General features: G+C 34.6%; 1 protein-coding gene across 1 annotated transcript; it reads left to right on the forward strand.

Annotated features, from left to right (window-relative positions):
• Window positions 1-11,184: 11,184 nt before the first annotated feature.
• On the forward strand, window positions 11,185-43,572 carry LOC145662953 (uncharacterized). The gene is made up of 4 exons (XM_081729012.1): window positions 11,185-11,457; window positions 28,383-28,541; window positions 31,872-32,062; window positions 40,228-43,572. The coding sequence occupies exons 1-4, from the start codon at window positions 11,329-11,331 to the stop codon at window positions 41,450-41,452; spliced, it is 1,704 nt and encodes a 567-aa protein (XP_081585138.1). The 5' UTR covers window positions 11,185-11,328; the 3' UTR covers window positions 41,453-43,572.
• The last annotated feature ends 28,517 nt before the right edge of the window (window positions 43,573-72,089 follow it).

Below are 72,089 nucleotides of genomic sequence, written 5' to 3' on the forward strand. Positions count from 1 at the left end.
TTTGGCACATCCTGCAGGAATACAAATACAAACACACAGTATACAAATATAACAAATATGAGTCATACACTAACTACGTATTTTACCTTTAAATAGTTCTGTACAATATCTTTATGAAATGAACGTCTATACTAATTCATACTACATTACTTCATGAAGTTATCGTTTACAAGCAATGAAAGTAAGTTATGACACAGTTCTTCGAGGATAATATTTCTTAATAAATGAAACATGCCGTTTAATCTTTACATTATTATCCTTCATTGACATTAACCATACGGTATTTGGTGTCGGATAAGAAAGGATCTGGTAAGGACCATCAAATATCTCTGACATACGAGGCATAACCTTTTTTTCAATAGATGCCTTCAAGACCTTCTTAACTAATACCTGTTCACCTACAGGTAAAGTAATAGGAACATGTTTCTTATTATAAATCACTTCCTTTCTCTTCCACGCCTTTTCTATATTATTCACTATTGTGGAAGTTACTTGTTCCTTATGTTGAGAACTGTCTAATATACCTAGGTCTACAATCCAACGAATATCTAATGGATTTAATAAATGACGACCAAGGAAAATCTCTGCTGGCGTTTTCCTAGTCTCAGCATTCTCGCTGGCATTTAAGGTATATTGGACCTTGTAAATATGATCGGCCCACTTCGTCTGATTTTTGCTAATATATGCTTTCAAAACCAGCTTTATATTACGATTTTGACGTTCCGTACGGTTGCTAGACGGTGAGTAAGGTGCCGTACAAATGTTCTGAATACCGAGACTGAATAAATAATGCTTGAAGTAATCTGAGGCGAAATAAGACGCATTGTCATGCAAAAGCTTATGACAATAGCCGTACATATAAAAGATCTTATCAAGCTTCTTACATATTATTTTAGAAGTTACAGTTTTCAACGGTTCAATAATTACGAACCGACTATAGGCATCTGTTACTACAAGTATGTATTTGAATCCATTACTAGGTAACCATGGACCAGCTATGTCTACGTGATAGCAGCTATTCGCGAAAGAATCCTTCTCAGAATAATATTTACCGTATAAAGGGCGATTTCTGTCCTTTATACGTTGACAGGTCTCACAGCTGCGAATATATTCGGACACCTGGCGGTACATATCGTTCCACGTAAATCGGGAAGCTAGCTTACTATAAGTGCGGGCTCGCCCAGCGTGTCCCCCTCCCACTATCTCATCGTGGAAGAATTTAATCACGGAATATTGTAAGGATTCTGGTATTACAGCTCTCAGTCCACCATATACTTTCCCATACGTACGTTTTAACAATACATTATCTTTCAATAAATATGGTTCAACTTTCTTATTTTGTTCTAACTCGGCAATAATTTGTCTTAATTTAGGATCTTGCCTCTGCAAATCACCTAAAGGAGAATTAAACAAAGGTAATTTCCAAAAATTAACAAATGACAAATGAACTCTTTGCTTATTCACCTTATCAATTTCCTTAATCTCACTATCTGGTGGTTCAAAATCAACATAACTATACATTCGGCTGACAAAGTCTGCTAAAAAATTACTCCTAGACCGTACAAAAATTATATTAAAGTTATATTTACTTATTTTCTCTATTAAAGTTCCATATTTTTTCTGTCTCTTGTGATTCTTCAATATCCAGATTAAACTAGAGTTATCACAATAAACCGTGAACTTATTGTGTAAATACATATCAAATTTCTCTAACGCTAAGACTAAGCTTGTCATTTCCAAGGCGAAGATATTCTTGGACCAGTCAGATTCAGGAATAACTTTACTGAAGAAATATACTGGTCTCAAAAACCCAGAAGCATCATATTGTGATAAGATAGCGCTATAGCATCTGGAACTGGAATCAACGTGAATCACAAAGGGACTAGAAAAATCCGGAACTTTCAAAACAATATGGTTTACAATGGCTTCTTTGATCCTTTCCAATAATTGATCTTCTTCTTTACCCCACACAAAGGGAGTTTTATCACTCTTTAATTTATACAATGGACCAAGTAATTCAGCATAATCTTTTACAAATCGAAGATAATATCCTAGAAATCCCAATAATTTATTCAACGCTCTTCTATTCTTTGGGCGTGGTAAATTTCGAATTACCTTTACTCTATCCTCATCTATACTCATATTTCCGTCTGAAAATTCGTACCCCAAGATTTTAATTTTCCTTTTACATAATTTAATCTTATGTTTCGAGACAGTAACTCCATATTCTCGCAAACGTTGTAATACCTTCTCTAAAATTTCATTATGTTTCTCTATAGTGTCAGCATGAATTATTATATCGTCTGCAAAAATGTCTAAATATTCTCCCACTAAATCTCTTAACATTTTATGCATCAGACTCGCTAACACAAACCCGGAATTTACAAAACCCATCGGGATCCTTTTAAACATTAATAGACGAGTAGGAGTAGCAAAGGTAGTATAAATTCTAGAGTCTGGATGAAGGGATATTTGATAGAAGGCATTTTTTGCATCTAAACAACTAAAGATACGATGTTTCCCTATGTTTGCAATAGTCGAATCTATATGTGGAGCTGGAAACCCTGTTACAATCACGCGTTTATTGATTTGACCGTAATTTATGACTAATCTCCTAGATCCGTCGTTATTTGTAACCAAAAAGCACGGGGAAATAAAGGGAGAACTCTCAACTTCAGTAACAATATCACGTTCTATCAAAGAATCTATAAATGAGTCTAATTCTCTAAGCTTATGCTTTGGAATTTGATACGGTTGTGTTATACAAGGACTATTATCAATAAGCTGTATTTTATGTTGATAGCCACGTATCTCACCAAGTTCTTCATTGATTACATCATTATATTGCTGTAAGAGATTATTTACATAAGATATTAAGGAAGGAGAAAAAATATCATTAGTATTATGCACCGTACCTTGATCCATATTTGGTCCATCCTGATTTCTCTGGTCAAACTCATGTCGAACAGGATTTTCGACTGGAACACCAGCTGGACTCGTTTCATAAACCTCTGCTGGACGTTGGACTGCGTTATGACGGCTGGTATGATACGCCCCTAAAGATGTACTGGAACACGCAGTAGACTGGTGGCCAACTTCTTGTGACACCTTCGGAATGGCTGGTCTAGACCGTGAAGTGCCTCCACAATCACATACACCATGGAAGGTAGATGGTCGGGATGCAGAAGGTTGAAGCCTCACGTCTCCCTCTCTCTGGACCTCCAATCGACTATTAATAGGTGGGTTGGTGTAACTCGCCCCTAAGGAATGGTTAGAATCCTCTGCACAAACCTCATCTCGATTTTCCGACGTTGATGGTTGTACCAAACTGGCCGCCGAAATCCGCCTCATGTGGTTGGTCCCTAAGAATTTTCCTCTGGATCGGTTCTTCTTCCGAGATGTAGTACCCATCGTAGTTCGTGGTACATTATGAATGCTGTTTTGGACACCCCTAGCTTCATTAGGTTGCTTTGAGGTAGACTGGACGACTTCCCTCTGGAACCGCCACTGTCGAGACCGCCCCCGCGGTGGTCTTCTCCCTCCATTACTTCTCCTCACAGTGTCTTCGCCATAGTCAGGTTGATTCTCAAAATAATTACGCTGTCCACCATCCTCAAATTTCGATCCATATACAGGCCTAGGCCCCTGCACTTCCCCCACACCACTGGCGCCTAACGGTGCGGAGTCCACACAAGGAGACCTGCAATGAGAGTTCAAAGGCGACAGATCACTGGGAACAGGTGAATTACTGTTCCAATCACTTAAATTAACCAGTTGTTTTAATTTTTGTAAAAATAAAGTTTTATTGGGAATGTCCAAATGCGCATGATTTTCACGCAGAAAATTTAAGCCTAATAATATTTTAAGCACGGGATGCTCAATCACACCAAACCAAGTCACGAACCGGGTCCCATGAACAAAAAACATTAACTGAACCATTTCACCAATGTGTACCGATTCATTGTTCATGACCACTACTCTGTGATTCACAGTTTTAGACGATGGCTTACACTTAGTACGTATTTTATCTAAAACCTTTCTCTCAACGAGATTCAAACTCGATCCAGTATCAATAATAGCGGGAAACATATCGTGACAAATAGATATCGGCATCTGGAGCAAACACGTACTCTCCTCATCACGTGATCCACAGTACATATTATCAGATTCTCTCTTGTTTTTATTTTTATGAGGACAAAAACGCCATATATGTGATGACAATCCACAAGACGTACAAGCGCGTTGCATATTCTGATACTTATTTCTCCCCATTAATATCTTATTACACAAGTTTTGTTTACCTAGGATCTGGTAATATTCACTATCATATTGATAATTAAGCTCGTAACATTCCGCAAATTCCATGAGCTCCGCCCATGTCACCGGTAACTTAGTTAACAACATGGTATTTCTAATATCAGGTCTAACCAAATTCATTACTAATCGACAAAACTCGAGATCTTCCATTTCTTTACCTAAGATACGCAATACAGCATTCTTTTCAATAATGAAACCCACTAATGATTCATTCTCTGTCATTAAACGAAAAAATTTACTCTTATAAAATTCCAGACTAACAAGACGTGTTACAAATTTCTCAAAAATCCTTTCTACGATATAATCCCAATCTGTAGTGGTTGAAAGTAGCCGTTGTATTTCTTCATATACTCTACCATTACACCTTTCTAATGAAGCTACCAAAATTACATCAATGGGCGCTATCTTTCTATTTATCATAATATCTAAACGAAGAAGAAATTCACATAATAGAAAACCATTATTTCCATTTACAACAGGTAATTCTTTAACTTGTAATCTCAAGGAGTTAAATATGTTTTCTGAAAAGAGCCGAGTGAAATTACATTTTATCGGTGGTCGTAACACACCAGCTGACGGGTGACCTTGCGCCAGGTGTTGGGTAGTGGACTCAATCGAGCGTGAATTATCAAGTTCTCGAATGACACCACCATCCAACTCACGTGACACGTCATCATGACGAACCTCCCGGGAGCCCGAGCCGGTGGCCCCCGGTGGGCCGTTACTTAAGCGTGACCAAAACTCGTCTACCTCGGAAAAATCAACCAAATCATTATTCTCCATTTTTGATGAGGTAGATAATTTCTAATTAAATAACCAAATAAATATAGGTCACGTTCACGCCTTGGCATCTACGTCTTAACTACGTAGTTGAACCTTACAAACTTTATTACAGACTTCCCATTAGATTCTGCGTAATACTTAACTTTCATTTTCCATAAATTCCCTTTTAATACAGACGTTCATTATTTTTACGGTTCCTTTTATCCTTATTCGCAACTATATTATTACCAGCCTTTAAGTAATGACATAGCACACAGTGCATGACAGCCAATGCACGACAGTCAATGCAGACAGTATGGAAGGTAACTTAAATTATGTGGCTGTGTAATGGTACTGTGAGGTACCAACAGCTCAATGGTTAGGTTTAATGTGCCTAGCTGTAATATAGTTGCAGGAACCGGCTTATAAAGATAAATTCTCCTTTCGATAATTAACAATTTATTGTAACAAAAAAACTGAATTCTACAAGAGTTAAATATGAAACAATTAACATTAAATACAAATATATCGAAAGGGATTAGCGAAATCTTTGCTGGATCAATTTTACCGTGTATACGTTGCACGTGGTGAATTTATTACGATCTAATTTCCAATAGTAAATTTTGAGGAGGTTATTCCGAAAATACAATTTAACATTACAAACTAATCTCACTACTATGATTGATAGGCAATCAGTAATTAACCTTATGTTGAAACAACAAGAAATATAAAGTAACAAATTACTACAAAAAAAGGTAAAATAAAGACTACAATAGAAATAAATTTCTACATACGGTAAACTCCTGATTCTCTATCTATCATTTACAAACCAAAACGTTATATTTTTTCCTCCATTATACGTAAATCACCGCAACTGATTTCCAACAAAAATTTGACTTCCTTTCACTATGATATTACCTTCCATACTGTAAGGAGTTCTATGCTGCAATATTTTACGTAACTGTCCATAGATGGCAGCACAAAATAGAGCATTAATTACAAATACAAGGAAACCTGACATCTATCATGAGTTTTTGAACTTCAAAGATAATGTTCATTTCTCTATATCGAGATGAAACTTTTTTTTTTTTTTTTTGAACATCACTGTTACAACTGTAAATCATTATACTAACAGGGCTTCACATGTCTTCATCACTGTCCAGAGTAGCCCCTGGACAAGAAGATAACCAGCATTCGTCTTTTTAACAAATTGTTTGTGTTTGTCCTGTGAAGTGCACCTCACCATCATCTTTTTTCCTGCCTAATGATCATGATCACAAGATCATAATGTCCAAATGGATACCGCAATATTATGAAATAAAGATGTAATATAATAAAGTGCTATCTGTATAAATGATATTCCAGATTTCCTCTTCATCCCATAGACCTGCTCCAATCTCCTTTCTGCACCAGTACTTTCAACTCTCACCCCGGATAGAGGGCGTAACCCTCGCAAGAAAGCTAGCCTTTGGCTAGCAAAAAAAATTAATATCAATCATTTCCGATTTTTGTAGAATGTTGCGGGTTATGACGATATGTTCTCTTGACACATTGAATCGATTGTAGAAAACCACTTGTCGGTATCTATTACAATTTGGGTTCTATGACGATAAGTATTGAACCCGGAAATAGTTAATTTGAACCACTTCTTGTTTGAATACAGTTATAATGGAAAACACGGAACCTGTTGTTTGAACGTTGAATCATCTAAAAAAAAAAAAAAATTCTCTCCCGGAAGTAATATCAAATTTGAAGAACTTCCGGTCAGAGTGTTCGAGATAGTCATGGTAAATTGCCTTAGCACGCTGAATCATTTAAAAAAAAAAAGCTTCTCACTATATGTTACCGTTTTTATTTTATGGCGACAAATGTTGAAACCGGAAATGACCGATTTTAACCACTTCCGTTTTCAAGAGAGAATTAATGAAGGAGATAGAACCTGTCCTTGGGACGCTGAATCGATGATAAAGGCGCATATCCATATCTCATATCTGCCGACAGACGGACGGACAAAACCATTCTATAATACTTCCTACACTCAGGCCCGCATCCAGAGGGGACTAGGAGGGCCTAACCCTCTTATATTTTTGTGGCCCCTCCAGACCTCAATACAAAAAATTAGATACTTGTAAGAGAATTTTTAATGACTTTTCCCCTCTAAAATATTCATGCCCCCCAAACCTCTGTGGCTGGTTTCGGGCCTGCCTACACTTATGCATAGCAGTGGCGGATCCAGGGGGGCGATCGCCCCCCCCCCTAGAAGAGAAAACTTTCTTATTTTAGTATATATAAATAAAACCCATACCAGAGTTTGGAGCTGTTATAAGTAGCTCTAAGTAGCAGTATTACAACCCACCGCCCACCAGAAGTCCGTCCTGGATCCGCCCCTGATGCATAGCATAATTGGGAAATCTAAAACGAAAGGGGAAAAGACTGATTTTCAATGTTTATTCCTAGAATTCGTAATTAAAATCTACTGAAAAAAGATCGTGCGTTAGAAGCAGATCTTTAATCAGTATCTGACTAGTTTTAAACAGCCAGATGATAAATTATATTGTGGGTCATAGGTTGAAAAACACTATTCGTTTATGAATGAGACAATAGGGTCATACGTAAACGTCTTAATTCTTTTTAAGGAAACATAAAAAATAGTGATTTATACATCCTAATTTTTTATATATCTTCTGGCTAAATTGTTAACGTTTTATTTATTTATTTATTTATTTATTTTTTTTTTTTGCAAGAGATTCAAATTCGATTCGTGGAGGGGTGCTTGTGACTTAAGCCTGGCAGCAAATTTGTCAACTTGGTGAACCCGAAAACAAACAAATTATTAGGTACAATTAGAAATCCATCGTTTTGGTACATGCTATATCAACGTTATTTTTGCAAAGGGATGTCACCATTCAAGAAATATTGAATTATATTATTGAAAGCTCTGCCTACAGTTTTAGTGACTAGCGCAAATTCCTTGTGCTGCTTGGGTCCTGGGCAGGGATGAATTCAGGGGGTATCCCGGGGTGAATCTCCCCCCCCGGAGAAACTCCCAAAATTTCAGTCACAAAATGTAGAAATAACTTTACTCAATTATTTGTTTTTCTTTCTGTGCATGTGCAGACGAAATCCGCTCTCTTAATATACATATAAATGACGCAGACCCATTCTATATAAATGTTAAGCATGTAACATCTAAGATAGAATACCAAATAGTCAATAAACCCTATATTTCTTAACGCTATGACCGAGTGTGGCAGAACATGAAATTGTCAACTGTTGAAGAAAGGTTTGTATTTTAGTATTTATTATACTCTCGCCCTATATTATATATTAGTAGGTAGCACTAGCACAGATTGAGATAGGAAAGGAAAGATAAGGAAGATCTTTCGATCATTCCATATGATCTCTGATGTCAGCAGACTTTAGTTCTTGAAAATTTACAGTTCTTGCATTATTTGAAATAGAGCGCTTAAATCCCATTTCTCGCATCGAAAGTAACAGACGTAAATGTGTTTTACGATTGTTAAAGTAAACACACCTTTCTTTAACTAAAAATAACTCAGTTAAAGGGTGTCATTTAGAGGGATCAGGGAGGAACAGTTATACCTCCTGGGTTAGAGATTTATATAAAATTTATCAATATAATAGTAGTATATAAGTGAAAGATTGCTATTGAAGGAGACGAAGGAGGGACAAGCGGGGCGACGACCCCGGGCACCGAAGTAAGGGGCGTACGATTCGGGAGGGAAAAAGAAAAGAAAAGAAGGAAAGAAAAAAGAGAGGAATGAAACGTGCACATGTGGGCATGTGCATACATATAAAATGAAAGGAAAAAAGGAATAAAAAGTGCTCAAAATCAAGGAAAAGCAGGATTTAGTTTTTGAAATTTTCTCACCTTTCGCAGCTGGTCTGTCGACCTCACTCATATGTACGGGAGTGCAGTCGTATACTCTCGCCCCAAGCGCTGATTTTCCACGACACGGCACTAATCCTACTGAAGATTTCGTAAACTAAACTATTGATGTGTATGCAGTGAAGAAACCAAGGCTAATATACTTGATTTAGAAGCAGAAGTGTGAGAAAGAATGACAACTTTTTGTTGAGATATTCCTATGTATGTTTGTTTTAGAACAAAAAATATTTGAGTAAATCTAAATCGTTTTAAAAACTTCTACATTAGTAACAAACAGCAACTAGACCTACTGAATATAGGAAAAAATAACTAAAATAGCTGTTAAAGTTTAGTCTAAAATATTTTTGCCAGTCTTTATTTAATGTTTTAGATAAAATTTAACGATTGTTTTTTTTTTTTTAATATATAATCACATTGAATATTTATCAGCAATTAGTCTCAATGTTAGCTAAGATATTCATGTGAATGGAATTGTTAAATATGCTGCTTTCTTGCAAAAATACAGAAAAAACAACTCTTCTCCCGAGGAGTTCACAATTCCCCCGGGTGAAAATGTCTGAATTCAACACTGGTCCTGAGTTCGACTCCCCTGAAATTGCAGATGCGCGTATTATATAGCTTTATTGCTGAAAAGAGATGCTAAACTTCAACAAATAACACAAATTATTCGGGGTGACTATTTAAATTTGGACTTCATTTGAGTTTAGCATCCCTTCAGCAGCGAGGCTATATGGAACGTGGGCCTACAGCTTAACGTGGGATCCGAACCACGAGATCCACGGAAATCTAACCCGGGATCTCCCACGCCAAAGGCACGTACGTTATCTGTAAAGCCATCAGGGCAGGATTAATCCATCTGAAGACCCGGGGCTAAAAAAATGGGCCCCTGCTGACTCCACCTAATACATTTCTGGGAAAGTACAGTAGGAGAGTTGAGGGAATATGTTTCATATTTTTGGTCATATTTTATTTTATGATGATCATATCTTCATGACTCTTTTTAGATAACTAATTGAGATCTGAGTGGAGGCCCGGGGCTACAACCCCCTAAGTCCTCCCCTTAATCCTACCCAGCTAGCCACGAGAGAGCTCTATTGGGATACTTAAATCTCCAGGATAAACGAATCTGGCAAAATCTATATGGTTAATGAAGAAACTGTGCAAAATTTCTTACGTTACCTTAAAATTCATTTGATATATTAAGTAAAAATTATTAAATAAATATAAATTATTATTATTATTACCGATATTATTATTATTATTATTATTATTATTATTATTATTATTATTATTATTATTATTATTATTATTATTATTATTATTATTATTATTATTATTACAATACTACATGTCATTTTTTGAAAATACTTTGTTCGTAATTTTCGCTTAACATTTAATGTCGTTTATTAAATTTAAAAGATGCAATATATTTTAACCATATACGTACACTGAATTAACTTTTTATGTTGTGTTTTATTTATGTGCGTTGAAAACGTAATATACAGATATTTACGTAATTCTCAGAATTTAATTTCGAAAGAAAAGTGTCAGGTTACTATGATATGATAAAAAATATTTTATATCATACATAGGCCTACTCTATACCTAATTTCACTTTTTGAAATTATTTTGAGCATTATAATTCTACTAGCAATCTTTTCATTAACTTTTAGTCATATTTCTTGGTACAAATATTGGAATAATTGTAGTTAAAAGTAAAAAGAAATAAAATAATTACTTTCTCCTGAGTCCAAAAAATATCATATGAAACATTAGGAACATTTGCATTTTTTTGTATATTCTTAGATTGAAATACATATGAAATATTAGCGACATATATTTAAATGTTACTATTCACTAAACATACGAAAGATATCCGAACAAATATTCTTAGAAATATTTGTTGATGTGTTGATAGAATTATTACAGCTATTTATAAAATTTCTTTGTTTACGTTTTATCATTCCTATATCATCTATTATAATTTAAATTATAGTTTCATTCTAAAAGTAGCTATATGTTCATATATTTGTAGATTAAGTAGAAAGAGATTGTACGGTATGTTGGGAATTTGGTATCAATTGTTTATCCGGTACTTGTTTATTCAAATTATATAAAATATATTTCATAGAAATACATTATATTTTTTGAAATTCATATTTTTAGTTTAAACTTTAATATAGTTTGCTAAATTTAAAATCTGCAGTATATCCTAACGTTATATATATTGAATCAACCATATCGCTTGAACATGTGCGCAGATCTACTCAAAACACAAGGGATCTCGTAGAAGAACGTTCGTTAGTGTGGATGAAGGAAGGCTGGAGAAATTGTGAAAAATGGATGATATTTCCTTCAGCGATATTTGTCGACTTTGTTTGTGGAAGGATAGTCGAACAATAAATATATTTGATGAAGATGATAATTTCAAAATTGCTGGAAAAATTCAGAAGATTCTTCCAATTACAGTAAGTATTCTCCTTCTACAATGTTTTTGAAAGTATGGCGCGATGACGCTTATGTGAAGATTATCGTTTGAAATACCAAAAGCCAACCCAGCAGACGATATGTGTAGATTATTACAATATTTATAAGGTTGTTATATAATATATTTACTCTTTGGGAGAGGACTGTATAATTTATACGATAAATATCTTGTTTTATGCATTTATGACCTTTACGTACAAAGGATCACACGACCAGTTAAAAATTGCATATGTACATGACAACGTTTCAGCGTATCGGTATTGTAGCATGAATAACATATTTAATTGATAATACCCTTATGTAGTAATACTAAATGTTACTTGCGTATATTTCTACATGAAACCGATGATAGTTATAACAACATGCATTGCTGTATCAGCATGTACACATACAATGTCGGAAAGATAAATCATACAAGCAGGAACATGAGAAGTATTTGGTTCAGGACACGCTTTATTTTCTTACCAATACCTGAATTACAACGCAAGTACCGCGAACTCGTTCTACAGAATGGGCAAATTTGACTCAATATAATTATTTCATTGATAACAGTTCCAGCATAGTAGATATGTTAAAGACGTAAGTAGGCATTTGGTTACGGAAAATTACATTTTTTCCCCACTTGCACTGTTTTGAAAATAAATCCATCCTTATTGAATTAAATTCTGGTTTCGCACATAAGGGTATTTCTGACAAATGAACAAAACACAGAACGTTTTGATCAAAGAATACATATCGGTCAATTTTTATGTGCGAAATTTTGCACTATTTTTAAATTAGCGTGACGGGTGTTAGTATAGTGTTGCAATAAATTTAAGATTACCAGAAAGTAATCTTGTCGATAGTTACTCTGTTGACTTGTGACGGAATAAATTTAGGTTTATGTTTAGATGAAAGTGAGTGCTAATTGAAAATACCAAACCTAACCTAACTTAATACTATTTAGCGAACTTACAACATTTTTTCGATTCGAAAGAGGCTCGGCTCCCTCAAATAAACATTGGCGTAAATTTAAGTGCAAGGGAGTAATCATGATAACTTGGGAACGGAATAAATTTAAGTACAAGGGAGTAATCTTGACGAAAGGTACACTGTTGACTTGAGGACGGGAAAAATCCAATAAAGATGTGTACAGTTTCATTTTCAATTTTCTTGTCTATGTTTTTACGTAATTTAGTAAATTTTGTATTTAGATCTTATTTGCAAATTTAGCTTTTGGTTAAGTTCCTAAGACGGTAATCCACTTAGTCACTTGAAAATCGTCGAACGGAGGAGGCTAAGGGGTATGTTTAGTACAAGGGGTCCAGAAGCACGTATAAAACGCAAAATTTACAGGAGAAATGAGTGATGCAACTACTTAGACGTAACATAACGTAACCAAATCTAATCTAGCCTAACATAAACTAACGTAAGCTAACCTGAACTAGCCTAAACTAACGTAATATTAGTAGAAATAAGCGAAATTCTATCATTTTTTGGAAAATTATGTGGGAGTCCTACACTAATATAACATAAACTATACTAACCTAACGTAACCTAAACTAGCCTAACCTAACTTAAACTAACCAACCCTACCCTAAACTAACCGAATGTGAACAGAAATTACTAAAACTGTAACATTTTTTAGAGAAAAGACCTGGACCCCTTCTGCTAAACATAGGCCGAGGCTAATAATGAATCTTACCTGATCTAACCTAACCCGTAAAAACAATGACATCCAAAAAATGGTCGAAATAGTCTGGAACTACCGGTATGCTTTTGTTTATGCTAGCTGTAATTCCTTTGAAATGTTATTTCTCTTTTCATATGTGTAGTGAAATTTACTATAGGTTTCGAGACATACTGTTGTGTACCCTCCCAAAATAGAAAATGACGCTTTGATATGTTAACATTTAGTTCATATTATTTGCAGTTGTAACATAATGTCAATATGCTACCATAACAGATATTCATATATAATACTAACTTGTTAAGTTTGTTAAAAGAAGTAGGAAAGTCGTTCTTATATTTTCAGTACTCATTTTTGAAATATGTTGTAGATAATGATAAATATGTCAAGAGAGACCATAGAGTGAATGCTTAAAATTCATTCATTCAGTTCCGTTAAAATTCGATTAATTTACTGACATAAATGCAAAAGATGTATTCTAGCTATTTACTACAAGCAATAAAAATAAAAAATGGTCCGTCGCTTCTATATGATTAGTATATGCGCTTTCTGTGAGGGGGATTAGGGTTCAGTTCGCAGTGGGAGCTCATGTGGTTCAGGTCCTGCGTTAACCTGTGAATGCTTGTAGTCTCTGTCTCACTGATAAAAGTCGAAAGGGATGCTTCCTTCCAAACCATATAATTTGCTTTTTTTTTGGGGGGGGGGGGGGGATGGAATGGAAGTGTGAAATCTACGGTAACCATACCTACAACTGAGATTCGAATCGTAATTCATGAATATGTTTTATGTTTAACCGTTGTGAAATAACCAACAATGGTTTGAATCATCTCTTTGAATAAAAATATTTGTTTAATTGTAATAATACTGATTCAAATTAGTCTACATCTTCACTGGAAACTCCAAATGCATAATTTTGATTTTTGTATAAAGATTTCAGTATTTAGGTGATCGCAAACACACGACGCTCGACAAAGTTTAGATTATAGTTACTCTAAACTGCGCAGTCTATCTTCATCTTCTAGAATTTCTAGAAAGGGGAAGGAAGATTAATAATTGGAAAAGTATCAATAGTTGTACTGGAAAGGGGCGAGTTGCTGGATTGCATTCAAAATAGATAGATAGATAGATATAGATATATAGATATAGGTATATGTATACACACTGCGCCTTAACTTCCGTATTTCAAATAAACACAAGACATTCCCTGCAACTTAGTGCTACAGCACTTACCTCTGATATGAGGAATCCTTGGTTCGATCCAGACCGTGTGAATTCGTGGTGGACAGCATCATCGTGTTCATGGGATTTCTTTGCGTTCTACCGTTTCCTTCCTATTCTAATTCCACATCTTTCATAATCATTCACTTCCAATATTCGTTCGTTTCCTTTAGCCTAAAAATTGGCTGAGTGGTAGAGCGTTCGCCTCTGGTGTATGGGGTCCTTGGTTCGATCCCAGCTCGCACCGAGCTTATGGAGGACAAACACCATGTGCATGGGTTTTCTCGGGGTTCTCCCGTTTCCTTCCACTTTATTCCACCATTTCATTCATTTCTCATCATCATTGTCTCCAGCCTAGCCGGTATAATCGTGGGATGTAATACTAAAGGATTTCATTTCATTTCCTGTAGCCTAAAGTATATAACTTGGATCGTTAAACTAGAAATCTAATGTAAAATGAACATATTGCCATTAAAAATAGAGTATCTGTCAGCAAATTTCAGCAAGTCAGCTTTTACAGAAGTGTAAGTTTTACTTTTAGTCATGTCAGTTATTTGTTAAGTTGTTCGAATAATGAGTGTTCAAAGAATTTCTTGTATCTTAAGAATTAAAAACGTTGTTTGTGTTTCTTATTCACTTCTTGTGTCCAATGCGATAAAATAGTTGTGAACGAAAACTATACTGTAGGGAATAGTTGGTGCAAAAGTATCACTCTTAATTTGTTTAACCGATGATAATGATAATAACAACAAACTACGAATTGCATAGCTAAAGCCTGTTGTTAACTTCATAGAGCTAGTCCTTTATTTTTTACGTGAATGACAAGTTACAGTATAGGACCTATTTTATTCTGCATTGAACAGAAAGTGTACTCACGCTCTTATTTTACTTTTTTTAAAAACAAAAAGCAGGTTTTTTTTTAATGAAAATGCTTTAAAAATCTGAAGCTTTATATTATATTTCGATTTCTGTACATAACTTTTCAAAAATCGGATAAAACTGCACTTTCAATTAATAGGCTATATGCTTTATAAATTATTACGGTTTTAAAATTATGAGACTTTTGGTCCTTGAACTATATATATATTCATTCGCTCTTAAATTCCAATTTTTTCAAGTTACATTAAAAATGGATTTGATTATCACAAATAATGTAAAATAATTGTGAAAAATAGAAACACTGTAGTTTTATGATAAAATTTCGTCAGTTCTTTGTTACAGGAACGAGTTTGTTTCTGGACTCGGGTACAAAGAAGCGGGCCGCAGTAGGTCTGTGGTAGTGTTCACCTCTGGTGCATGGGGTCCGTGGTTCGATCCCAGCTCGCGCCAGGTGAACTTTGTGGTGGACAAACACCGTGTGCGTGGGTTTTATCTGGATTCTCCCATTTCCTTTCACTTTCTTCATTGCACAATTTCATTTATTTCTCATCACCTTCTCCTTTAGCCTAGCCGGCATAATCGTGCGACGTGAAACTTAAATTTCGGATACACAGAACTGAAATTTATTATCAGAGTCACCCAAGGCTGGAAAAACCAACTACCGACTACCATAATACGTTTAAATGACAATCAACACTGCTATTGGAATTGAACATGGGATTTCATCCACTTGAGTAACCCTGATAATGAATTTAATTATGATGATAAAGAACTGAAATTGATCTGAAAATGATAGAGGTAAAATAGATTTAATAATAACTGAATAATATCTTAATTATTTGTAATTATGAAACCCGATTACGGAACAAAACGCGAAATTTGGGCGCAAACCAACTCCCGTGAGGTGAAATTGGCGGCAGTTTCGTTGTTTCTGTGGAACACCCTAGCAGTTTTCCTTGAAAGTATATGTTCCCATTCTACAGTAAGTTGTAGGTCTTCCTCCTTTAATTTCTGCACTGAAATTAAATATTAAACTCCATAATTAAAGCCAGATTATATGGGTAAATTCCATACTTACCCAAAATGCTATTCAGATAAAGTGATATAATTTACAGCATTTTTATGTAGCTATATTTGGAAACCACAGTTTTTTGAAAATTTTTACGAATGATTTCGTAATGGTTTCGTAATTTCGTGTAATGAAAATAGAAATTTCTGAATTTTAGTCTATGTAATAAAAACTGTTTGGAAACTTTTCAGCTACTTCATTTTAAAGTTTAACAGTAGGCTATGTGAAATTTCAGGATTTGTCCGAATAATGTTTTACTCGCAAGCGTGAATTTGATAACGTCACTTCCGAAAAGATTTCGTCTAATTTTCACAAATGATACATATTTTTTTTTCCTAAAGTAATAATATTTTCTTATTTTTGGTTCTCCATAAGAATATAAAACGTAATAATATGGTTGACTAGTGTTTACCGTAACAGAGCTTTCGAATTTATCCCTGCTATTTTCAGCTGCAAGTTCTGCTTGTTCTTTAAATTCCCTGAATAATCTCATGATCTCTTTTGCTGAAAGGCAATATTCACAGCTCAGTGATAGTATGCTCACCTCTAGTGCAAAAGTGGTGGTTTGAGACTAGGTTATGTATACCTATGGACCACATCCTTGCATTTTCATGTATCTCTCGTATGTTCCTACTTTCTCATTTATCTATCTTTCCATGAACATACATCTGCTTTATCATCCTTCCCCTTAGCTTGGAGAGCATAATCACTAGACGTCTAGTTTCATTTAAGTCTTTAGAATTTGTTTTGTTATATATTAATGATATACACGTAATTCGTAGAAATATATTCCTTGTTTATTTTCTACAGATGAATTGTTTTTTAAGATTGTACTTTCTAATTTTATTACTTAATCACTAATGATTTGGAGAAGTCGTGATGGCTCAGTAAAGCGCTTACTTCAGCTGCGAAGGGACCCAGTACATTTGAGTTGTCGTGTATAAAATCGTGGGTTTTGTGTCGAAGTTATTCCGTTTCCTCTTACATTCCAGGACTTTAAAAAACTTTTTAAAAAAATGGGTTTTATTAGGCAAAATTGGGATTTACTAAATTTTGTGCGTACTTTTAAAGTTGTATTCTACTTAAAATGCCACTAAACATTCATATTCTATTGAACATCCAAAACTATGAAACACTCTCGTCACACAGAGGGTATCCGTGAACCCTATCCGCGTTTCGTGGGACACACTTTGCACCATTAGCACTCGCTTATATTCCTATTGCAAGAAAGGAAGAGGTAGACAATTTTGTAGGCTAACAAAGAGGTGATAAATTCTATATAATGTAGAATAGGAATAAAATCCCTTATTACATCCAAGATTCAAATCCCTAGGCCAGCCTTTCTGACTGAAGGTTCTTTTATTTTTTTCTCAAAACAAGCCAGGCAAATTACGGGGTAGTACCTCAAGGTCAGGATCCAGAGATGAAAAAAGCGCATTTTTAAGTTGACATTTTTTTTAAAAAAAAAAGCAGCTTTTTGCAAGAACTGAAAAGTTGGAAACTTTTTTTTTTTCAATCTCATTTCGGTTGTCAATCTGCTTTCTTAAACAGGTGTTACGATTGACGGGCCTTTGTAACATATGATAATTGTACTATACGTCGCATACTCCATCAGATATGCAAGCAGAATTCAAAAATTTACCATCTTCATAATGCAACTCTGTTGTTTTCGTGTGTGTAAGTACCCAGTGTAGTATGAAGAAAATAAAATAGATCAGTGGTGTCCAATTATAATAAGCCTGAGGGCCATAACTGTCTTTACTAGTAAGGTGGAGGGCCGCAGCTAATAATAATAATAATAATAATAATAATAATAATATTATTATTATTATTATTATTATTATTATTATTATTATTATTATTATTATTATTATTATTATTATTATTATTATTATTATTATTATTATTATTATATATATATTACACTACAAAAGAAAAATAAAAAATATATTTGAAATTTAACATTCCTATTCAATGTGACTAATGAGGGTGACTAGCAGCGTTTACAAGGGCTTTGGTATCTACATCCATTCCTCTTGTAAAAGATGTAACCCGCAGATGTAAGAGAGAAGAATCTCCAAGGCAGCTTCTGGAGCGATTCTTTGCAATTTTCATGGTGGAAAATGCACTTTCGCACAGATAAGTACTACCAAATAGTGACACTATTTTCCAACACAACACACAAAAGCTAGGGAAACGTTTGTTAGAAAGTAGTCTGAAAAATCTACTCCTTTCTTTGTTCTTGTCTGAAACAATGGGTCAGACTGAAAGTCACAAAGTTCGAGCTGTAAGTTTGGAGCTTGTTCTTCGATGTTTATTGTCAATGCATTAGTAAATAATGCTATGCAGTTTTTTTTTAATTTGTCAAAATCTGAGAATCTCGCATTAAATCCATTCATGATACTCTCGATGTTTCTACAGAACTCAGAAAAATTAAACGCTTCCTTTTCAAAATCTAATGTCAGACGATTGCAGCTTGGAAAGTATGCTAAATTGTGTTTATCACAAGAACTGGTGTATTTCTTGCGCGTTATGGCTTCTAGGCAAAGTTCGAGGAAGAAAGGGTCTGATTTAAAAAGCTAGATCAAATATAAATTCGTTCATTGAAGTAATCGCCCCTTTCAGCAACGGTTACATTACTGACTCCAGTGTTGTCTTGGATGCCTGCTCCTTTTTGTTGTATAGAAGCGCTAAATGGATGCCTTATTCCGAAAGAAGAGTGGAAACATTAAATGAATGAATGAATATAAATTAAAATATTATCAGTTATAACAATCGTAAATCATGAAAGCTTTGTGGGCCGCAGGAAATGGTTTGGCGGGCCGCATGCGGCCCGCGGGCCGCCATTTGGACAGCCCTGAAATAGATCGTTAGCAATTCCTTTTTCGTGTAAAGTGTTTGTAGTGTTCTTGATTCATGGTACGGTAGCCTACTTAAAAAAAAAAGTGATTTATGCATTTGTGATTATGTATCGAAAGAGATTTTGTTTCCGTTTTAATGCAATTCTTTTTAGTTTATATTCTGTAATTATCCAAATGTAGTGTTCAAAAAAGAGAAATATATCTTCAGAAATTTTCTTTTAAGTGAATTGTTCTGATTTGTAATTAACTGACATGGAAAAAAGACATTTTATTATTATTATTATTATTATTATTATTATTATTATTATTATTATTATTATTATTATTATTATTATTATTATTATTATTATTTTATTGTACTAATGCACGCGTATGTACTATAAAATCAAAGGGAAGGTAGTCTCATAGCTTTTTGTTCCAGATTAGTCAAACATTGTTACAGCAAATTTGATCAAACGCGAATTGTTAAGTTCGTTATGTATGATTCTCAAACATTCATTTTTAATGTTATCCTGTTCTGGAGATCTCTTTTTGATAAATACATATTTTAAGCCTACTCTGAAACTAGGCGTGTACTGAAAAGCAGTTATGATAATATTAAGGTTATAATTTCAATCCAAGTTTTTAAGTATATTTTTGGAGTTTTTTTTTTTTTTCCTAGACAGTATTGTTAGGCTACGGAAAATTTCAGCAACCCTGCTTTATTTACAACCCACCAATTCTTCCATAACCATTGCCTTTCACTAATTATCCGTCTCCTTTAACCTAAATTGAATAATCGTGGGATGTTAAATTAAAAATTTAGCATTGATCATGTCATGAGAATGTGTCAGTGATGGACAAACACCATGTGCGTGAGATTTCTCGGGGTTCTCCTGTTTTCTCCTACTTTATTCATCCCATTATTCCATTCATTTCTCATCATAACCGTCTCTTTTAACCTAGCCGGCATAACCGTAGGACGTAAAACTAAGATTTCATTCCATTTCATTTTACGTCAAGTTATCAGTATACGTTTAGGAAATCTACGAGTTATGCAGAAGTTTTAAGAAATTTTGCTCACTTCTAATAGGATTGTTGAAATGTTCTCCAGTTCAAAAATAAACTTAAATTGATATGATAACCTTAATATGATCATAAATACTTTTTTTTTTCAATTGTGCTTCTCAATATGATCATAAATACTTTTTTTTTTTTTTTTCAATTGTGCTTCTCAGTTCACGCCGAATTTCAGAATTGGCGCAAAATATGTATTTGTCAAAAGGTAATCTCCGGAAAAACTTGGGAATCTTGTATAATAAATTTAGTTTGCATTGATCAAAGTCGTTGTAACAGTGTTCCAACTATAATCTGGAGCAAAATCAATGAGAATATATTCCCTTTGTTTTTTAGAGTACATACGACATATTTGTACAAACAAATAATAAAATGGCTGCTAATTACAAATTGAGGTCAGTTCACTTAAAATAACAAATTACTAAAGATATACTTCAATTTTTCCAACCCATTTGGATAATAACACATACACAACAGAAAAAGTGTTGCATTAAAAAGGAAACAAAAGATTCTCTTGCAATAAATACATGTGCTTTTTTTTTTTTTTTTTTTTTTTTTTTTTTTTTTTTTTTTTGGTAATGCCTTACTGTGAATTGTAGACATTAGAAACGCTTCTCTTAAAAACCAAATTACTAACGATCTACCTCTACTACACCTCGATAATTACACATAACAAAGAGTTGTATTAAAAATGAGACCGAGAAACTTCGGTATTTTTCTTGCATAGCTGGTGGAGTATATAACGTATAGTTCGATTATCGTATGTTACAAAGATTTTTCAATCGTAAGAGAAGAAATTGACAACTGGAAATGAGATTTTTTTAAAAAATCCAACATTTTAGTTCTTAAAAAAATCACTACTTTTTTAAAACACATCAATTTAAAATAGTAGCTTTTTTTCATTTTTGACTCTTGACCTTGAGACATTATCCCAGTATGTACCTGGCATGTTTTAAGAGAAACTAAAGAAATGTTCAATTAGAACGACTGACCCAGGGATTTCAACCCTGAATGTAACAGGAGGGTTTATTCCTATTTAAAAATATTACATAGACATAGAATTACCTTTTTGTTATTCTACAGAGTTGACTACTACTTCCTTTCTAGAAATAGAGCTATAAGAAGTGGCAAGGATGCAAAATGTTTCCTACGAAACACGGATTCCCTCTTTGCGACAAGGGAATTTCGTAGTGCAAAGTAGAACATGAATGCTTAGGTAATGTTTTAAGTAGGAATACGGCTTCAAATATACGTACAAAATTTAATAAAATCTAATTTTGTCCAAATAAACTCAGTTTTATCTAATAAAACCCCTAGTTTTACCATTTTAAACCCAGTGGCCTCGGTTAAAAAAAGTTCTTTTTTTCAGAATCCTGCTTCTAAGAGGGACTTTGTGAAGATCTTGTCATAAACTTAAACCTATGTGAAACGTTAATATTATAAAAATAATACTCACTCAATTATGTCCCAAGAAGCTGAAAAAAAATCAATGTTTCGGATATCCTTTATTGAGCACCACAGAGGTTTAAGTATAATTTTAACAATATTGATAAACCCAAGATTAGCAGCTACACTGGATTTCTTCTAACTTCTTAATCAATTTCATTTTCGTTAATGACATTATATTCCCAATTCGTATCCACTTAAAGTAATCAAAGAATATTTTCTACTCAAACGCACATCACACTCATTCGATTGCAAAAGCTCAGTTGTCAAAGAACAATGGACAAATACCTCGAGAGTAGTTGAAATCCTACACAAACAGTGTTGTCACGTTGTAAAGATTAACAGTGCTGTTCGTTATACCCCAACACACCTGCATAAGAGTTAAATATCAGTTTCTGTTAAGATTATCACTTACTGCGTCTTGCTGTCATTTTTCTAGACAGGTTCGGTAGATTCTCGTGACATATCGCTAAGTTGGAGTCTTTTACTAGAAAATCATTTCCACATCACAAAACGAAGTAATATCTTGCGCTTTTGTATGCCAGTATTCTTATTCTTCAAAAACTCTTAAAGGAGTGGAGTACGACTTCTTGAAAGAACTTAAGCTGGGATCATTCTTCCTTGAGATTCGCAAAATGTAATACAGCTGTGTAGTACACTCACATTTGTTGCCTAAAAACAGAATTTGAGAACATTAATAATGACTGAAAAGTACATTGACTACTAATATGTTAAGACTATAAATATTTACTTATTATAGGGCAGTGGTTCCAAACGTGTGTGGCGAAAGTTTAGAATTTAAAACTCATGACTCACACACGAGTGTTGTTCTCTTGCATACATGTCTTTCTAAAACAGAAGCCGTTTTTGCAATATCTTAAAATATCAAAAATCGAAATCTAAAAATAAATGTAGAAAAAAATATCAAAAATCGAAATCTAAAAATAAATGTAGAAAAAATTCATGCAGCGCTCAAAAGTTTCAATCTTTCTCTTATATGTGATATTTTAATTTCAATAATATGGCTATTTTGAAATGTGCATTATGTTCTGCTTGAAATTCACAAAAAAATAAAAAGTTGATAAAATATATTTGGTCTAGGAATTAATTCGTGCGGTTGGTACGCACACATTGAAGCTGTAGTACAAACACAAAATACATAAATACCTTAAGAAAAATATTGTCCATCGCTAGCCACCACTTTCGCCCATCTGTCAGGCAATGTACGGATTCCGTGGCGAAAGAAGTCCTCATCCTTGGAAGCGATCCAGTCAGAGACCCATGTTTCGATATCTTCTGAAGAAGTAAAACCGCTGTCCAATCAAATCGTTGTTCATGCAATCGAACAAGTAGTAGTCCGAAGGAGCAACGTCTGGTGAATACGGCGGGTGGGGTAAAACTTCCCATCCGACATTTTCTAAATAGGTTTTGACCGGTTTTGCGACATGTGGGCGAGCGTTATCATGTTGAATAATAAGTTTATCATGTCTGTTCTCCCATTCTGGTCGTGTTCTGGCCAGAGCTTGCTTCAAACGCATTAATTGTCGTCGATAACGTTCTCCATTCATAGTTTCACCCGGTTGCAGCAGCTCATAGTACACCACACCTTTCATATCCCACCATATGCACAGCATAACCTTTGCACAGTGAATATCTCGTTTTGGTTGTGATGCACCTGGTTCACCTGGTTTCACCCAGGCCTTTTTTCGTTTAGGGTTCTCGTAATGGATCCACTTCTCATCACCCGTAATAATTCGATGCAGAAACCCCTTTCTGCTCTGTCGTTGGAGCAGCAATTCGCAAATGGTTTTTCGTCTTTCAACGTCTCTGTCTTTCAATTCATGTGGAACCCAATGTGACATCTTTTGAATCATTCCCATGGCTTTCAAGCGTTTGGAGACTGTTGTTTGATCAACGCCTAATGCTGCTGCAAGTTGTTCCTGCGTTTGACACGAATCCTGCTCGAGCAATGCTGTCAATTCTTCGTCTTGAAATTTTTTTGGCTGTCCAGCTCGCTCTTGGTCTGCCAAGCCGAAATCACCACTTCTAAACCGTGCAAACCACTTCTGACACGTTCGCTCAGCTAGAGCATGGTCACCATACACTTCCACCAAAATACGATGACTTTCAGTCGCACTTTTCTGCATGTTAAAGTAATGCAGCAGGACACCCCGCAAAAACACTTTATCAGGCACAAATTGCGCCATGTTCACTTAACTACAAACTGGTGTTGTTGACGCTTTAATCCACTGCCCTATACTACGAACGATACGCGATGACAGGGGTTTGCAACACATGTGTGGATACACGGAACTGTGGGACGCTCCGTTCGTTGCGCCATCTCTTGTCCACCCGCACGAATTAATTCCTAGACCAAATATATATGAAGCAGATTATGTAAAAACTGCTTCAGGCAAACAGAGTTGGTTTTGAGGGGAAAAAATGGAGTTTTGACACTATACATTCAAGATGAACCATTATTTCCCACGTAGATAAAAATTACATTAATCGAATGCTGTATAGGAAAACTTTTTTTTTTCCTCATCGCCATAGTAAGAAAATTGTTTTCCGCTGTGAACTGAAACCCTTCTTGCACGTAAATTATAGACGAAGCCTTGTATGCATGTAATTTTATTATTTTTATTTTGTTTCTCTTTTTTTAACACGAAACTGTGTTAACACGTTCGTCGCGGTAGTATAAAACTGAGTTTTTATCTCAGAGCTATATGAGTTTCCGTGTGTCTTGTTGAAGGTTTGTCCGTCGGTGCGTTACGAGTGAGTCAGCAGTGGCTCGTGTACAGATCTTACTTTGAGCTTCTCTCCACAGATGACGACAAGGTATCTTAGATGCAGACTTCAGCCATCTGTTGACAGAATCTGAGGCTAAATTACGCCAAAGCAGGACGTGTCACCGGTGACTCGTGTAGCACATGGATGCTAGTAATGTTAAAAATCTGTACAAACGAAAATACCAGAAACGCTCGGAGGTTAATACAATGCATAAAACGGCACCGCATAGAAATGAAGTATCGCACGAGCTACCGGTGACTCGTAACGCAGCGAACGTGTTAAGACGTATTTTGCCCAGTTAAAAATCTACAGTAGATACAAATAACGTGACTCCAAATGGAAACAAAGATACTTTTATTGACTACATGAATTTACTAAACACAGTGTATTGAATATTGTGTTAAGGTTTGTTCTCAAGTTAAACACTATCAATCGTCTTAAACTTCTGGTTCAGTCTGTTCAACTGTAGGCCAATTCATGATCAATTCATAGAAGTGTATGTGCTCATCGGGAACTTCGGGGAAAAGTTTCCTGATGACATTGATTTTGGGCACACTTGATGGGAACTTTACCGGCGGCATAAGCTCAGGTGGTGGCAAGTTGGTTTTTGTTATTCATCTTTGCACATTTTGAATGAGTGTGTCACTATGCTGTCAATGGTTTGATTTGCAAACATTTTACCAAAGTTTTCTTTATAACAAGACAACTGCAGTTAATTTTAGGTTAGGTAAGTTAGTTGAGATACAGTTAAGCTAGGAATCTAAGAACATTATAAATGTTAGGGCTCCATACGTCTTGGTTTTCCAGAACACGTCCTCTTTTCGGACCCTGCAATTTGCGTCCGGGCGGGTTTTCCGTGTAGATAAAAATTACATTAAACGAATGTTATTGCCACTAATATAAAACAAATATTCTCCATGCAGAAAGGTTTTCAGTCACTTACTGAAGCCCATTCTCCGTAGAATAAGCAAACTCTACATATGTTTATAAAATGTTAGACCAATGAAACTGAAGTCCTTTATGCATAGAAACATAGGTGTACTCTGTAGAGGAAAAAAAAAAAAAAAAAGTTAACTCAATTTCGCCATTTTGGTGACGGAAGCTCTTTTTTCATGAACTAATTCATATAAGGGAAGTATATATATACATTGTTTAGATTTTTTCAACATTGGATTTGTTTTCGGGACTTGCACTGTTTTTTTTAATGAAAAACATTGAAACAGTTTTTTCAAAGTAGTTTGGAATGGCTGCATTCATAGCAAATGTCCAAACAACTAGTTATAGAAGCTTAGAGGCTTACAGTATTATAATTTACGTTATTATTAACGAGAAACTAAGAAGTGCGTCGCGATTCAGTACAATTTATCGAGATTGGAAGCCATTGTTATGAGCAATATACACCAAAATCTAGTTTTGACAAAAAATTAGATTGTCATTATTTTTGAATTGTATTTGTAGTTTAAGCCTTGTTACCTCATTCTCCTTCAGTTATATGTATACATAAGTATAGGATGACATTTCATTTTATGATGTGAGATATTTTTTTTTAAATTAATTGCTCCTATCTACCTATGATTGCAGTTGTCTGCGGGAACTGTCAAGGAGATTTATAACAGGACACAGTAAGTGGCAGGGTGGATTGATTTAAATCAGTCTGATTTAAATCAAATTCCGAAATAAAATAATTGAAAGTGAAAATAAGTAAAATCTCGTTTCTGTTCTGTTATTTCGGTTATGGGAGACTCAAATATACAGTATGTACAGCATAGTATGAAAACAAGTGTCATGCATTGGATGATTAGGGAAAATCCCGTTTTGAATGGGTAACAGAGCAATGCTGCTTTCTTTTCTTCGTAACAATGTGTTTGGGTTTTTAAATCGTTAACTATTCCAACGGAGAAATCACCATCGACATTTAAGAAGAAAATTCTTTCGTGTGCGCGTCTGCTTGTTTGTTCCCAGATAATAGGGCGTATTTAGAGAGGTCCTATTCCTTCTCCGATATATATATATTTAAGATTTATAACTTTAGACGAAATTTATGTATTTCGTGCCTCAAGCTTGTTGCAATTTGTTAAAAATATGCCCCTACCAATATCAGTAACTTCTGTGAAAAAAAGTGTCATTTTGATAAACCTTGCTGTACTTTTTCCGTAATGCTTAACCTTTTAAATTATATTACCTATTTTTATTCTATTAAAAATCGAATCTTCATTATTCAATTAAAAAAATACCAATAAACTTTTTTACTTTTTTTTCTTTCAAGACTGGAGACATTATAGAACATGTTATATATGCTTTCATGCCTTTCTGCGTCGACATAGTGTGTGATGACGTCATAAATTTAAAAAGATATTTTTGTTATGCCTATTATTATTATTATTATTATTATTATTATTTTGGCAGGCTTACATTTTGCATTCAAAAGACTGAAATTTTGCACACTCGTTCAGTGCACCCCTTAGTATTTTCCAGATGTTTCCAGATTTCTGCGTGGAAACAGGAGAGTCCAGAGGGGAACAAAATAGCTTTTTTCGCGATTCAGATGGAGACATATGAATGGTACCGTTTGAAAGGTTGTTCTATTCTGAAGAGAGTGATGTACGAACCATGATCCTAGGATAAATAGGGATGTTTCAGGAAACTGTTACCTGAGATCCTGTTTTATACGGGAATCTGGGATATTTGGGGGATATTATTTTTCGCGGGCTTATTTTTGCACCTAGAAGATTGAAATTTTGCACATTTATTCAATGCACCCCTTAGTATTTTTCAGTGTTTGAGATCTCTACCTTAAAACAGGGGGTTGGTCCAGAGGGGTAAAAAGTAAAAAAGGATATTTTTAACAGAAAATCCCTTTTTTCGTGATTTTTCCGCCCCAGATACACGTTGGAGACATTTGAATGGTACGATTGAAAATCTCTTTTATTCTGAAGAGAATAGTGTACAAATCACGACCCTAGGATAAATAGGGATGTCTGAGGAAATTTTTATATTACATGGGACATTGTGGGGATGTTCTTAGCTCATTGTTAAATATTTTCCCCGCTGTTACTATTCAAGATAGCTTGAAATTTTAAATACACATTTACTACACCCCTTAGTATTTCCCAGTTGATTTTGAGATATATGCATTAACATAAGGGAGTCCAGAGGGGATCAAAGTTTGAAAAAAGTCAGAAAAATTCCATTTTGTCTCAAAATTTCCCGCTTCAAGGACACGATAGGGAAATGTGAATGTTACCGTTTCAAAGGCTGTTCTATTCTGAAGAGAGTGAGGTATGAACCATGATCCTAGGATAAATAGGGATGATGTAGCTGCTTGACTGAAAGTTTGTAATTTACATTTAAAAAGAGCCATAATTTAAAAGGGTTAAAAAACATTGTTTGGAATCGATATAGGTTGACAATTGGGGATTAATTCAAAATTTAACCCTAATACTTTCACTTAAATGACATAATTAGCATTTAATACTAATTCCTAATGCTTTTTCTTGAGTTTGCGACTTGCAATTTACGAGGAGAAAGATTTGATTGAAATCTAAAAAATCGAATTAAATCAAAAAAATTAACAAAAATATTTAAAAAAAAAAATCATGATTTTTTTCCCACCCTGGTAAGTGGAGTTTAATTAAGTTAATACAAATAACTCAATGATTTAAGGGATCCGCAAGTTTACCATTGCAAAGACAGAAGGCTGCCATTGATGCTCTTACTGGCCAGCTTCCTCAGATCGTGAATTTTCCTATTTTTGTTTGGATTATCGAAGTTTCTTAAAAATAACTTTATATTGACTACTATAGGGAATGATAAAGTAATGAAGGAAAGTATACCGTAATTACTAGACGAAATTTGTAATAAATGTGCGTATGTAAACTTTCAATACTGTTGTACAGAATAATTGCTTTTTACTTGCAGGTTTCCAAGACAGATTTTCTTCCAAAAGTAATATGTGCACGTTGTGTCTTTAAGCTGGACGTGCTGCATGAATTTTGGGAAACATGTTTGAGAACGCAAAAGATACTGCTGACTTACGTGTCAGAATGTCGGATGACAAATCAGGTTCCTACAACACAGGTACTAAAATATCATACATATAGTTAATACATAACAAAGTAGTTAATAAGCTGTAAGATGAGAATTAACGAAAGCACTAAATGTATTACCGTAATAACACATGTGTAACATTTTCGGCATTATAACGTAGCCTTCATCAGATACTGATGAAGGCGTTGTGACATTATCGAAATTTACACAAGTGCAGTTAATTTGATTAGTATTTTGGCCGATTTCGTTTTATATACATGTTGAATATTTCCTGAGTTATTTATATAATGTGTAAAATAAGAGCATTGAGCTTTAACGTTATGTTGTACTTTTCTCCCTATATATTTTTTTCCTTTCCAATTTACTTAGATATCTCATATCTTCCATAATATTAAAGGTGTGTAAGTACTGTTAGCGTAGTTCTAACGTACTATTACAATGCTTATTAACTTACTCTTCTTGTTAGAATCAAATCTTGCAGATTGACTAGAGCTCTGAACTATTGTACGGTTACGTGAACCTAATGACGAAAACGATATTTTCACAAAATTTTCACTAGAAGTTATCGTTTTGCTCTAAAATGAATGAAATTTTTAATTGTTCTCTAATGACCAGTAGCGTATGCAAAATTCCTTCAAGGCGGGTTCTTAATCCCAAATTCATATCGTGTCAGTCCCACCTTGCGTACGTCACTGCTGTGTTATGCAACCAAAAGTGCTGTGTAGTGTTATGTACAGTATAACATCTTCGTGCTTTAGTTCTTTTGTTTCAGACTGTGAAACTAGATAAGACTTAAGAATTGGTTGAATGTGAAAACATCTTACAGTAAAAAGTAATAACTGTAATATAAAGGTTTTAAATCAGTTTTGTAAAATGCACTACAATGAACAGCATAATATATTTGGTGGGGGTAAAATGAAAAATAATATCATTGGGTAATAACCAATGTTTAAGTGTGACGTCCCAAATTTGTGTAAAAAGTTCAGCCCTCAACCTTAGAAAGTGCATTCAGTGCTTTTAGTATTGCTGCGATTTCTTTGTTTTACTTCACCAAAAATTATTTTGTTCTTTTTTCATATGTTTTCTTTTTTAAGATTTTTTTTCGGTTATTTTCAAAGATTTGTGTAACTCCTACTATCTATATGATTAAACATGATTAAAACTAGAAGCTGCAAAAATTAAAAAGTCCATCAGTGGATTATTATGTGCTAGGATAAGCCAGTTTGAATAGTTTGACCGTTGTACCTCCAATATTGTTATCTTAATGTGTTTTCCGTTTTCTTAACGTTTTCAAACTAAAACTCTGGGCAACCGAGATATTTCTTCTATTAATCTTACGTGCACGTTTAAGTGTATCTTATTAGAGATGTGCTACCAATTGAAGGGTAAGGGGAAAAAACAAGGAATGTCCATGTATGTGCTTTTTCGGGTGCTTTGCCCTATCTGTTGGTGACTCTTGGTTCTATTTGACTGCATATGTCATGCATGCGTAGATGTAGAAATGTCCATATAAAATGGGCAAAAGATTTAACTAACCCTATTCTTCTTACGCGGTTTGCAATATTAAAACGCCGTTTTCTCGAAAATGCAGTTTTGTGACATTCCTTCTTTTTTCCCCTTACCCTTCAATTGTTCTAAAATATGCTTGTGTTAAATAAAAGAAATAACCAATTTTATATCACATTAATTTCTCTATAGGTGTAAACTCAATGACATAAAACAAATACCGTACGAGTGGGTTTTCTTGGGATTCTCCCGTTTCCTCCCACTTTCTTCATTCCATCATTTCACTCATTTCTCATCATCAGCGTGTCCTTTAGCCTAGCCGGCATATGCGTGGAACGTAAAACTTAAGAAGGTTTCATTTCATTTCATTGATTAAAAGGGTGAAAAATACACGACTGGACAGAGATATGGTCCCAGGTCTTTGCCTTACCGTGCCGATGTAGTAACCCTATACACTGTCAGTCTGTTCCCTGAACAACAATACATTCCATTATTCTTGAAGTCAGCCACTGAGACCACATGAATTTACCACATCCGCTTTTGTGCGAACAACAGTTTCCACCCGGAGTTCTACAGTTCGTGTAGTCAGAGTGGTTGATCACCGACCTCAAAGGTGATGGATTATATAACTGTTCAGGGAGCAAACTGGGTAACGTGGCGTTTAAATGCATCGGCACAGGAAGTTAATAGAGCCGGTTTCGGATCACGGTCCAGTCATACATTTTTAATTTTTGTATATCGTACAACTAAAAACGTTTATAGTTCAAGAAAAACATAAGTTCTCCTGATATAGATTCTCTTTTCGTACACTTGTGTAATGTGAGGAGATAAAAAAAAATGCAACTTTATTTTATTATTGTTTTATATATTATTTTGTTGTTTTTTTGATAAATATTACCTGTCTTGTATTATGGATAGTGCAAAGACTAAGTATTATTTTTATTTTTTTATTATTATTTTAGTATTTTCTAGTAAACAGTATTCAGTTTTTAAACAAAAATATTCATAAGTACAATTTTCCTGAATTATGAGGGGAATGGTGTCACACTGATGGAAGCTCATTTCTGGTATACAGAATGTGTCAGACCACTTTGCTTTATGGTGGACAAATAGTTCGGTACCCTTGTCGGATGTCTTCTTTCTATTGATGAAATCATTACTCACGTGCATTTATCATAGTTTTTATTTGCCGGAATTTGCGTGGAACGATAAGTATTTTATTTGTCTGAACTGAGCTGCCAAAATATTTTACTTCTGGTAAGGAATTAAGTTGAAAATTGCGCTATATATGGTTCATTAATTTAAATTGCTGTCTGTAAATCCTGGTATTTTCTGTAGATATAGACATAAAAAGCAATACAAACTTTTGGGGATGGCTTAGAGAATTCGAACAAAGCACGTGAAGAGCTGTAAGTCTATAGTCAAGTTACTGTCACATTAGCCCTTCTTTCTGAAGTTTTTTTTCTTCTTTTTGTTGAAGTGGCAGGATATGTGTTATATATAATACGAATGTGACGGACGTGTGGAAGTGATTGTAAACCCTCGATGAGCTCTGGTGCTGCGACATGTTTCCGAACATCTGATAGCTGTTTTATACCATTGAGTGCATAATTTTGTAATAACTTTCAGAGATAACCCTACTACAGAAATGACTTCCTTCTCTGTGTTTCAGAAGATTTATAGGAATGCTACTCACTAAACGTTTTGAATTTCCAATCCTAATGTAATCCCCATGATTTTTTTTTTTTTTTTTTAAATATATTACGTATGAAATTGGAAAGGCAATAGGCTTGGACACATTGTCTAATTTTCGATCTACGTGTATTTATAGCCATATACACATTTACTTTTCAGGGTCTCCTTCGAGTAGCAGTAAAAGGAGAGCCGCAGTCCGAACCAGAGACATACGTAATTGATGATCCTGTGACAGTAGAAGATCCAGTTGCAAATGACCAAAGGGAAGAACCTGAGACTACTGTGCCAAGTGTTATTATAGCAGATGCCGGCTCAAGTGATACTGGAGTCTCCTCTGGAAGAAGTGAAAGGTAAACTATACATACTGAAAGCAATAATATAGTAGTAATTCATGATTCAGTATGTGTACATAGGACTACCAAGAAGACAGTACGTACAAATTCATCGGTTAAGAGAAATTATTTTCGTAACAATAGTACTTCCGAGAGCTGTTTTCTACTTAAGACATTTGTGTTCTCTGTAGTCAGCAAATGCGGACTGTGTCGAAGTTTTAAAACCCTAGTTTTAAAGTATTCCTTCATTACCTTCTCCCTCCTTCCAAGGAACGCTTTACAAATTTTGCAAAGCTCATATCGTTCAGATACCACGTTAAGCTGTAGGAGCACGTCTCATATATCCTGGGGGTTGAAAGGGACGCTAAAATCACCCAACAACAAGTTTTACGAACAACAGCTACTTCTAGTGTAAAGTTCACGTTTGCGAAGAATATAATTGTAGCTTATCCTTGACATGATTTTTAGAGCTTGCCTATTCGTGATTAAGTAGCTAACGTTTACATTTTCATGTACATCTAATGGCGAGTTCAATCCGTGACGAGGAATATTCAGAGGTTCCATCTCGTATATTCATTTCGTGATATAAAGAGATGCTATACAATCAATGTTTCAAGTAATTTCCCACAACTGCGTCATTTTAAGTAGTCTAGCAATCTCTACCCTAATTTTTCATGTCTTGAGGAACAGGTCAAGATATTAAATGCTGTGAACAGTATTATGATCTTTACGTTTATCGTAAACCATCTATGCGATTAAATGTGATTTATCTTAGCAGTTTCTCGAAATAAAACCTTTTGAAGAAAATCAAATTTTCAATCCTGTGTACCTTTCTTCTTACTTGCTATAAATACGTCATATCGTTGTCATAGTATACGACTCTAAAGTACTTCCGATGTGCAATGACTGACACATCCCTTTCACTTGTGTTACTGGTGTTGTTAGGGCTCGTTTATGATACTATAGCGTCCGTAGTTTGTAATAGTGAATAATACTGTTTTACTGTACTGTTCTACTGTTTTACTGTATTATTCACTGTTAAAGTTTTCGTTTAACATAAGATTTGAAATATGAATAACCTGATGTATTGCCATTTACAAGAAATACAGCCTTATGTTGGGTTAGCAATAGTGGTAATCAAGTGATATTGCAGAGTATGTGAAACAGTGTTCGGCTGTCAATATTTGCATGTCACAAAATTTTATAAAATAATTGAAAAGTTAAAAGGACGTTTATCAAGATAACACAGCCACACAGCAAAAAATAAAAAATAAAAAAAATAAATAAAATAAAATAAATAAAATAAATATAAAATAAAAAAAAAAATAAAAGTTCTGTGCACTGGACTCCAGGGTATGGATTCGGTGTATTTTCTTAGACGCCGAATCCAAATTTCGAAATCCTAGAACGATTGATCGTCTTTTTTGAGTGAAAAACTTCAGCGATTTTGGATAGGGAATATACACGTACAACAGCCATACGAAAAAATTAAAGGTTCTGTGCAGCGGACTCCAGGGTGTGGATTCGATGTATTTTGATACACAGAATCGAAATTTCGAAACCCCAGGACATGATTTTGTCACTTGTTTTTCGCCCATATAATAATAATAACAATAATAAAAATAATAAAAATCAGCGATATTGGATAGGGAGGATACACGCAAGACAGCCATTATTAAAAACAAATCTGTGCAGCGGTCCCTAGGGTATGGATTTGATATACTTTATTACACAGAATCCAAATTTCGAAATCCCAGGACGATTGACCGTGTCAATTTTGTTTTACCGGCGAGAAACGTGTCCCCCATATCCAAACTCGCTCAAGTTTTTCGCCCATAAAAAAAATTGACACAGTCAGTCGTCCTTGAGTTTCGAAATTTGGATTCGGCCTAACAAAATACATCGAATCCACACCCTAGGGATCGCTGCACACAACTTTTTTTTTGTGTGTGTGTGTGTGTGTGTGTGTGTGTGTGGCTATGTAGTAATTCACTCTAGTACTCTCACGCATAACTTCGACCGATTGTGATTTTTTTAAGAATATGTTTCCTTGGTGGTCCGATGTAAATTTCTTTAGGGTGTGATGAATAGTCTTCGTAGCTAGATCATGAAACTAAGTAAATTGATAGTGAAAATATCGAAATTGTGTATATGTTCACGCATAATTACATAACATGTAGATCGATTTAAAAATAAATATTTGTTTACGAATGTTTTTTTACGCCCACCCATTTTATTAGAAATCGTTAGTACTGTACTGATAGTTAACAAAACTACTGGGTTAACAAAAAAAAAGTGGAAAAATAATACATATATTTTTATAGAACTAGTGCTGCAGCTCTGTGAAGAGCTTTAAACTCATGTTCCGACTGCGAGTAGTGACATAGTTTTGTACTCATACAACAGGTAGGCAAAATTAAGCTTTCTGTAGATTGCTCTTCAGTGTTAATCGCGACGATGAAAGGTTTTGTCCAGGGTATTAACACGTACTTCCCATCGTAGATCTATTCATTATTGCATAGGTGAATATTAGTTTCGGTAATTATTATGTGATTTTGTACTTTATAAACTTAATAGTTGTAATAAATACCTTTGTTACTGTATAATGGAAAAATAAGTTATTTTATTCACAGAAACAGAAGTTTCAAGTTTCTTTTATTAAAATATTATTACAGCATATACAAATTTGTAATACGAATCAAATATCTAAGTGACTGTTACTACGTTTCTTTCTTTCTTTCTTTCTTTCTTTCTTTTTTTTTTTTTTTTCGTGAGAAAGTAATGTAGAATTAATAAAACTTTGGCTCATAAAGCCTTACCTGTAATGTTATGTTCTTTGTTTGAATTTATATCACTGAGAGCACTGACGACGTGGCACCAAGCCAAGAGCCATGCCAGGAATAAGGACTAGGCTCAGAGAGACGGAACAATCCATAACCTCAGGACCTTGAGTTACCCACGTAGTAGAGCTACTTTTTTTCGTCTTTCTCAGAAATTTCGTAATTATTTCACATTCCATAATATTATTAATAATAAAACTGTAAGTAGCCTGAAAAGAATTAATTTAATTGAATGCTTTCATAAGGGAATCCGTACTGTTCACTGTTAGCATATACGAGGGTTGTCCAGGAATCCCAGACGTTTTGTCTTGTCGGAGCAGTGGGCGGGGTTAGAATCGCCATCTTGGTGTCAGAACGTGGTCACACTTCGTACACATCCAGCTGTTATAGTCTGAGGACTGTAACGCTCTTACTGTGCTTTCTGTAACGTGTTACAATGTGCGCTGCAATAGAAAATGTCGTCTCTTTTGAGGTGCGTTCTGGGATTAGGTCTTTATTGGCAAAAAAGCACAAGCCAATTGAAATACATCGCGAACACTATGAACTTTACGGATATGGAATAATGAGTGAAGGCACGTCCAACACGACTAAGCATAGCTCTCAGGTACCCGAGAGCTCTTGGATGGTTTTGAATGGGAGATGTTCGATTACCCACCATACAGCCTGGATTTGGCGCCGAGCAATTACCACCTCTTCCCAGCGATGAAGACATGGCTCGCTACCCAACACTTTGATACTGACGCCGAACTGCATGCCGATGTAAGCCAGTAGTTGAAATCGCAGCAGATTGAGAAACTTGTGCCACGATATGATAAGTGCCTTAATTTGCATGGCGATTATGTGGAAAAATAGCTTTAGAATGTACCTTTCAAATGTATGTAATACAATTTGGTTTGTTCATTCTGTTACTTTTTTTAATTTCAAAACGTCTGTTACTTTCCGAACAGCCCTCGTAGATTAACAATATAATTTGGTATAATAAAAGAATAAGTCAACCTACCTTGTGTATTCTTATTATTTTTATTTATCATCTTAACTTTTTATAATATAATGGAACATGAATTTTATGCATTTTAGTGCATTTTTAAAATCGTAGATCTTAAATATATCTTAAATACATATACTTGTGTTCTAATTTTTCATTGCAATATTTGATATATTACGCATACTCTATGTCACTTCGACATGAGAGAACTTTTAATTTCGAACATTATTCTTATTATTACTACATTTGCATTGTGTACCATAGTATAATATCGAATATACTATCTATCCAACGAAACAATGGCTCGAGTAAGCGGGTTTATTTAACCTGAAATAATACACAGAATAGACAGTGTTCCAGTCGCTTGTGAATCATCTGAGAACGAAACAGGGTACATCGTATCACTTGTATATAAAAAAAAAAGTCATAATAAATTCTCTTCTTTGTTTCTTCGTTTCATGTAGACGAAATCCATATTGGAATAAATGATAGGAAAATTATTTAATTTTTCGTTCTTTTGGCCTTACGGAAGGAACATTTGCAAGCGATGCGAAATATAGTGTTTGTTCATTGTCACGTACACATTACCTAAGTAATTAAACAGCTTCTATCATGTATTAAGTGTCATCATGTCTGACGCTATCACCCGAGTGGTTTACGTTATGTGTTTCACAGATCTACTGATGCAGATGAAGCTATTAAAGTAATTAAAGAGAGCATAACGTTAATAATTAACAATTAATAAATAAACGATTCATTATAATAATTCATTTGTTCAAGATAACTTCTTATTACAGTCAAGATTTACTGGGTAAAAAATAAAAGCTTAATTTATTATGCCTTTATTGCATGCCTGTCGTCGACTTTGCTTACAATCGTAATGATATAGTTCACACTGAAACACGAAAAGTTTGAAACTTAGTTTTGAGGTTAAATATTTTGCAGTTTCATCCATTCTGGTCGTTGGGCGTATAGGTTTCAGCTTGTATTTTTGATTATATATAAAATTTAGTAGGAAAGGAAACAGAATGCTTTCAAGATTGTGAAATAAGTAGAGTAGTACAATTACTGTTATTATAAGTACAAATTACTTCTGTTTTAAAAACAGAGCAATGGAAATAACGTGTTCTGCAAGAGTACATCTTGCTATTTATTATTATGCTATTTATTTATTGATCTTCATATTCAGTTTACCCATATTATAGCCTTTTACGAATTACATGTTAGAATGTTGTATATCCCCATTATTAAGTTTATGAGGTGATCATGTAACTGAAACACAAAAAGTGTGAAATTAAAGATTAAATGTTTGAAAATAAATACTGCTTTAAAATATTTTGTATTGAGAACAATGCCTTTCCTTATTTCTGCAATTCTTAAGTTGTAGTAGAAACTGACATTCACTGCTGCAAACAAGTAGTCCGTTAATTAATTTTAGTAATAATGAGTGTGTGTCACTAACTTGGGTTACTTTATAGCCTAGTTGGTAGGTCAAAGCGCTCTCTTTAAATGCACATGGTCGCAGGTTTAAAGCTGGTGACAGTATGGCTCGGATACAAACCCAAGTAGTGGTTTGGATTGACTTGAGTAGCAAATCTTGTCATTTATAGCCTCTCTATTGCATAAGGATGTAAAGGAAAAGCATAAATCACATTGATTATCAAATTTGGCTCTTAAAATTAATTCATCATCATTATCATTGTAACCATTTGTCGTCTCTGTTTAAGTGAACATTTTTCTGTAACCAATGTGTTGTCCCTGGTTCGGGCGGTATTTATGTGTAACCAGCCGTTTATCGGGTTGCTGTTTGGACTGTCATTTATTTGTAATTGATCATTGTCGCTATTCGTTGTCCTACCAATAAGTATTTTCCTGGAGACCTGGACTTACCTTAGTAGGACGTTGAAGGACCTCTCCAAGAAAGGATTACAAATTTATTCCAAATCGCTCGTCGGTCTCAATGATGAGATGAGCATTAGGCGCCGAGAGGTTTGGATGTCTCGTCCCGAAAACCTCACGGACGATCAGACGGTCATTCAGACCATAACGCATCCAAATATCATTCACACACAAACGAAAACACACTGGATTAAATAACACCATACTTATTTATTAGAATACTATTAAGGGAAAAAAATAACGAAGTGAAATGAACACAACACTTAACACAGAATATGTATAATAATCTTCTTACTAAAATCACACTTTGCCTTTTTAATGCACTGTAGCCGTTTTTATCACTTTGATTTATATATGAGATTGTAATTGAGATTTCACTATGAATGGTTTTCTAACACCATTGACGCACTTGGGGGATTAGCACTGGGGGAAAAGTTGCTGGGATAATCCCACGTAGCAATCTAGTTGCTGCTTTAAACAATCCTGAAGAATTGAGATAAGTCTTCAGCAAAATAAGTCTCCAAAGTGGAATGCTAATGTTGGAGGGCGCGTTTATAATTACACACGCACAAGGTATGTGAACCTGGGACTTCACTAGTTGGGGCTAACTGTAAGAAAACGTCCTTCACCGGCTAATAGCTTGTGCCTTTTAACACAAAGTTATACTTAATTGCCGACTTGACGTGCGTGGTTACGGCTTCCAAACCTGGAGTCAAACTCTTCGAACGCAAAGGTTGAGATACAAGCTGCAATGGTTGACTCAAGAATGTTTGGCAGTTTATTTTAAAAACAACTTAATTAAATCACCTGTATGCCCATGCAAACAGAATACGAAAAAGAATTTATGTTAATTTTAGTCCACTGGCCACGATGCATTAGACATTGCGATAACTTGGACGTGAGAAAGTACAGATAAGGAACTGCAAAAGCGATGCGACTGGCGTCACTCTGATCACTTGAACATCTGGTCAGCTAGTATTTCCATAAATGATTAAAGAAAACACTTAATTCAGTTCCAAATAACTATAGAATATATACTGTGCATATTAATAAGTCAGGGGGAAACATTAAAATGTTCGTCACTCACTGAAATGTTCTCACCAAAAAGCAATGTTTTAAATATATAGATAAAATAGAGACTTGTTTGTCCAGTTGCGTGGGAAGGAAGCAGTTCGCACCGAAGAAAGAACTTATTTGCGTCGCAGAATAAAATATAAATTGAAAAAATAATCACTGTCTTTGCGAAATATACAGAGCATCCACAAATATATTTCTATAACCTGGTGGCTGTTATATCATCATAGATATTCTGCCATTATTGGCAGCTGACTTGCTACAACTGAGAAGCTTCCGTGCTCCACGGTCTTCAGCTAACCTCTTCGTCTTCACATATGACTTTTCTGTTTTGATATCATCCATTAATTGTAGTCTCCTTTGCCGCCTCCCTCTTTTTTCTGCCACCGTTCCCTCTAGCACATCCTTCATGATACGGTTCCTTCTCATCCAATGCCCCAATCAGTTTCTCTTCCTCTTCTTAATATCTAAAATTGTTCTTTTCTCCCCTACCATTGCTAATACCCTCTCATTCGTTTTCCGTTCAACTCAGCTAATTCCCTCCATTTTTCTCCACACCCACATGTCGAAAGCTTCCAGTCGTTTCTCATCATTTTTGCGTAATGTCCACATTTCTGACCTATACAGTACAATACTCCACACGAAGCATTTTATGAGTCATTTTCTCAACTCTTTATTCAAGGACCCACAAATAGTATTTTCTTTCTCTTAAAGGCTTCTTTCGCTATTCCTAGCCTTTTATTTCACGTTCATACTTCATAGCATCACTAATAATACTATCCAGGTATCGAAAACTAGTCACCTGTTGTATTTCCTTTCCTCCTACTTCTGTATTTGACACCGACCTCTTCGTTCCAATCACCATGACTTCTGTCTTTCTGACATTTATTTTCATCTCATATTCTTCACTGCCCTTCCTCAAATTTTCTAAAATCTTATTGATTTTCTCTTCAGATTCTGCAACAAGCGCCAAATCATCTGCAAAATTAATTCAGCTGTGATAAATTTTGGTTGGAAGTGTTAAGGATTTCGAGAGTCGAATTTCCATTTTCTAAAAGGATCAGAATAACATGAAACTTCATCGATAGGATTAATTTGTTACTTAGTCCTACAATAAAGTAAATTAATCCTAAAGTTACTCAAGAAAATTTGTTACTTAATAAATTTTTGAAATTATTTTTAAAGTGTAATCTGTTCAAGAACCGAAATTACTTTCTGCCTAAAAAGTAAGAAGATATTCCGCTTGTAGTGTTTTCAATTTGTTCTTAAAACTGGACAGATATGTTGTTTTCGTTAGGCAAAATTTTAACAACATTGAATACATTGTAAACCTTATTCCTAGTAGTCACTGTGTGTATAATGTATTATTTATTGATTTCTTTCAGGTTAAGTGATGTTCCGGAACCAGATATAATAAAATCCAACAACATGTCAAAGAGGCGTAAGTTAAGTTTTAATTCGACTCTTAATTCTCGTGATTCAAGGGATACAAGTAGAGTAACGCCTAGTCCTGTATCAGACCAGAAGGATGAGACCTTGAGTAATCAGTTTACTTGTAGTTTATGTGACAAGTCGTTTGCGTCAATGAAAGCAGTTAAAATTCATTTCAGTAAACACACTTTGAAGTACAAATGTGAAGGATGTTCACGATTGTTTCCTACTCAACATGGTGCAGCCGTTCACCAAGGTTCCTGCATGAAAACCAAACATTTAAAGAGATGTGTATGCAAGGACTGCGGAAAATCTTTTGCAACTGAGAGTAGATTGCAGTTTCATATTAAAAATGCTCATACTTCAGCAAGTACCAATAGTAATGATAAAATCATTGCATCACCGAAAAGTGATAAAATTGTTGTATCACCGAAAAGTTACACTTGTGAAGTATGTAATAAAGTTTTTATGTATTACGCAAGATTTCAACAACATCTTCAGTGCCATGGAAAGAAATTCGAATGCAAGCAGTGTAACAGGACGTACGTTTCGGAATGGTGGCTAGCATATCATAACAAGAAATTCCATAAGAATGAAATCGTTCTTGGTACTGAGAAAGAGAAGTGGTCACAGACAAGTGATGGCGTACTTGGATTTAGTGATGGTAAAAATGAAGATGAAAAAACAGAAAATCGTACTGAATCAGGACGTGATGAAAGTAAAGATAAAGATGGATCTGTTTGCACTACATGTGGCAAAAAGCTATCTTCTCTCAGAACTTTACTTATTCATGAGAAAACGCATGGAACAGAAAAGCCATACAAATGTAAAGTATGCGGAGAAAAATTTGCGTGGATTGCTTCTCTGCAGGCTCATCAACGAAATCACAATAAGCTGGAAGTTCCATGTAAGATCTGTAAGAGAACATTTAACTCTTTCCTTGCCCTGCAGTCACATATGAAGTTCCATGCCAAAGTCTTCAATAAAAGAGAATATAACTGTAAATTGTGTGAAAAAGTTTTTCAGTCACACCCTGCCCTTATGATTCACGTACAAAGTCATACTGAGAACCTGGAATTCCGTTGTCAAATGTGTGAAAAACGTTTTCGTAAGAAGAACCATTTGATCCTTCACATTAAAATGAGTCACCCAAAGGATGATCAAGATTTTCTCGAATAGTAAAGTATGGTCAATTAGCTCAACATGTGAATGATATTACATACTGATTTTTTCTTCACGTTGACAGTCTATTGACGATTAGGTTAACATTGATTTGAGTATAGCTTTCTGAGACGAAGTTTTTTTTTCCTTTTCCTTTTTTGCTTTTTTTTTTTTTTTTAAAAAAAGTTCTGTATTCACGAAAAGAAAGTTGCTGAAGATTTGTAATCTCGTACTGCGAATCGCAAAATATAAATGTTGTTTCGTATACTGAAATACGTGTGTGTTCCAAACTGATGTACTCGTCTTCAACTTCAGAAATGGTAAGAAAAAAAAACGTGAAATGTTTCTGATAGCTTAGGCGTACTTACAGTGTAAAGAACGTGCTTTTTTTCTGTGTATTTTTAAGCCCGAAGGCTAGAAAGACCAAAAAAGAAAGACATTATATTTGCTATATTTTTTTCTATGCTGGTGTGAAATCATGTAATACGATTTATGCTTGAATGTATTCTCAATGGGACTCATTTGTTCTGATATCGAAAATAAGATTTTTGTAAATAAAGAGTTTATATTAATAAATAAGGATGAAATCTACTTACTGTATGTATTAAAGATAATTTGCAAAAGAAAATATTTGCTTAACGTGAGGTCATTTGGTATTTTCATCGTCTTGTAGATGTAGAATGTTTAAATGATATAGTAATTGTGCTGCAAAAATTCGGAATTCATTTCTTGAACTTATTTCTAGTTGGTAAAAGTAGTTCAAATATGTGTAATGTTTTGATTCTTTTCTACATATGCAGTAGTGAACTATATTTGAGTACGAAAAGATTGAGTTCCAGTGAATGAACATGTCTTTGAGTTGATTACCAAAAGTGATTATTTTCTTCTTTTGTTTCATCTGATAACTTTTGAGAAGAGACTCTATGTTATGAGGAATAATAAAACTAAATAGTACATTTGAGATTGGTACCTTTGTTATGATGTCGTTTATTTTGCTTTGTGTAAATAGCATTTAGAAACATGGGTTTATATATTCATTTGTATTTTGCTTTCTCATGTTATAGTCAACTAGCAGCACAATTGAGCTCCAGTTATTATCCCGTTTATTTCAACTGTTATCCGCTTCTAAACGCGAGGAATAAAGAAATTACGCCCAGTCTCTTTTTAATTCAAAGTCCATGGGGACATGAAAAGATTCAAAATTACAAAAATATTGCATTTTTAAATATCTAAAAATCAAGCAAACAAAACTACTGTACATGAGAATTATAATAATAATAATAATAATAATAATAATAATAATAATAATATGCAGTAGACATTATCTGTAATACAGCCTATTTGCGAGATTCAATACTGCAAACAAAGAACCTTTACTTGCACATAAATTGAGAAATGGGGAAAAAAAATTTGAAGTACAGTACCACATGAACTGGATTAACACACAAAACCATATATACGAGTATCTCACTTAAGTTCGTGAACTTCGTTTATTCTGATGTGATTGTTTTCACACGGCCAACAAATTCTTCAATTTCATTTATTTCGTGAAATAACGTTGTTAATAACATTTGAATGATATTCAATAAAGCAGCTTAAAATTTCAATCATTTCCGAAATTTCGATGAAATTGGCATACGCACTTTCTTTATTTCATTGTTAATCTTGTCTTCATGTGTATCATCATTAGATGGATTGTGTTCGTATCACTCTTCCCTACGACTACCTTTGGATAACTGAAAGCCAGTTGAAAATGTATTCTTCTGTTTACAATCTAATTCTAAAAATACTTGTACCCCCATTACGTATAATTATCGAGACAGTAGGTTCAAAATTTTGATGTACACATGATTTTTATACTAGTTTTTTCAATACGTACAGTTTTCAAGGGCAATAAACTTTTGTCCGAATTACCGAATTAACGAGAATATGCTATATTAAAATTGAGTCGTATCCTCGTCATGTTACAATTTGTAACGACACAGGTATAGAGAAAAATTTGAAAATCTTAAAGAAAAATATAATTTTAAGTAATACCATTTTTATACTGATATTTTGTGGTATTGCGATACAGCGCTTACACTTAATAGTAAGAAATAGTTTAACAATAAAAAGTTTAACTTGTTTCATAAAAAAAACTTGTAAAAATTTACTAGATTTTTGTAAGGAACAGCAATATTTGTTGTGACGTGTATCCATTGTATATTGTTTTCAGTTTATTTTTGTTTACGTTCAGTACAAGAGCATATATTTAATTATATCTATCTGTCTACATATATATATATATGTAACATATATATAGAATAATTATGAAATTAAGTTTCGGGTAATTTTTGTATCAATATGACAGTTATTAATAAGGATTATGTGATATTCTGCAAATTCACTTTTCTTAGGTTTAAAGCCCTACGAACAAAGTAGTTCTAGATGCTTCCAAAGAAAAATGTTGGTCAGTATGTTCCGATTTAGATTTTTTGTACTGAACCATTTGATGTAAGAAGAATGTTCCATATTTTAGTACAAATAAAAGTAATTTTCCTAAGTACTGAGTATCAGGTTTCTTTGATTTACCTCTTGAATACGGTGAATACTGAAATTTTCTGAATAGTCGATGAAGTGCAAATTAGTATTTTTGTGACTAACATACAGTGTGATTTTATTATTATTATTATTATTATTATTATTATTATTATTATTATTATTATTATTATTATTATTATTATTATTATTATTATTATTATTATTATTATTATTAAAGTTCTTTGCTTCATTTCGAATTACAATAGTTTCGAAGGTTGACCATTTAGTACTTTTATTGTTTTGGAAGAAATGAAATTTTGGTTTAGTTTTCTATCCTTGTACTATTAAGTCCAAAGGAGATGAGTTATAAATCCAAGAGAATGATAGAAGAATATATGAGAATAGGGATGAAACAAGGGAACTTCAAGGAAGCGACGGACACGATCTTTTGTACTACAAACTTGCATGGACTGAGATATAACCAAAACCTTTCTGTTTCAAGTGTGCCTTCGAAAAATATGTGAAACATACTTCGGCCCCACCCTTTTACGGAGGAAACCTTCCCTTTGCTTTGGGGAAAGAAGTGAATGGCCTTGGCTGTGTTGCCAAATTGTCATTCAGTTGTGTTGTATTGGCAAGTGAAGATTGTAGAATACTAGAATGGCTAACAAGTCAGTGCACAGCGAAGCCCGTGAAATAATTCAATGTAGCAATCCTGTCTGCATCCAACAGTTGAAGGGTGTTGGCCAATGCAACTTTTCCCCCCTTTCAGGGGAGGTACAGGAAAATAAAAACATCGAGACCAGCGCCAACGGAGGAACACTTGAAATATAAAGGCTCTGGGGACTCCTTGCAATAGAGGTGAACCAGTGGTGTAGCCACACGGGATAAATTTGGGCTGCCTTCCCAAACGATATCCTGTCCTCCTCTCCCGGGGTTCGTCAGTCCTTCGTTTATTAAACTAGTTTAATACAGCAAATGAATAAAAAATGAAGCAAAAATATTTTAAACTATGCCAACAAGTTAATTAGAACAAATTAATAATCGAATTTGTTAGTGTTATATACCTAAGTGGATGTACACAGTTGAGAATTTATTACTATACTATTGCATAATAATTACTAAGTTTATTTTTAACTTTATACCCATATAAACACAATCGTTAACAAATAGCCTTTCATCCAGTATTTGGTTTCCTCGTGAATAATTTATTGGCATATTTTCTAGTCTGTGATTCTAATTTCACACACTGTCAAGACACATATTCAATAACATTACTTTCTGAAAATAATAATAAATGCGTTGATATTCTATTTAGTCCAAATTATTTCGTTTTTATTATCATGCATACTGTACTGATTTGTGCGTATGAATGACTCGTTTGGTATTAAGGAAAAAGTTACGTATAATTGTAACATACATAGTTTTGAGTAAACTAATTTTAGGATATAAGCTTACACAGGGGTGCAAATTTTTCTTCAACATTGTGGGGACGGGTAAGACCGTTCCTTTTTTTTTTTTAAAGCAATGTTCAAAATATTTATGAAGTCGAAAAACAATGCTCTGGAGGATCAGGGGAGCAGAGTTGTCTTCAACATTGAAAGGCGGGCAGATTTTAGGCTTATTCTAGGGGAACATCAATTTCATCTCACTTTCCTTTGTGGCAATCGGACACAAATCATCACATTTCTACCCAAAAAATACATTTCAAATCGGATTATTGGGGGGGGGGGGCAGTCCCCCAGTTCCAAGATTGGAGGGGACATGTCCCCTCATCCTCCCGGGATTTGCGCCAGTGAGCTTACACAGAAATGCACCATTTCAATACTACAGAATATACTCGCTATATATCTAGAAGTCCATTACTTATCAATATACTCAATATTTGTTTAGAAATTCACTTACAGAATGAAATATTCCAATGAATAGCTTTTTGTAACTTGAAAGTCTATTTGTTCTGTCATTCGAATGTATTGAGGGAGTGTAGTGTACAAATAATGCCCATATACCTCGAAATATAAGTTTCGAGTCGTATCTGGTTTTAAAACATGTTTGATTTGTTTAAAGCATGTAGAATTTATTGAGCTTTTGGAAAGAGAAGGTAATGTGTTTTTCCAGGAAAGATCGTAATTTAGCCAAAGATCCGTAAATTTCGCTGAGTTTGAATAAATTATTATTTTTCATTATGTAATATCATCTCAATGTTTATACAATGCTTGTTTCGAAAATGCTAAAAATTTTAAGACTGTAGATTTTCTTGTAATTAATTGTATGTTATGATCAAACCAATTTCCTAAACTACCTGTAATCTTGCAAATTTTATTGACGGTAAAATATTTTTTTTCTGTTATTCTCCTGTTAGCTTTGTTAAGGCTTGTGTCATCAATATAAAAGTTGTGTTTGCGAAAGTTATGTTCTTTGGCAGGTCATTAACACAGCAAAAATAATATGTATCATAATGTCCCCGGGGAACACTCGTTACGATTCTTTTAAATATAGAGATATATGGGTTTCTGATTGAGCTATATTTGATTTAAATAGTATTTAAGGTGCTTGGACACGACTTAGCAAGTAAGACTGAATTCATGCATTAACAATCCCTTTTAAGACATAATTGTTAAGTTTACGGATTAGAATATTATTGGGGACAGTCAAATTCGTTGAAAAGATCAAAAAACAATTTATTCAATTTTCGCCTTGTCTTTCGGTACTTAGCAAAGGGGATAGTCTACATGCATAAAAACATGCGTCTAGAAGACTATTAATTGCTACGCAGCTGACTTAAGGATCCAGTCAATATGAAAATGGTACGCTGAAAACTCTTCGTTAAAAAAGCAAAAACATTCATTTTTTTCCCTCAAACTCATTAATTCATGTATACAACTACGTATTACTACGATTGTGCATTGGAATAAACAGGTTTTCAATTCTGCATATATTTCAATTGAAAATTCTTTAATTCCCTGTGAAAAATACAATATTTAATTTTTAACTGAAATACATGTGGGAAATACTGATATAAAATTACAAAATACTACTTGAAGTTTCAAAATATTCAAAAATTCAAATTAGAAATAATTGATATTCATTTACCAATACTTCTCTTTAATACCTTATCCTTAATTGGAAATTCTATTTGTAAATTAGTTCTGCTATGTTAATTCTATGATTCCTCAGGCAATTAGGGGGCAGTTAAAAATGTCATTAACTTCTTTAAAAATTTAAAGCAATTTACAAAGCTAACAATCCTGGAGGAGGTTTTTAAAATCCTATAACTAATTTTACTCTTTGTATGAATGTTCCACTTTCACAGTTAATTTTTACTTTTACTATTAATAAACTTAGATCAAATTTTGATTAATGATTGAATATGAATAGAATGAAAGCGAAAGGCATTAAGTTTGAAAGTAAACTAAGTTAACTGCACTTAAATAGTTCCATGCTTACATAGTAGCAACTCTCAAAGTATATGGAAGGAGGGGGAGTACGGAATGGTAGCAGAAATGCTGAAGTTACATTAAGCTTACCTCAGTTAAGGAGGCTTAAAGAGCAGGAAGTTGGCGGTTTTTATTTTTACCATACTACTAGTACCTTCTTAGTTACTATTGGCAGGTTAAGGAGTGTAGCAAGTGGTTAACTGCGATTGCCAAGCCAGTGATATATGCAAAGAAAAGCAAAGCAGTTAAAACAAAAAAGTTAGTTGCAATGCTCTTGTGGTTCAGATCTAGTAAGTAGCGGTAAAAGAAAAAAGCGCTTACGGATGTCGATATTAAACGTTTAGCACGTAAATTCCAGTTCAAGAATTTCAGTGGACATTTATACCAGATGAACTACCTTTCATACCACCACAAGTAAATGAATGTGCAGTAGTAAATTTAGATGTGGATATTCACTAGATATGTTACTGGAAGGAGGGTCATTGTGTTTATTTTCGATTCGTATGGTGGTGTCATTTATTCAGTATCTACAGCACAAAGCGCTACACTGATATAACGAGGATAGAATCCAAAACTTTGGTGTACTACATTTAGCAGGAACGTCTCCAACTCTGCGTTTGACAATGACTAATGAGATACCCAACCATGACTATACTAAGCAAGTCGCTCTTATTGGATTCTATAGTACGTATCTAAACAAAACATCACTTAACAACTAAAAACATCACTTAAATATGGAGGGTGAAAGTACATTGCAACTCAAGATTAATACAATGCACCCACTTTATAGAGACAACCTTTCCATCCGATGTGCTGTTTAATGAAAAATCATATCGTTCATAGAATTGGAGGTTCACCTTCAGGTAGTGAACTCAATCTGAGAAGCATTGTTAGTCTACTAAGTTTTAAGAAGATGAAGAACTTGCTCCCGAACAAACACATTGGGCAGTATCTTCCTAAATTTCTACCAATAGAGACCAAATGTGCACTATAACAGCTTAAAAAATGCCCATAAGAAGAGATCAATACCACATAAAGAAACCAATATCATATCCATGTTTAAACCACTCACGGAGTTTCTTGAGCCTATTGTCCATGAGTCATCTTTCCCTTCATTCTTTCTTAACCAGTTATATACGGGACATACAGATTAACGTAACAAATGAAAGGGATAAACCTGTTACATTTTGAGGTGCAATAATAAGTGTGATATAAATGATTAAAGGTAGTGAAGGTGAGGTAATTGAACAGATATAAATAGCCGAGTAGTAGGAAGCATGTTCGTCACTAGAGAAGCAGTTGAATATTATGAACTACAATCCTTTCCACTTAATCGACATTGAATAATATAAACGAGTAAAACAACAATATTGAATTTCATATTCATGCCGGCGATGGCTTTATTTATGTACTGTTCAGATCTCTATATCCAGTATGAAGTGATAAGACGCGATGTAGGTGGAACGTTCACTAAGAATGCCAACATCAGGCTCCATTTGTAACTGTCCCGTATCAGCTCTTGGAGGTTGAAGTCCGAAAACATGGTACAGTTATTGACTGTATTGATTATCCAGGAATTATGTCCACAATCGTTACTGCATAAAAATTTTCCAAGCCTGAGACAGAATATGATAAAGCTGGAGGTCACTGCATCCAAGTTTCCTCGCAAAGAAGTTACGGTGATATTTCCGTTACGCTTACTGTTTGGTTACTTCAGTTGTAAGAAAGTTACATGGAAGAGAGATCTACAAATAACACTTAAACGAAGTGCGAACATTAACACACTGTTCTACCGATAGAATCTAAAAAGATTGAAGCAACGTTGCACGGTAACAAGCTAGCACATGCAGGGAAGTTTAATATTAAGGGCATGGAGCTAAGTATGCCAATTGTGAAATACGAAAAGAACTGTGCCCTAAAAATCAAGGTGAATATTCTCAATAATACAAACCTCCTTCATACTCATTAGTGTATGGAGTAATCCAAATGAAATCAACCAATGGCGGTTGCTGACAAAATTTAGCTTTTTTTATTAATTTACCTAAGTTTGTACCACATGCAGGGAGTTGAAAACGGGTATTCATTTATTTCTTTTAGCCGTGCATGTTTTGACGTAGCGACCATTTTGTATAGGCGCCTGAGCGTATTTTGAACTTTTCAGAGGATTCCGTTAAACGCTGTAACTTTTTAAGTTTTAAAGATAATGAATTCAAACCAAAACCATATGAAGGATAATGGAATGGACAACATTCTATTTCTATACACATTGAGATGTACTTTGGAACGTCGAAAAAAAAAAAAGTCTAAACATTGAGGTTGAAACCTAGAAATGGCCATTTTGGAATGTACATTTTAAAACGAAATAAATTAGACTCATCTTCAATTTTTTGTTTACGTCGAGTCTAAATAATAGACAACGTCTTAAACAAGTTTCAGATCTGAGAACCATATACTTTATTTATTTATTTATTTATTTTGAAATTTTTAAACATTGCAAATTTTCAAAAATCGTGTATTTTCACCATCAAGTATCGCAGGAAAGACACAAGCGAAACATCTCAAATTTGCACAAAATAGACTTTAGTTGTGCAGTAACAAGTGGGTAAAATTGCATCACTGAGACTTCGGAAGTTTCTGGGGTATAGGTTTTTTCTTCACTGGGACTTAATATCATGAAGCGTCATGAGGCGTGGATGTAAACTTTGTAGCAAAAGTCAAAATAACACAACAGTAATGTTAAATGAGGAAAGTGTGCATAATTTATGAATCGTATCTTGTACAAAAAAACGAAACGCGTCTGTTATTTCTTTTCTGCCTATAGCGCTGCTGTAAAGGCAGCAGTGAGGTAAACTTTTGACTAATTTGTGTACAGAGTTCGGCACTGATATTGAAAGTACGACCTATAGGAGTTGTGAACTCTGTAGGTGTGAGTTTCCGAAGAACCTTAGTGATTGGCAGCCACACTTTGTCATTCGTAAATAGTTTAAAAGAAGTTCTTGGGCCATGGGGATGGAAAAAGTAAACAAAAATATTGTTATTTTCCTGACTGAAGTCTTCAATTTCCCAATCCACCATTTTTCGTCGTAAATACAGGATGCGGTATCATTAAGTGCAAATAACAACATGCTATGTTCTGGAAGTACTGAAGTACTGTAATCAGTAAATTTATTTGATTGTGAGTATTCATAACATCTGATTTGTGTTTGCGTCAGAGGTACAAATCTATGATATGATCTGATATTGATAATTCTTTTACAAGTAGCAAATCTCGAATTTCTTGCTGTTTGACTGCACTTCTGATGAAACAGATAAATTATATGCCTGGGATATTATCAACACAACACCTGTACATCTATTCAGCTGTTAAAATCGCGAATTTCACATCATTGCAATAACTTATAACTCAGAAACTACTCAAGTCTCAGTGATGCAATTTTACCCACTCGTTACTGCACAACTAATGTCTATTCTGTGCAAATTGAGATTTTTCACTTGTGTCCTTCCTGAGGTATTTGATGGTGAAAATACACGATTTTCGAAAATTCTCAATGTTTAAAAATTTCCGAAAAAACAAGTGGTTTTAAGATCTAAAACTTGTTTGGGGCGTTGTCTATTATCTAGTCTCTATGTAGACAAAAAATTAAAGGTGAGTCTTATTTATTTCGTTTCAAAATGTACATTCCAAAATGGCCATTTCTAGGTTTCTAACCTCAATGTTCAGAGCGTTTTCTTATCGACTTTCTAAAGTACGTCTCAATGTGCACATAATATAGACTGTTGTCAATTTCATTATCTTTCAAATGGTTTTGGTTTGAACTCATTATCTTTAAAACCTAAAAAGTTACAACGTTTAACGGAATCCTCTGAAAAGTGAAAAATACGGACAACGCCCATACAAAATAGCCGCTACAAGCAAACCTGCGCTGCTAAAAAAAATAAATGAATACCCGTTTTGAGCTTCCTGAATATCGCACAATCTTAGGTAAAAATAAATAAATTTTGTCAGCAACCTTTCACCTGGAAATTGATCTATTTAATTTGGATTGCCCCGTATACAACGGGACGCTACAGGAAACTACTTCGGTTTCGATGCTATCACACAGTTCAGTTGTTTACAGTATGGCATGCATGTATACAGTATATTATCACTTTCCAGGCAGGGCGTGAAAATAACGATCAGTTCACGGCTGCTTGCAAGTTTGACCATTGCAACGTGAAGAATGTTTACCTCAAAAAAAGAGCAGGAAGGAAGTATTTCCTAAAGAGAACCTCAATCTAGATTTTAGTCAGCATAGCTATTTGAAAGCATATGCAACATACACTGGATTTACAAATATGTTTTACTCAATACGACTCATTTTAGCTTTGAAATTTCTTGTATACAATAAAAGACAAATTCTGACCCAAGTATATATTATCTAATAAATACATAATAGCGTTCCTTTTTATTAGGTAAAACGCTATTATTTCTAACATAATATATGCTTTGGTCAGAATTTGTCTTTTAATGTTTTACTCAGCTGAGGAATTGCTTGTTAACCGTCCAGCGTATGCCATCAACACTATCAAGAGAAAGTGAATAGCGATTAATTATTGAACACCTATACAAATCGTTTTAGAGTTCACGGAAGTAGTTCCTGATAATAACATCTGTAGTGTAGTACTTATTGCTCCTACATATTCTGTATATGATATTAAAAATGAACGTATAATGGAACAATTTTAACCGTACAGTCAGGAGCGAAAATAAGGACCCCGCATTGTGGGAGGGCTCCAAGCCATTAGGCGGCCTCCAAATTATGAAATGAGACGTAGAGAATGGGCCGCACCCCAAGCTGTCTGCGGGAGGGCCCCCTTAGCATTTAGTTACGTCACTGCGTACAGTACCACCACTAACCAATTACCGCCAATAAACTACCAAAAAATCTTTGAGGTAATCAAAAGAGGAGCGAAAAAATCCAAACGTAAGGCTAGACAAATTAGTATATTTGCTTTGAAGTTAAATATATATATATACGAGGCCTGTCTAAAAAGTATCCGACCTTAATTTTTTCCACGCAAAGTAGTGATTCTCAGGCGGCGCCACCGTGCACGGTGGAAGGAGGAACCTTAATGCGCATGCTTGAATTTTTTCACCGCGTTCGCTTGTGCCAGTCGTGAGCTGGTGGTCGCGAAGTGAGGTGCTGTTGGTAGTGTTCGTCGGATTTAGTGTTTCTCGCAAGATGACTGAACGAATTGAGCAAAGATACTGCATCAAATTCTGTCAAAGGCTGGGTGATTCTCAAAGCCAAACAATTCGTAAGATTCAGCAGGTGTTTGGAGAAGATGCGATGGGTGTAACACAAATTAAACAATGGCTCAACCGATTCAAAGATGGCCGCACATCAGTCGAGAGTGGGCAGCGTAGCGGCAGGCCCCAAACTGCTCGGAATGCAGCTGTGGTTGAGCGGGTGCGAAATTTGGTGATGGCAGATCGCCGTTTGACAGTGCGGGAGATTGCAGAAGATGTTGGAGTGAGTAAAGATTCTGCACATGCAATTTTGCGTGACGATTTGAACATGAAACGAGTGGCTGCTAAATTTGTACCCAAGTTGTTGTCTCAGGAACAAAAAGACACCCGTTTTGACGTTGCACAGGACATTCTGGACACCACCAACACTGATCCTGGGTATCTGAATTCCGTGATAACTGGAGATGAGTCATGGGTGTACGGGTACGACCCAGAAACAAAACAACAATCGTCTCAATGGAAGCATCCCGATTCTCCAAGGCCGAAGAAAGCGCGGCAGGTGCGAAGCAAAATCAAGGTGTTGCTGACTGTTTTCTTCGATGCCCGTGGAATTGTGCATCACGAGTACGCAGCGGAAGGACAAACAGTGACAAAGGAGTACTATCAAGATGTTCTCAGGTGACTCCGTGACGCAGTCCGGCGCAAAAGACCAGACATGTGGACAGCGAAGAACTGGCATGTCCATCATGACAACGCCCCAGCACATTCATCCCAATTGATCCACACGTTTTTAGCCAAACATGGAATTACAACCGTTCGCCAACCTCCCTACTCTCCAGACCTGGCTCCTTGTGACTTCTGGTTGTTTCCAAAATTGAAGACGCCTCTGAAGGGATCCCGTTTTGAGAGTAGAGAAGACATAATGCGGAACATGACGACGGAGCTGAACAACATTCCAAAAGAAGACTTCCAGTGGTGTTTCCAGCAGTGGAAGGATCGGTGGGCTAAGTGTGTGGAAGCACAAGGGGCCTACTTTGAAGGGGATTAGGGTCCCAAATCTGTCAGGTATTCGCAACTATTTTTCTGGCCAAAGGTCGGATACTTTTTAGACAGCCCTCGTATATATATATATAAACAACACCAACCTAGAAAATAAAGGCTGTGGTGATTTAAATAGTAGAGCGCTCCAGTCGTTAAATTCCCTGGTTCTGTCTCAGGTCGTGTTAAGATAAACTTACCATAAACACACATGTGATCCTCGTTACATGCTCTACTTTACGCGTTACACGTTAAAGTTAACGTTACACATTTAAATTGTAGTGACGACCACCACTTCCGTGGTGGAAAAAAATACCTACACATTACCATCTGTCGTGTAGTGTAGAAACCATCTGTAGTGTAGAAAAAGCCTATCTCCATAGGGCGTATCCTTAATCATAACTACGCATCACTTTCTACTCATACCGTCAACAATGGTCAAAGACGACGACAATTTAAATTGCCTGAGAGGGCTAAAATGTGGTATATATATATATATATATATATATATATATATATATATATATATATATATATATATATATATACCACACATCGATAAACACCTTTCACCCTGGCCTCTTAATTTTAATCGACTCTACTTCCCCTTGGTGTAATAGATTTCTTACGGTCTTATTTATGGCAGCTGCAACTTGCCGCAGGCTTTTATTGTCTTTATTACTTTTTTATTTTGTTTTTTTCTCTTCTCTGAGTTTTTAATCATCAGCAGGTTGAAGTGAGGCTCTTTTTTTTTTTAATATGGTACCTAATTACTTAAACCATGCCATGTCTTTTACTTTTTCTTTTCTTTCTTCATACACAAGTTGACAAACGAAGATAGACGAATACAGGAAAGGGTTCTGAAGCGAAAAGAATATTGAAAAAAGAAAAAAAAAGTACATCAATAAAAGATTGAATTAGGTTATTTTTGTTTTCTTTTCTCACCTATTTTGTTTTAATTTATGATTGTTTTTCTTCCTGCATTTTTGTTTATATCCTTCCCTTTTTAACTGTTTCCATCACCGGAAATATTACTGAAAAAAGTTCTTTTGGTTTGTTAGGAAATTGATTCTCCAGTTTTCTATTTTATTTTGTCGTGATTTCTTTCTAATTTCTTAGGAAATTGGTGACTCCAAATTTTCATTTTTAAAATTTTTTCGTACGCTTGTGTCCTTCGCTGTTATCAGCATTTTAAAACAATAAAATAGTATTGACGAAAACACTACCAGAAACAGCACTACACTACACTACACTAACTCACACACACACATACACACACACCATACAGACACACACACAAATAAGACGTAAAGTTCTAAGCTCTTGGAATTCCTTACAGCTAGAATTGTTTCTGATCAGATTTCTTCTATCTATCCAGTCCAGTCGTTGAGTGTGAGACTAATTTTGACTTCTTTTTTTTCTTTCCATAAAGGTTTTAGGAGATGTCTTGCTACAAAATTTTTCATGCTTTTGTTGAATTTCTAACATAATTTTAATTTCATCCTGTCTGAGTTCATTTCCAATGTCTTTTATATTGTCTATTGTACACCACAACTCCAGAAAACATGCTCCAGAGTATGTTGCTCTTTGCAGTTGCATCTATCATCGTCGATTATATCCATCCTTTTCAAGTGAATTTTAAATGGTTCATCTCCCGATTGATATTTCATCACTTTTATATTTAAATCTCCCATTTTTTCTCAATATCTTTAAATTGGGTATTATACTTCTGGTTCTAGTGCCTTTGTGAGAATTTAACCACTCATTTTCCCACTTTGCTCTACTACTTTTTCAGTATCGTCCGTTTCAGGCATTTGTTAATTTTACTGAACGAATTCTTTCATTCATTTTGATCCAGGTTTTGATACATTTTCTAAGTGTCTGAGAATGCATTGATTCTTCATGTACAAATACTTGTAGTGCTTCGGCACGAATTGTTTTGATTATATTATTTGTTCTTATTAAAATTCGTGTTTGCACACTTGTTACAGTTCTTTTGTTTTGTTTTTGTTTGATATTCATGTGTCCTCATACACCTGCACAGTACTGTAAGATTGATATTAAAATTATTCTATTGCATACTTTTAAAACTTTTTTTGTCCAGTCTAAAATCCTTTGTGGCGATTATTAACAATTTATTAGCAACTTTATTTTTATTTCTTCTGTGGTTTCTGTTATATGCTTGTGAAAATTTAGTTGTTTATTAATCGAGACTCCAAGATATGTCATAGGCTTCATATCATGAATAGGTTTCATCCCTTACGTTAACTGTCTATTCGAAACCGAAGTGGCTCAAATTGTCCATTTCCCGTTTCAGCGTTTATTACCGTAGAACGAAAACGGTAACAGATAGCGAGATTTTTTGGGGGGGGAGGGGGGTTAAACGATTCAGCGTCTTAACACATTATACCAGGCCTATCTGCAACTGTATGGTTGCGAAACATGGTCGCTTACTCTGAGGGAAGAACATAGATTGAAAGTATTTGAGAACAAAATCATGAGAAGAATATTCGGACCCAAGAGGAACGGGAATGGGGGATGGCGGAAACTTCATAACGAGGAACTACATAATTTATATGGTTTACCCAACATTGTTAGGATCGTCAAGTCTAGGAGGCTTAGGTGGGCGGGTCATGTAGCTAGAATGGCAGAAAGTAGAAACGCTTTCAAAGTCTTGACTGGAAGACCCATCGGAAAACGACTATTAGGAAGACCTAGGCGCAGATGGGAGGACAATATTAAGATGGATCTCGCAGAGATAGGAATAGAAAGTAGAAACTGGATCCAATTAGCTCAGGATAGAAGTCAGTGGAGAGCTTTTGTGAACGCGGTATTGAACCTCCGGGTTCCATAGGCCATACAGTTAGTTAGTTAGTTATCTGCAACTGTGCTAAAACCAGAAGTGGTTCAAATTTTCTATTACTTCCGGTGTCAATACTGATTGCCGCAGAGCAAAAACGGTAAGAGATATCGAGATGTGGTTTCTTGTAATCGACTCATTGTCCCAAGAGTAGGTTACGCGTTCTCCGTTAGCTCTATATTCGAAACGGAATTGGTTCAAATTGACCATTTTTTGTTTCACTTTTGTTATTAAAGAGCAAAAACGGTAACAGATAGCGGGAAGTATTTTTTGCAAATGATCCAGCGTCCAAGCCAACATAACAGCACTATCTCCAATACTCTACCAAAACCAGAAGTGGTTCATATTCACTATTACTTTCGGTTTCAATATTGGTTTCCATAGAGCAAAACCGGTAAGAGAGATTGATTTTTTTTTTGCAATCGATTTTTTCTTTTTGGTCCCAACTATAGGTTACATATTCTCCTTTAACCGTGTATTGAAATCGGGAGCGGTTTAAATTAATTTCCAGTTTCAATACCGTCATAGAATGAAAATTGTAATAGATAGCCACAAGCGGTTTTTACTCGATTCAGAGTCTCAAGAGAGCATATAGTCACAACTCACAATACTCCACCAAATCCGGAAGTGGTTCATATTCACTACTACTTCCGGTTTCAATAATAATTTCCATAGAGCAAAAACGGTAAGAGATATCGAGGAGCGCTTTTCGGCAATTGATTTAGTTTCCCAGGGGTAAGTTCTATCGCCTTCCTTAACCCTCTTCAAACCGGATGTGATTCAAATTAATGATTCACGATTTCAACTTCTATCACCATAGAACAAAAAGAGTAAGAGATAGCAAATAATAGATTTTTGGTATGAATTCAACGTCCGAGGAACAGGTTCTAACTTCTTTCTTATTAATTAATTATAACCAGTAGTTATAGATGTACTACTTCAAGTTTGAGTATTGAATTCTCATAGTTTGTACGTCTACCAGTTTCACATCGTGAAACGAAACTCACTTGTTGTGTGTGCTTCACCTGGGTTTTCGAAAGTCAAAAGAGTGATATGTGTTTTTACTTTGTTACTTATCATTTTATACGGTTCCGTTCATGGATCTATATTTAGGTTTTCTTCAACGTCAGATTGCCACCTCCCAATTTTTACATTCTATTATTTTATTTTGATACATTTGTTTTACGTTTCTGTAATTATTCAATCTTCTCTCCCTCTTAGATTAACATCTGTAGTGCTTTGATACAATCTTCTAGCTCTTCTTGTCTTCCTCTTTAAATTCTGTAGCTCATTGGTCCGAAAGGTATTCATTTTTGTCTATAATTTTGTTGTTGCTTTAGTTTTAGTTGACATTTTAACTGCATTCTCTGTCGTGTCATTTGTTTCTTGGGCCAATCTATCTAAATTGCTTTTATCTTCTATTTATGACAATTTTATCTCTTTCCAAAATCTCTTCTAATTTATTTTATCTGGAATATATAACAATCTTTCTTCTCCTTCATTTATCTATATTTCGTGAATATTTGTTTTTATCATTTCGAAGATTATTATATTGTGCTCACTCACTGTGACCACGTCTAAGACCTTATATATATATATATATATATATATATATATATATATATATATATATATATATATATATATATATATATATTGTGGCAGGACTCGATTTTCGAGGAAAATAATTTGTATATTTTGATTTTATTTTTATGTTTATGTCACGAAATCATTAATTAAGGTTATGGGATTAAATGTAGTATATGTGAGTAAATGCAAGCTGCACAATCTTGCTAATGTTTGTGTCAGCAGTTTATTGTAAACACATGTGTATAAGAATGTCATCGTTGAGTGTCTGGCAATGTAGGAAGGAAATGTTGACAATGTGTCTTTCCTCACATTAGCCAGATTCTAGAAATTGTATAAAGTGAATCTGTAGGATTTCACGAATTTCATGAGATTACGGATGTACGGAGAATTGCTTAGAATCGGGAAATCAGAGCGTGTCGAGGATTGCAATTTTGAGTTTTGACACATGGAAGGAATTTGTCTCTCCATGTGAAAACGGTGTTACACGTGCCGCAGCAGACGAAAAAGCAGACGATGGGAGTTGGAGAACGCCAAACAAAACCGGAGGACGAGGAGGTTTTGGGAGAGTTGGAGGACAGTTCGAAGACAGTTCTCAGAGAGTTCAAGGTGAGTTCTTGGACAGTTCACCGAGATTCTACAGTGGACAATTCTTCGAGAATCTATGATCAAGTTACCGTGATCATTCTTGGGTTCGAGGTTGGAGAACCAAGTTCTATTGGAGACTTAGCCAGATGATAGGAGGAGACAGTACTTTGTATTCCAAAACATCATAACGACGCAGAACTTCGGCAGAGAGTTGCATTGAGAGGAGCCATACCTCAATGCTCATTTTCGTCTTCCACCAACAAGGAGTTTCAGCTTAAAAGGAGCAGAGTTCGACGCCAGAACGACGTGGGAGTACACCAGTTTTATCCAGGTATGTGTGGCACCGAGTCAGAATTCAAAAGCTCAATACTTGATCGTTCTGTACCTGTCTGGCAAATGAATCTTAATATCCGTCATAACTAATATTCTGAGATCTTACAGTTCACTCATAAGCTTAACGAAATACAGTGTTTTATTGTAAATGAAGTTTACGGTTTCTTATATTTAAATTATCCCCATTTTGAGGTTGAGATGTTGGAGACGCTGGTGGCTTACGCCTTTGGTAATGGTCTCAGTAGATTTAAAGAGAGTGAATTAATTCCCGCCCGTCCCTCCCGTTTCATGGTGTAGAGCTGGGATCAGATCTCAGTAAGTAAAATTTAATTCCCTCCCTTCCCACCCATGGCAGAAATGATCTGGGTATTTTTTAGAAAATAAGTTTAAGCAGTCGTAAATTTAAACAATAGTAAATTTAAAAACCCTCCCTACCCACCCATTCATGGTGAAATATGTAAAATTAGTATCTTATATATTTGTAAATGAAACCCACCCATCCCACCCTCGCTTCGATTCAGTATAACAGTATAACAAGTGCGACGACTGAGTTTGATTCTCGTCTATATAACAGAAATGTGCATTAGTGATATTATTATATTTAATAACGTATTACGTTCACCAAATATAGTAATTTAATGGTAGTTTGTGTTATAATCTTTAGGTTAATAATAAAAACACATATAGTGATAATATATTACAAGTTCACAATAATAATAATAAGAGAAAAGAAAAATAGTAAAATAATTTTGTTGTTATGTGTATTCAGAACGTATAGAACGTATATAGCACACAGAACGGGATGCATGTATCAGACAGGATCTGATGAGCGGACGATGATTGTCGCTCAAGCGATCAACACGAGTGTAGCCGAGTAGACACGACGGCACACGATTACGTCAAGAGCCGCACGAATTATTTGCTCCGTTTCGAAGTTACGAGCAGAGCAGGCAGAATAACAAAGACAAAACAGTTGTTGTATAATAGATTAAATATAACCTACATTAATCTTAGAAGTAAACTATTTAGTATTTAATTGGTAGTAAATAGTAATAGGTTATTGCAATGTTGTCCTTAAAGAACAATCACAGGGTGCATTATCCTGTTCTTAAAGACAATGGAAAACCTGCGACGATGTTCAGTAAATCAAGGTACTATTCCTTAGATTTAGGAGTTTTAAAATACTTTGCGGAATATTATCCGACATACGGCGAAACGAAGGAACAGACGTTTAGAGATAACGTTCTGGGTAGAAGATATAAAAATTATTATATGATTGAATTCTCAGAGAAGAATTTCAGCGTTGATGATTTGGTAGAATTAGGATTCAGGAGACACTTTTTATCTATAATTACTGGTATTTCAGAGACAAATACGTTGATACGCAACGCTATATTTTTCGCGATCAAAGATCAACTAAAATACAAAGTATGTGCGTTATTCACTAGTGGTGCTAGTCAAGAACTAGTGAATCAATGGCTTGATCGTTTTAGGAATAGATTTGTCTGCACTCAGGCAGTAAAAATCTCAGATTTTATTAGTACCATAGCGTTATATGAGAAACAAGCAAAAATCGTAGTGGCGAGCGATAAATCGTTGCTAGATTTAGTAGCTTTTGCGTTGTTCTTTAAACAACGGACACCTTGGTTATTAGCCTAGAGATGACCAAGAAAGTAGAAGTAAATGGTAGAGATGAGTTTGAGACTTACGCAGTTTCCCATGCATCACCAATTTATGCCACTATTTTTAATAAGAGCAAATCTACACTAAAAACTATTCCACAAAGCACTGAAATCACTATTTTTAAGAATTTGCCAGATGGTAGTATAGTAGATTATAGTAAGAGCACTGAAACTGAACGGGAACACACACAATTGCACCACATCACTACAGAAGATGAGAAAGACACTAATACATCAATGGGACACTATAAATTCACGAAAACCGACGTTTTCAACGAAGATTCCGACAAACACGGGAAAACTGAGTGCCCGGAAAAGATGAAAAGTGAATACTTTTTTCCATGCGACATAGTGGTTTTGTGAAATAAAGTGTTTTAAAACGAATAATGTAATAATTGCGACGGAATATTAGCACTTGATGTTATCCAATCAACGGTGACGCGTGAATAGAAAGGCAGGAAGTTAAGTTAACCTTGACAAGCTTGATTGAAAAACTGTTGATCTTGCAGTTACCATCCTGGAAATAGATTCAGGATATCCAATGCCCTGCGGCAGGATTTTCTTTCCGTTCATGTTAAAATGTCAGTGGATAAAATTTTCATGAAAATAAAACAATAATATTTTCAAGTTTTACAGTGCAAATGTGAATAATTTAACTAACTATGTTCTAAAAACTATGTTACAAGTTTTTGTTTTAGATTTCCATTCACATAGCGGTGGAAGTTGAACCATTACTGATACGGCCAATAAATTCATTGGTTGGCACGTATGGACAGTCAGAGTAATGGAAGTTTTTGGTAATCTGACACTCTAAAAAGCGTTGTCGCTAAGAGGAGATAACTCAAGAGTACTTGCAAACTAACATATATGTATTTATGCACAATCACTCTTGACAAAATGTGATGTGCAAGTATTTCAGCAAAAACTCGCTAGATGTCGTGAGGATATACTTTGCTACATTACATTTGAAATATTGTATTTTATAATTTTAGGAATTAAGAGAAAGATTAAAAATTCAAATATATATATTTTTTTGAATAATTTTAGGTGAAGGAATATTGATTACTATTTATATAATTATTTTGCATAATAATACATATTTTATTTCATTTCAAGTTTATATTTATTTTTCAATATGGTTTCAGTATGTATCATGTACAGGGTGTTTATAGAAAATCGCCCTCTTACGATGTCGAATTTGGTTTGCGGAGCAACCAAAGTTTTAAGGGGAGGCCATGTGGCAGGACTCGATTTTCGAGGAAAATAATTTGTATATTTTGATTTTATTTTTATGTTTATGTCACGAAATCATTAATTAAGGTTATGGGATTAAATGTAGTATATGTGAGTAAATGCAAGCTGCACAATCTTGCTAATGTTTGTGTCAGCAGTTTATTGTAAACACATGTGTATAAGAATGTCATCGTTGAGTGTCTGGCAATGTAGGAAGGAAATGTTGACAATGTGTCTTTCCTCACATTAGCCAGATTCTAGAAATTGTATAAAGTGAATCTGTAGGATTTCACGAATTTCATGAGATTACGGATGTACGGAGAATTGCTTAGAATCGGGAAATCAGAGCGTGTCGAGGATTGCAATTTTGAGTTTTGACACATGGAAGGAATTTGTCTCTCCATGTGAAAACGGTGTTACACGTGCCGCAGCAGACGAAAAAGCAGACGATGGGAGTTGGAGAACGCCAAACAAAACCGGAGGACGAGGAGGTTTTGGGAGAGTTGGAGGACAGTTCGAAGACAGTTCTCAGAGAGTTCAAGGTGAGTTCTTGGACAGTTCACCGAGATTCTACAGTGGACAATTCTTCGAGAATCTATGATCAAGTTACCGTGATCATTCTTGGGTTCGAGGTTGGAGAACCAAGTTCTATTGGAGACTTAGCCAGATGATAGGAGGAGACAGTACTTTGTATTCCAAAACATCATAACGACGCAGAACTTCGGCAGAGAGTTGCATTGAGAGGAGCCATACCTCAATGCTCATTTTCGTCTTCCACCAACAAGGAGTTTCAGCTTAAAAGGAGCAGAGTTCGACGCCAGAACGACGTGGGAGTACACCAGTTTTATCCAGGTATGTGTGGCACCGAGTCAGAATTCAAAAGCTCAATACTTGATCGTTCTGTACCTGTCTGGCAAATGAATCTTAATATCCGTCATAACTAATATTCTGAGATCTTACAGTTCACTCATAAGCTTAACGAAATACAGTGTTTTATTTTAAATGAAGTGGACGTATCGTTATTTAACTAATCCCCAAATGAAAACCTCTCGCAAGTTAATCTTATAGTTTGTCCCACTCATTCTAGATGGTGAGTGGAAGGCGCCTAGTAGCACTCATCTTTGCATCCCCAATTAGGCACAGAGTGGCTAGGTTGTCAATATATATATATATATATATATAATTATACATCTTCGTTGAAGCTAGTGTTAGATGTTGCTCCCTGATTGTTTTTATAGGTTTTATAGGTGGGTGGGTTACCTGCCTCATTTATTATAATCAATTTATTATTCATTATTAGATCCTCTCCTTTTTTACTATGCCACAGAATAGTTTTTGCGTTAGATCTTCTGACCTAGACCTATTGAGTGCGTGTATGAGTAATGGAATCTGGTTAGCAGCAGGGCTTCAACAACAACCAGTGGCGGGTACGCAAAGATACTATAATCTAGGTAGATATTCAGCATCCGTTTAAGCATGCCACTCGGTGTGGTCAAGATGAATATTCTGTTCTGGACTATTCTGTACAATATATTCTGGATATTAATACACTTGCGTAACAATTTTTGGTCAGATCTGTCAATTCTTACAGGATAGTCTTAAGAACTTTTTCACCAGTCTATATGTAACTATATTGTATTGTATTTATTGTATTTATTTTCATCCTTTTTCATACAAATTGTTCACAACATAAACATATGAGTTGGACACGTCACAAGAACATTGAATGTATACATATTTATACATTTAAATCTTACATACAATATTAAAAATAGTGTCAATTTAAGTTAAAGAGGTACAATTTTTCCTTATTCTAATTTACATATAGCGATATAAAAACAAAATAACAGTTAATAAACCTTTACATTATAGATATGAAAAAATATATATACTTTAAACTTTTAAACCTTATTAACTACAGACATTTTTTGATATAACTGATTATGGATTTGCGAGATATTCTTCTGTAGAATAGAAGCAGTGATCGAGTGGGTAGTATTCGACTGCTTTATTGAAACCGAATGTTTTGTTTCTTAAAGTGGAAGGAAGCTTATTATAAATATTCACTGCCATGGGATATGTAATATTCTTATGCACTTTTAAAAGTGAAGACTCTACATGAAGATGCGACGCTTGTCTTGTATTATGCATATGAATATCTGAGTTCAACCGGAAGCTGCTTGTACACTCATGTCCAAAATGATTGTCTCATATCTATAACCGTCTTCTTGTAAGAATATAATTTGATAATGATTTTGCATGGCACTTTTAATACTGATACCATGTGTATAATCGGGAAATGTAAATTTGTGGTAAATTTCATAAGAAAAGAATTAATAATACAAACACTAAAACGAGTAAAACAAAATGTTCCTAAATGGACAAGAAAGTTTTATTTTCGTTTTATTGTTCTTATTTACTGCTCTTTTGACATGAAATTTGCCACATACATGTCTTGGCCGATTATACACGTACTAACATTATAAGAAATACCGTCGAATTCGTTATCAAATTATATTCCTAAAACAAAATATTTACAGACATGCGACAATAATTTTGGACGTGAGTGTACCTATCTGCATATCTTTTCTTACAAATTTTAGAAGTTCATATATATATATAAACATGGGAGAGATAAGATTTCAAGAAATTTAAATATAGGTTTACAAGAAGTTCGAGTTTTACTTCCGGTCATAAACCTTAAAGCTATCTTTTGTAAAACGAATATGGAATTTAACAGTGCAGAATATAATACTATATTTCAATTTAGAATGAAAAAGTCCAAAATAAGTTGTGAATAGAACATGCTAACTGACACTATTTCGTAAAAGATTTAACATTTAACAGGTTTGAGTCAGTTTACTAGATAATTTTTGAACATGAATTTTCCAATCTTATGTATACGAGAATGACAAATCATGATGTATCATTTTTACGGAGAGCAAAAATTTTGGACCTTGTAAATTCAATCTATATGAGAATGGCAGAAACAACATGTCACTTTGTGCCCATTTTCTGATTTTTCGTTCCGGTAGGTAGTCACATGGAGGTCTATATGAAATATATATATATATATATATATATATATATATATATATATATATATATATATGGCTTAATTCAAATTCCCTATCTAGCCATATATATATATCGTTTTCAGCAGTAAGTTGAAAGAAAATTAAAATTTGTTCTCCTGTAAAAATGTACATATCATGTTTGTATAGAAATATTGAATCCCGCGTTTCCCTTATATTACGTATTTTATTCAAAATGAGTTATAGAAACCCCGTTCAAGATAGGTATTAATTATGCTCAAAAATTCATTTAAAACACTTCAGCCGTTTCTCCGTTATGATGTAACAGACAATGTCGATTTCATTTTCGTTCTTCATTTATTTTTCCTGGAAAATCGAGGATACTACATCTATACCGCCCAGCTCCTAATCAGAATCCATCGTTTATATACGTGCTGAATAGGTGTAGTTCAGGAGATCTCATGCAAAATCTATTCTATGGCATAGTAAACACAAAAGAGGAGAAAGAATGGAGGATCTAATAATGAATAATAACTTGATTATACTAAATGAAGAAGGTAACCCTCTTACCTACAGAAACAACCTTTTGGATTAAATTTTAGATGCTATCACTTCATTGCTAAATAAGGAACTTTTTATTAAGTTATTATCATCTTTCTGTCTCCACCATATGGATTTCAATGTGACACATCATTGGGGCGGGAAATTATGAAATGGTCAAAAAGTGACATATCGTGTTTTGCCATCATCGTATAGATTTAATTCATAAAGCTGAAGTTTGCTTTCCTGTAAAAATAACATATCACGGTTTGCCATCCTAGTATAGAACTATAAATATTCATGCCGCTGTACGGCATGCTTTACAACTTACTTTCACTGCCAACATTCTGAAAGGGAGTGCCCTACTAGAGCTGCAGGAAATTGAACATTCAAAGCTTTACCCTGATAAACAAATAGCCATGGATTCAGCTCTGCATATGGAGCACTTTATTATAGTCATGAAATTCTTACATAAATTTCCTGCAATAGGCTATCCTAATAAATATATTTATACATAATTTACACATACATAATTTACGTATATATAAGTAACTAATGAAAATTATCGAAATAACTAATTGCAAATTTCATTCATTGTTTGTAAATACAATTCTCTAAATGAAGAAGATAGTTGGTGAGGCACTGGCTGATAAAGAGTTCAGCGAGAAATTGCTGGAGAGAAACTGCTTAAATCAAAGATCACTGGTTCAAATCTGGCTTAACAGATATCTTTTTTGATTAAGTGAAATTATGGAATAAAAAAAAAAAGTACGAGTTTACAGCAAAACCAAGACAAGTTTGAAAAAAAAAAAAATAGTCACGTCATCGTTGTAGTGTCTTGTATTTATATCGTCCTTTTTGCGTACATTTGGCACTGTATTACAATGCATATGAAGTGGACACGCCATTTATATAAAAATACAAAAGTAAAAGGAACAATAATAATATAAATTACACACACTACTTTAATAATTATGCTTTACATCTTGCATGATATCATTATTAAAAATAAAGTTAAAAATTATTAAAAATAAGAGTAAGCAATTATTATTTGCAGTATATTTGAAAATCCTCGCACATATACAGTATCTAATGCTAAAAAGCAGTAATGTCACTGGTTTACTGTACATCATGTATACATTTTATTCGGTTAGCAATTCATGTATTCCTCTACCGAGTAAAAGCAGTGTTGTAATAACGTATTTCTATACAAATACAGTTGCGAACTAATTAATAATGCCTTTGTAATTATTTGAAATTAAGAGTGTCACTTAAGGATGTCGAAGGTTTATGGTCACAGAAAAGACCTTTGATGAGTTATATTTTAGTTTATGGGTGACAACAAAACTGGAAAACCAAAAAACTGTCAGGGAATTTAAGAAATCAGGTAATACTCAGAGAGTTGTGCTAAGAGTAAGGGAACTTTAATTTACTAGGAATGAATTTTAAAAATACTTAAAAATAAAAATTTTAAAACGATTTCAGATGTGTTTAAATGCTTGTTTTTAATTGGTAACTTTATATTTAGAAACTTACCTGTTTTCCTACGCTGGATAGCCGAACTAATTTCTTTGGACTCTTGATTCTTAAATATGGAGTACGTCTACATATACCAAAATATAGATTTTAGTTTGTGCTTCTAATGCAAAATTTATTAATTCTTATACATTTGTAGGTACGTATTTCATCATTCTCCATCAATAGTTATGGAAAATTGATTTTAAAATGATGATACGCCTCATGAATTAAAAATGTTTTTTTTTTCTCTCTCTCTCTCTCATTTTAAAACTATTCTGACATTAAAAATGGTGCAGCAGTTTGCAACAATATTTGTGATGCATAACTTTAGATAAAGTTTCATTCTCTCTCTAATCATTCTGAGCCAAATTTTGTATGCTTTTTCAATGCCAATACAAAATGTTTAAAGTTTATAAAACAAGATGTTTTCAGACAGCACTGCCAAAAATAAGTTGTAACTGGAATGCAGCTTTTCAGAGGGTCACAAAAACTATTCTTTGAGTTGGAAGGTGTGGGTTTATTTAGCATTCACAGTGAAACGAAAGAAAAGAAAAGGTGACAGAATTTTTGATTAAAATTATCATAAAATAATATTCATTTGTTTTCAGCATACTGTGGAAGTAACAAAGTTTCATGACGTACTACTCCTGTTTTAATATTGACAGCTTCATATCTTTACAGTATGGGAGAATATCAGAAGTGGGATACCCATTGTGTTTATATGTTCCTGCTCTATATCTTGTTCTTCATAAAAATTCTTGGATTTTGGAATTGGGGAAGCAAATATGTCCTTTATTACTGACGGTTCATTATGAAGTGTTACATTGAATGAAGGAAACTGATTAGAGGATGCATCATGTTTCAGAATATTTTCGCAAGTTAGTACTACATAAATTTTGTAGCGTAGTCGGTAGAGCGTCCATTTCTAGCGCCATAGCTCTTGCATTCAAACCATTGGTGCGGGATATGTGTTTGGTGGTAAATAGACACTAAGTAGGCGGGTTTTCTGGGAGTTCTACCGTTTCCTTCCCTTTCCGTTCTTACATCATTAACTCAGTAATTACCATCTCGTTTATGGAACGTTGAAGCGAACTTTATTCTCTTAATAACTGTAAGGCACTTTCGAGAATAGTGAAACTACGAATTTGCAAAGATTGACTTAAAATTTCGAGATACGACTTTATTTATCTCAGGAATAATCTATTCTTTGACCGCTTTCTGGCGTAGGAATTTAGTTTATTATTTGTTATTAGAAAATAGAATATTGTAAACACCCAAATTTGAGGACCCAATAGTAAATACGAAGACTTTAATACAATATAGAATTAAAGATTTTATTACAAGAAATTCCAAATAAATAATTAGTAACCTAATAATAAGTTTAAATGCTTTATTGTAGTGTGTTAAGCGCACGATTGTGTTTCATTGTTTTTACGTGTTTTAATTCAGAACTTTCATTTCTAAACTTAACAATGCTTAAACGCCTATACAAAGCATGAAAACTTGCTGTATGCCAAAAAGGAAAAGAAGAAACAAACACAAAATGATTTGATGCAGTGCATCTAGGCCATGTATGTGGGAAAAGAAAAATGTTTTATTCAATCATCAACAAAAGTTTTTGTTTACGACAGCACATTGTTGTATATAAAGACAGCCGAGAAGCGCAGGTGAGGGGAAGGGCGCATAGTAACAGTATCTGATAAATTTATTTATAAAATAAATACATTTATTTATTTTATTAGAAACATCACTACTGTTTTGGCGTGATCGCTTAAGTTGCAGAAGAAGGATCGAAAGTGGAGAGATGTTCCTCTACAGATAACAAGCATGTCAGTTTTCAGTAGGGGCGCACCCACGCAGAGGTTCCACCAGGTTTGGACAACTCCCTCCCTAAACTTTGTAACGTGACATACATTTCTACACTTTCTTAATAAAACTATACTTATTAAGCAGAGAAATTATTGGTGTAGCATAAAGATTTGATCTTACACTTCATCTGTACTTCTCTTTTCCTATAAACACATCTGGTTCTATCATTTTTCTGAGAATATTACTTAACAATTACTTATATTTTTTTCGAATGCAGAATAACACCCCCCCCCTTCCAGACCAGAAATGAAAAAAATATGGAAGGATGAAACAAAATGAAATGAGAAAAAGAAGTATCAGCGTTAAAAATAAACTACAGGAAGCTTTTGGTTACTCTTGCTTATGAGATTTGTATTACTTCCAATACATGGTGGCGAGGTGAGCGAGATATCGTGGAAGAGTCAGGGAATTTGAAATTTCGAGAAAAGTGACGGAATTCTCAGAATTTCTGCTACTAGTCAGGGATATTTCAGGCTTCCGAAAGCATATTGCCGTTGTGTAACAGCGTGGACATTTTTATCACAATTTTTCGTCATCGCATCCTTGCAGTACCAAACATGTTATTTCAAAAAGAATTTTCTATTGCTCCTTTAACCTGTCATTTGGAATAGACAGTAGTTGACGGAATAATAAAAACAAAAATTTATGTGGAAAGAAAGTTCTATTAACATTTGATTCAACAAAGGAACGAACGCAGATATTGTAAAATATTTTACAAAACATTATTGAGTATGTACTTTTTATAATAGTTGAGGTCATAATGAAAGGAAAATTGTTATATTTGAATAAACAGAGGAAGGAGGTAAATATTGTATAATCTTTTTCAATACTTTTTTTTTTATTATTTTACTCGAGATTTCTTCATAGTTCACAATTAAAATAGTTACCAACATACCCTCATTGTATTGTCCTAACGAACCAATATATGTTGATAGTGAAGTAGTTTAGATTGATCTAGCTCCTGGGCCTTCAGAATTTCATGTCACCTACCCCCCCCCCCCGTTACGAAATCCTGACTAAACGAACCAATATATGTTCCAGTAAAATAGTTTAGAATGATCGAGCCCTTGATGACCACAGTATTTAATGTCACGGACCCCCCCCCTTCACGAAATCCTGGCTACGTGTCTGTATTCTAAGACCACGCTCAATTCTTCCTGGCTGTTAGATAATTCTTTATCATGATTGGGAAAGTACGAAGTCACAAATTTTCTGCTTGCTGCAATATTCATTAGAATGTCTTTTCGCTGAATAAAATGAGGTGGGAAGCTTTGACAAGTTACATAAAAGGTGAAAAGCATACGCAGATGGCTGCGTTTATGTCAATACCAAAAATAGTTAGTGCCTTCCTAAATCAAGAAAACAAGTCAGTACTTTCTGATTTGGAGTGTCGTCTTATTTGTACCTAATTTGTACAGAATAGTAACAGCACACTGGCATTTCCTTAAAAATTGTAATATTTTATAATTATTACCTACCTACGAAGGTAATAACTATTAAAGGTTTCTGGTGATGTAGCGTGATCAATGTTGATTCTACAATGTAACTAGATGTGAGTTTGGGATGAAACAATTTTACAGGGATTCTAGTAAAAGATAGCCTTACAAACACAGAATTACTATGGTGCATTCAAAGTGTAAGGACATTCAGCAATGCGAACTGCTGATAAAAATGTTAAAAGCATTCAAACTTATGTTCCTAGAGAATGAAGTTTCCAGGAAAATGTTGCTTCAACGTGACAAAATAGCATATACTTTTTAGATTATGGATTATCACCATACTTTAGAAGTGAACCAGTTCTCTGATTACTATGTTGTGGGTTTTGATGAATCTCTTAATAAGAAGAGGCAAGGGCACAAGAGATGCAATTGGATTATTAAGGGCGATCGGTGAAAGATTTATAGAAAAAGGGAAAGAGGTGTATGTTGCATTTATTGATCTAGAAAAGGCTTTTGACCACGTGAATTGGGAGTTGTTGTTGGGAGTTCTAACGAAGATAGGGTTGGAATGGGAAAATCGAAGACTCATAAGAAACTTATACATGAACCAACAAGTAAGTGTTAGGATAGGGGAAGAACTGACGGAAGAGAGTGCAATTGGAAGGGGAGTTCGACAAGGATGCTGCCTCTCGCCAACACTATTTAATGTCTATCTAAAAGAGATAGTGAAAAAGAGCCTACATGATGATGATTACATTTCGGTAGGAGGTAGAATGAGTAGATGCATAAGATTTGCAGACGATATGGCGCTTGTTGCAGAATCTGAAAAGAAAATCAATAAAATGTTAGAAAAAATGAGAAAGGGCTTTGAACAATATGGGATGGAAATAAATATTAGAAACACAAAAGCCATGGTGATTGGAACGAAGGGGTCTGTGTCAAATATAAAAGTAGGAGGGGAGAAAATAGAACAAGTGAATAGTTTTCGATATCTGGGCAGTATTAACATATCTGAGCATGAAGTGCGAACGTGAAATAAAAGCAATGATAGGAATGGCGAAAGAAGCCTTTAGGAGGAAGAAAAGTCTGTTTTGTGGGACCTTGAATAAAGAGTTGAGAAAAAGACTCATAAAATGCTTCGTGTGAAGTGTTGTACTGTATGGGGCGGAAACGTGGACATTACGTAAAGGTGAGAAAATCGACTGGAAGCCTTCGAAATGTGGGTGTGGAGAAGAATGGAAAGAATTAGTTGGGTCGAGCGGAAAACGAATGAGAGAGTGTTAGAAATGGTGGGTGGGGAAAGAACACTTTTAGATATTATTAGGAAGAGGAAGAGAAACTGGTTCGGACATTGCCTAAGAAGAGATTGTATCATGAGGGACGTCCTAGAGGGCATGGTGGCGGGAAAGAGAGGTAGGGGGCGAAGGAGACTACAATTAATGGATGATATTAAAACAGAAAGATCATACGCGAAGACGAAGAGGTTAGCGGAGGACCGTGGAGCATGGAAGCTTCTCAGCTGCGGCAAGTGACCTGCCAATAAAGGCAGAATACCTATGAATGAACTTAATAAATACCTCAAAAGAAGTAGATGGACATAAATGTACGATTCTGGAGAAAAGTAAAAAAACATGTGTGCACGTGTAATTTGACATCGCCGGTTTTAAGGCATTTTACACCTTCTGATTTTCTAATCGCTTTCAAATAGGCGTTTTTAACCCTGAACTTAACCCTTTCACTACCAAT

This window comes from Thermobia domestica, chromosome 10 (genome assembly GCF_964235325.1).
Source record: "Thermobia domestica chromosome 10, izTheDome1.hap1.1, whole genome shotgun sequence".
Taxonomy (NCBI): domain Eukaryota; kingdom Metazoa; phylum Arthropoda; class Insecta; order Zygentoma; family Lepismatidae; genus Thermobia; species Thermobia domestica.

Bases quoted from the DNA above. Each gene is read 5' to 3' on its own strand.
- LOC145662953 (XM_081729012.1), top strand. From the start codon at position 11,329: ATGGATGATATTTCCTTCAGCGATATTTGTCGACTTTGTTTGTGGAAG. The intron at 28,542-31,871 runs GTACTAAAATAT...TTTACTTTTCAG, and splicing joins ATCAGGTTCCTACAACACAG to GGTCTCCTTCGAGTAGCAGT. The intron at 32,063-40,227 runs GTAAACTATACA...GATTTCTTTCAG, and splicing joins TCCTCTGGAAGAAGTGAAAG to GTTAAGTGATGTTCCGGAAC.